The 68625-nt window shown below is 57.1% G+C and overlaps 2 protein-coding genes across 3 annotated transcripts; one reads left to right on the plus strand and one right to left on the minus strand.

Moving 5' to 3' along the window:
* The first annotated feature begins 4837 nt into the window (after window positions 1-4837).
* Window positions 4838-56690, plus strand: PLXND1 (plexin D1). 2 transcript variants are annotated; one of them, XM_027093931.1, is made up of 36 exons: window positions 4838-6256; window positions 22304-22480; window positions 25377-25508; window positions 25802-25902; window positions 25990-26119; window positions 27428-27605; window positions 27763-27871; window positions 28312-28414; window positions 32967-33071; window positions 35395-35484; window positions 35697-35790; window positions 36736-36890; window positions 37686-37837; window positions 38696-38795; window positions 38886-39025; window positions 39788-39955; window positions 40036-40126; window positions 40301-40564; window positions 40650-40799; window positions 41664-41778; window positions 46517-46624; window positions 46704-46816; window positions 47709-47813; window positions 48350-48480; window positions 48886-49084; window positions 49746-49892; window positions 50037-50193; window positions 50619-50722; window positions 50805-50868; window positions 51557-51591; window positions 51824-51928; window positions 52463-52626; window positions 53721-53868; window positions 54950-55090; window positions 55228-55302; window positions 55557-56690. In XM_027093931.1, exons 1-36 carry the CDS (start codon window positions 4940-4942, stop codon window positions 55671-55673), a joined length of 5784 nt encoding a protein of 1927 aa, XP_026949732.1. In that variant the 5' UTR covers window positions 4838-4939; the 3' UTR covers window positions 55674-56690. The 2 variants fall into 2 exon arrangements, with proteins under 2 accessions (XP_026949732.1, XP_026949733.1); XM_027093932.1 differs by having other exon boundaries at window positions 27443-27605.
* Window positions 56691-59832: 3142 nt separating this feature from the next.
* H1-8 (H1.8 linker histone) lies at window positions 59833-64268 on the minus strand. The gene is made up of 4 exons (XM_027093855.1): window positions 63987-64268; window positions 61933-62293; window positions 60838-60902; window positions 59833-60514 (listed from the first exon to the last, which is right to left on the minus strand). The coding sequence occupies exons 1-4, from the start codon at window positions 64266-64268 to the stop codon at window positions 60263-60265; spliced, it is 960 nt and encodes a 319-aa protein (XP_026949656.1). The 3' UTR covers window positions 59833-60262.
* Window positions 64269-68625: the final 4357 nt, after the last annotated feature.

Genomic DNA, 68625 nt, shown 5'->3' on the forward strand with positions numbered 1-68625 from the left:
TTAATTAAGGCAATTTTTTGTATCCGAGCCCTTAATGTCACTGGCACCGACGAGGCGTCTCAGGGTCAGCCGCTATGAGGATGACGTAATTATCTGGGTCTGGGGGCTCTCCTGAGTGGGGTACAGATGACCAATTTTAGGACCCTGGGGAGAGGACCCCTGTGATAAAGAGCTGGAAAGTCAGTGGACGCCATACTTCCTGACGTGCCAGGCCTTTGACACGTGTGTGTTTTTCCATCCTCACAGCAGGCTTGTGAGGTGGATTTTACTCCCCTTTTCCAGGTAAGGAAACAGAGGCTTAAAGGGAGCTGGTGCCTCCAAGCTCACCCAGGTGGTTGGGGCAGAGCTGCGCCTGGAGCTCAGGTCTCTCAACTCCAAGGCAAGAGGTAGAGAGGGACACAGTGGCCCAGGGCAGAGTTCGGAGGCCGGTGAGCTGTGCAGCTGTGGGCAAGTGGTGTCACCTCCCTGACCCTCAGTGTCCCCATCTATAAAAAGGGGCTGATAAAACCCACCTCTCAAGCTTGTTCCCAGGGGGAATGAGATGGGCAAAGCTCCCAAGGAACTGCAGGGGTAGCTCCTGGCACCGTCGGGGCCCACGCTGGGGTTGCTGAGCCGTCCCAGAGGCCTCTGTTCCTGTCACCAAGGCAGTGCTTAGAGCAGTGCGCATGTCAGGAGCACTTCCTGCAGGGGCAGCATTCACTGAGGCCAGGCCTGAGGGACAGGAGGGCAAGAACCCCCTCCTCCCTGTGCAGCCCTGGCCCCACTGTTATTTTTTCCAATTGAAGAAGGAAAACATTTCCTCCTCCTCCTCACGCTCTGCCCTGGGCAGCCAGAGAGCCGAGGATGGACGGGGCAGGATGGGGAAGCCCCTGCCCAGGCAGCGGTGAAAGGCCCAGGCCCTCCTTCTCTGGGCCAGCCTGGCCACCTACCCCTGGGTGTCCAGGCAAAGACCTGCACCGTCTGGGCCGCCATGTCCTCATCTACAAAGGCACCGGATTAGATCAATGTTTCCCAAATTTTAGGCATTTTGTACCACCAGGGTTATGACCATATTTGTCTTTAAGTTAACTCACATTTTAAATACTTCGATAGGGACTTCGCTGGTGGCGCAGTGGTTAGAATCCACCTGCCAATGCAGGGGACACAGGTTCGATCCCTGGTCCGGGAAGATCCCACATGCCGTAGAGCAACTAAGCCCGTGCGCCACAACTAAGTCTGTGCTCTAGAGCCCTTGAGCCACAACTACTGAGCCCGCGTGCCACAACTACTTAAGCCTGCACGCCTAGAGCCCGTGCTCCGCAACGAGAGAAGCCACTGCAATGAGAAGCCTGCACACCACAACGAAGAGTAGCCCCTGCTCGCCGCAACTAGAGAAAGCCCGCATGCAGCAACGAAGACCCAACACAACCAAAAATAAATAAAATAAAATAAAAACTTTGATAAATGCATTTATCAAGCAAGCTTTACATCATTATTATACTTGGAAAGCCTGTAGTATCACTTGCCAAAACCAGAAAATAACTGCAAATATTATAAAGAAAACAAGGAGCTATAAGTAAATTCTAGAATGCTGAGCTTGAGACCGTCTCTCTATTAAAAATGGACAACGACAAATGTTAGAGGCATTAAAGACACATTAGCCCCAAACGGAGTCCTTCTCCTTGATATAATCAGAAGTCTTGAACAAAAACTGAAAAGGGCCTGAATCACAGTGTAAAAGCCGGCAGTCACTCCAGGGTTGACAAATCTGGTTTAGTTAATTCAAATTGAGTTGATGCTGGGTGCTACCTAACCTGCCGTCCTGGGTACCATCCATATCCCCGTGGTTCGCTCTAAAATCCCTTCTGGGAGGATACTGCACCACCTCTTAGCAAGGCCAGGGGAGATGTGGGTTCTTTCATTCATTCGATCCTTCTGTCATTCACTCAGCCCAAGTTATCAGCACCTCTCTGCCCAACCGGGGGTATAGGGTGGCTGCCACCATGATCCATCCTGGCCTGAGGGAGCTCCCAACTAATGGGCAGAGGGGAGAAAGCACAGGATTTGGAGACAGATCTGGGTTCAAATCCTCCCCTTGCTAATAGCTCTCAGTTTCTCCATCTGTGAAATAGGTTCGATGACCCCTGCCTTTTCAGCTGGCTGTGAGGATGGCATCAGATTGTTCAGGGCAGTGCTGGGTGCAGTAGTTTGCTCTTGGTAGACAGTGGCTCTGCTAGCTACCATGAGGCCCTGATGGGCCATTGCTCAGTGTAAGGGGAAAAGTGGGCATTTGTCCAGTGCCTGCCACGTGCCCAGCACTGTGCTTTCTGGTACGTTCCGTTCTTCACATCATATAACCTCCCAGGGGCTGGTGTGCTATTATGATTGTCTTCATTTTACAGACAAGGAAACTGAGGCTCAGAGAGGGCAAGTGCCTTGCCCTACGCCACACAGTACTTCCACCTCCAGCTTATGTGAAGACACTTGGACCCCGGCTATGTCTTCTGCGGCTAACCTGGCCCTGCATATCCCCAGCTCCAGGCGGCTCCTGAGACCCAGCACTCAGCTTGGCAGGTAGTTTGTGTCCAAAGTGCCCGGAAGCATCCACTCTGCGCCAGACTGAGTTTCGACCACACAGAGCATTATCCTCAAGGTTCAGTGGGGGGAGCTGCAGGATGCGGCAAGATGAGCCTAGAGACAGGAAGGAAGCTAGGAGGGGCGAGAGGGGGAGCTAGGGGTGGGAGATAGGGAGGGAGACAGAGAGGCAGAGACACAGAGAGAGAAAGAGATACACACACAAAGAGACAGACAGTGGAAGGGTGGGGGGAGAGACTGGGAGAGAGAGAGAAAGAAGACAGACAAAACCAGAGAGAGGGTGGCGAAGGCTGAGAAAGATAAGATGGGGAGGGAGACAGACAGAGGGATGATCGGGGACGGGTGGGGTGAGGTGCACCCCGGCAGGGCTCCCAGGTTGCTTCCACAGGTGGCACAAGATAAGTCCTCCCCACCCTGAGATGGAGGTGGGGACATCGGTCCTGTCAAGCTGCCCCCTGAGTGGCCTTGAGCCCCAGGGGTGGGGGATGGGGCCCCGAAAACAACCTTTGATTTCCTGTGTTGAATACTCGTGGCTGTCAGAGCAGTGGTCAGACTGACAGAGGGGGTGGAGAAAGGTAGGCATGATGAGCACATGGCAGGAAGGCGCAGTGCTGGGGGCGTGGGGGACTGCTGTCGGCTTGGCCTTTCCTACCTCCCCCATGGGGCACAGAGAAACCCCTGCTCTTCCTTCCTGACCAGGCGGGAACAGGTGAGGGAGGCCACACCACCCGCAGAGCCAGGCCCACGGCACCATGTGGGAGCCCCCCATTCTGAGAGGCCTGGGCTGGGGGAGAGTTGGGGGTGGGATTCAGAGCCAGCAGACTGGGGCTTCCAAACATTGTAGTTCTCCTTCTTATGAGCTGTGCATCTTGGGCCAGTCCATTCACCTCTCGGGCCTCAGGCTATGAATCTGTAAGGTGGGACAGTAATCGTACCAGCCTCAGAAGGTGGCTGTGAGGGCGAAGTGAGTCAAAACACATGAAGGGCTTGGCATAGTGCCTGATAGGCAGCAAGCCCTGCTTGAGCGCCCTCACGTATGCTCTGTGACCCTGTAAGCACCACTGCCTGCCCTGGCCCCCAGGGCCCACCTTCTCCTCCCAGGTGAAAGGAGAAGCAGGCCCAGTGCCAGCTCACCTGTGGCTGGTCTTCAATAAATCTGGGAGGATTTTAGGTCCTTCCAGAGTCCCGAATAAAGTGGGTGGAAGGGCAGCTGGGTCTCCACAGGAGGTAACTGTGGGCCTCCTGGGGCCATCACCCCCCAGGACCAAGGCTCCGCTCTGGGTACCCCGAGGCTTGGCACAGACCTGAAAGCTCCTCTTCACTTTTCCCTGATTTATATGTCTGACCCTTGATCTCTGGTCCCTGCCACTTGTCAGACCCCTTTCCGGGCTGGGGATCTTGGAATCTGAGGGGGCAGTGCCCCCTGCCCAGCTGACCCTGGGGGTGTCCATGGTTTGGGATCTAAGGTCTGGACAGTGTCCTGCGACAGGGAGTGGAGTGTCAGGTGGAGAGAGACAGGGAGGGCAGGGGGAGAGGAAGGTGGACAGAGGTGGAGGAGAGAGGGGGTAGAGGGATCCAGAGAGACAGAGGGTCCGAGGGGGCGGGCGCGGAGGGAACCAGGAGAGAGGGAGAGAGAGCCAAAGGCAGAAACACAGGAGAGAAGGGGGAGAGAGAATACAGGGGAGAAAGGGGAGGGGCGGGGTAACAGACGGCAGAGCGAAAGCGAATCAGACTGAGAAAAGGAGAGACAGCACGCACGGAGTGGGGGTGGGGGGCGGGACACACAGAGACAGGGAGACAGTGAGAGACACTTACCGAGAAGGAGGGAGAGACAGAAAAGGAAAAAATAAAACAAGCTCGAGAGACAGGCCAAGCGGCCAAGAGGGAGAAGGAACTAAAGCAACCAGCGACGGAGGCGGAGGCAGCTCCAGGAAAGGAGCCGCGGGCCGCGGGTGCCGCACGGGAGGGTCCTGGAGGGCGCGGCCAGACCCAACAACAGCTCAGCAAGGGCCCGGCGCCCGGAGGGCGGGGCCGGCGGGCAGCGGGGGGGGGGGGGGGGGCCGGGGGCGCAGGGGGGGGTGGGCCCGGGGCGAGCGGGGGCCCCGGAGGCGGGGCGCGGCCGGGCCGGGCGCGGCGGGGGGCGGGACGTGAGGGCGTGTCCGCAGAGGAGCCGCCTCCGCCCCGCCCCTGGGTTGAGCGGAGCGGCTGAGCCCGGCCGGGGCGCCGGGGCCGGGGGCGGCTGGCGCGGGCAGGAAGCGCCTCGCGGCCCGGGCCCGCCCCCCGCCTCCTGCGCCTCCGGGCTCCCGGCTCCCGGCCGCGCCGCGCCCCATGCACTCGCCGTGCCGCGCAGCCCGCGCACGCCCGGATGGCTCGTCGCGGCGCGGGCGGCGCACCCCATAGCGCCCGGGCCGCCGCGGCCAGCCCCCTGCCGCCGCGCCCGCCATTCTGGGCCCCGCCGTGCCCGCCACTGCTGCTGCTGCTGCTCCTGGGGGCGGCGCGGATAGGCGCCCTGGAGATCCAGCGCCGGTTCCCCTCGCCCACGCCCACCAACAACTTTGCCCTGGACGGCGCGGCGGGGACGGTGTACCTGGCGGCCGTCAACCGCCTTTACCAGCTGTCGGGCGCTAACCTGAGCCTGGAGGCCGAGGCGGCCGTGGGCCCGGTGGCCGACAGCCCGCTGTGTCACGCCCCGCAGCTGCCGCAGGCCTCGTGCGAGCACCCGCGGCGCCTCACCGACAACTACAACAAGATCCTGCAACTGGACCCCGGCCAGGGCCTGGTGGTCGTGTGCGGTTCCATCTACCAGGGCTTCTGCCAGCTGCGGCGGCGGGGCAACATCTCGGCGGTGGCCGTGCACTTCCCGCCCGCCGCGCCGCCCGCCGAGCCCGTCACGGTGTTCCCTAGCATGCTGAACGTGGCGGCCAACCACCCGAACGCGTCCACCGTGGGACTGGTCCTGCCGCCGGCTGCCGGCACCGGGGGCAGCCGCCTTCTCGTGGGCGCCACGTACACGGGCTACGGCAGCGCCTTCTTCCCACGCAACCGCAGCCTGGAGGACCACCGCTTCGAGAACACGCCCGAGATCGCCATCCGCTCCCTGGATGCGCGCGGCGACCTGGCCAAGCTCTTCACCTTCGACCTCAACCCCTCTGACGATAACATTCTCAAGATCAAGCAGGGCGCCAAGGAGCAGCACAAGCTGGGCTTCGTTCGCGCCTTCCTGCACCCTCCCGACCCGCAGCCGGGCGCCCAGACCTATGCGTACCTGGCGCTCAACAGCGAGGCACGCGCGGGCGACAAGGAGAGCCAGGCGCGGAGCCTGCTGGCGCGCATCTGCCTGCCCCGCGGCGCCGGCGGCGACGCCAAGAAGCTCACTGAGTCCTACATCCAGCTGGGCTTGCAGTGCGCGGGCGGCGCGGGCCGCGGCGACCTCTACAGCCGCCTGGTATCCGTCTTCCCCGCGCGCGAGCTGCTCTTTGCGGTCTTCGAGCGGCCGCAGGGGGCCCCGGCGGCCCGCACGGCTCCGGCCGCGCTCTGTGCCTTCCGCTTCGCCGACGTGCAAGCCGCGATCCGCGCCGCGCGCACTGCCTGCTTCGTGGAGCCCGCACCCGACGTGGTGGCCGTGCTCGACAGCGTGGTGCAGGGCACCGGGCCGGCCTGCGAGCGCAAACGCAACATCCAGGTATGCCCAGGCAGCGGGGGCGCTGGGGACCAGCCCAGGGGGCTGGAGAGAGAGCGTGCGGGTAACTGGGCAGGTTGTGCGCTGAGCGGGTCACACGTGTGAGTGTGTCGTTACCTAGATGTGCGTGTTTGGAGACTCAAGTGTATACTCTGAGCCACAGGTGCATTTGCGGGGACCCAGGTGTAGTCGCGAGGATACAGGTGTCAGCAGAGGTGGGGGGCACTGCTGTGAATATGGCCTAGGTGTGCGCGTTGGGCACTCAAATGAGTGCTGGGCTACAGGTGCACATATGTAGGTGTGCGGGGCGGTCGGGTTGTGGATGGTGTGCGCTGAAGAGAGACGAAGGTGCATATACATCCCGGCTGTGCAAGTGAGGGTCGCAGCAGTGGGCTGTGTGCACAGCAAGTGAGTGCAGCATCTGACCAAAGGTATGTTCTGGGCCGACTGCATGAGCCCGTGAGGGCTGCCTTTGGGAGTTGGCAGGTGTGTGCATGAGTGTGGCAGGTGTGCAGGGAGGCACGCAGGTGTGCATCAGGGCCCTGCACATGGGGGGTGAGGGGAAGCAAGGTGTATGCCCCAGACTTGTGTGTCGCTGAGCTGGGTCACACAGGCATACGGGCAGGCAGGTGCGTGTGGCAGGGACACACTGGTTCCACAGGGCAGGCCTGGGTGCACAGTGGGATGTGTGCGGCAGGGGACACAGGTGTTTGGGAACCAGTAGGCACTCTGGGGAGGCCGCTGGTTGGCAACTGGGTGTGTTCCTGAGGCCAGCTTTTTATTCATTCATCCAACACACATTTACTGAGCATGTAGCATGCACCAGGCCTGGGGGCTATGAGGAAGGCAGTCACACTTGTGGAATGCCTACTAAGCGCATCACATGGCATAACTCTAGGTTTTAACAGCAGTCCTCTCAGCTAGGCTCTGTTCTCGTCCCCATTTTACAGATGAAGAAACTGAGGCACAGAGACATTCACTAACTTGCTCAAGGTCCCACAGAACTAGCAGAGGCAGGATTTGAATCCAGGCTGTCCGGTCTCAGCATCTGTGCTCGTAGTGCTGTAGAGCCTTTGCCGCCTTACAGATGTGGAACTCAGAGTGTGTGTGTTGGAGGAGTCCCGGCGACTGGGGTGGGGAGGTGCCGGCTCCAGGAGAGTGGAGGGACGTGAGCAGGACTGCATGTAGCGCTTGAGTGGGCTGTGGGGATCTGGAGGGAACGCGGAGGGCCAGGTATAGGGCCACAGCAGCTGGGGTGGGGGAATGGGGCCCAGGTGTCTGGGGCTGGGCAGGGCAGGAGCGAGGGGGCCAGGTTGGGGGGGATCGATGTGTGTGTTGATCCTGGGTGGACGTGACACGGGGGTGCAGGAGGGATCTGTGTGTGGTTCCACTCAAGGAAGCGCATCAGCAAGGGGTCACTTCTTTAGAGTGCCCTGGGAGGTGGACCCCTGTGCCTTTTCTGCACTCTCCATCCTGAGCTGAGTCAGGGGAGACTTGGCCACTCCCTTAGGAAGCCTCAACTTCTCAAAATGCAGAACTTAGCCTTCTCCTGGTGATTACGGAGCTCTCCTTGGGGCCAGGCTCCCTGTGGCTCTGCCCCATCCCTTCTCTGTGATCCTCAGGCCCTGGCAAGAAGCTGTGAGATTAATTATTCCCCTGTGGGTGTGCCCAACACTGGGGCTTTGAGAAAACACAGATTCCTTCTCCTGCAGCTGGGCCCTCACACTGCCTACCACCCGGCTGGCTGGCTGCCCTAAAAGTAAAGGTCACGGTGGGTGAGCAGGGCAGACTGGCCCGGGAGCCGGTCTGCTACCAGCAGGGGCCAGCTTAGTCAGGGTGGTCACCCAGCGCTGCAGTTGGGACATGCGCTCTTCCCCTCCCCAGAGCCACATGCCCAGTGGGCTGTGTTTGAGGGCACAAGCTTTGTGTCCGAGGGTCTCAGAGCCTGAGGAGGTGAATGGGGAGTCAGTCGCTGCTCTACGGAGGGAAGACCCTGTCGGAAGGGCCTTCTTCGAGCCTTTCCAGGCCTGTGTGTCCATCTAGGCCCTCAGTGAGAGGCAATCCGTGGGATTCCTCAGGCCGCCACAGTCTCCCCCTCCCCCTCCCCCTCTGGCAGGAACCGTCCTCGTTCCCACGGTCCCGTCCCCAGCCTGGCCTGGTGCAGTGACTCACTGCAGAAGGGAGCTGGGGCTTCCCTTTTCTTCGGGGGCAGGGCCTCTCCAGGGACACAGCCCCAGGGACAGAGTGCTCGAGGGCCTTCTCCCCGCCACAAGGTGGGGTGGATTCCTGGCCCTCCTTGGCCATTCTCCCTGTGTCCTCCACACCCCTCTCCTCTTCCGCACGCCCAGCTGTGGGCACAGGCCTCAGGGTCTGGGCCTGAAGCCTCAGGTCGGGGGTGGGAGAGTGATGCTTATTCTTGCTCCTGGCTGTTGCCAGCTCCCCAGTTACAGTCTTAAGAACTTGGACCTTGCACCCGGGGTTAAATTCTACTCTGTCACTTCCCAGCTGTGTGACCTTGACAAGTGACTTAACCTTTCCGAGCCTCCGTTTCCTCATCTGTAAAGTGGGGACAGTAAATCTCTAAGGATTGCTGAGGACCAAATGAATTAATTAACGTAAAGCATTTTGTACCTGGCATGTAGCAAGCACCTAGTAGATGTCTGCTGTTCTTGTTATTATTACCCCGGGGGGACATTATTAGCACAGGTCTGGGCTTGGTCCTGGACAGCAACCAGTGACCTATTTTGGCTTGTTCTGCAACAGTGAAGACCCCACCTCTAGCGCCCAATGGCAGCCTCAGTAAACATTTCCTAAGTCCCTACTGTGTTGCTGTGTGCTGGGGACCTATGGTGATTCCCTTACTGTCTGCTCTCGTGGACCATGTGGCCGGTCCTTCCAGCCTAGAGGGATGGGTGCTGTGATCCCATCCTGGCAGACAGAGCCCGGAGAGGGGCATCGAGGCCTCTGGGGAGAGTGGTGTCAAAGTGCAGGTGGGTGGGTGAGCAGGAGTTAGTCACACCAAGCTGGCGGGAGAAGAGGAGGGATCCAGGCAGAGGCTGTTCGCCTGTCAGAGGCCTGGAGGTAGGAAACAGCAAGACGGACTGGAGCAGTGAGAGGTGGTCATTGTGGCTGGGGAGGAGAAACAGGAATTATGAGCAGGGCTGGGAAAGGCGGGCAGGCCTGCCATGTGGGTGCGGATAGGCGTGACTGTGTCCTGGGGACATGGGGAACCATGAAGGGTTTTAGCCAGAGCATCTGATCTGAACGAGCACGTCAGTTTCTTCCTCTGTAGAGCAGGAACGATAATAAAAACACCTACCTCGCAGAACCTCTGTGGGGATTAAATGAGATGCTACAGGTGAAGCAGTTAGCAGCGTGCTCGGCACACGTGTTTGCAGTTGCTGTGATGGTTTTTAAGGGAGCTAGTTTAGAAAGTCGTTAGGTGGTTGGTGAGGAGAGAGGAGAAACAGGGAGAGTAGGAAGGAGGCTGGCGCCATCTTCCAGGCAAGTGGTTCACTTCTTCATTTACAAATATTTCTTGAGCACCTACAGTGTGGTGGGCACTGGGCACAGAGGTAGGGGTGGCTGGCCAGGTGTTGTTCTAGGGGGATGTGACAGGCCTGGTCTGAGGGCACAGAGAGAAGGGGGGGGGTGTTCCGGACGGATTCAGATGCCTGGATGTAGCCCCAGAGGTGGGGACGGACAGGATGGAGAAGGGATTTGCCCAGTCCAGCCCGGCATTGGGATGGAAGTCGGGGATGCGACAGGGGTGCCTCTGGGGGAGACGGTGGGTTTGGTGGGGGGGGCGGGGGGGAGTACCAGGGGCCTGGAGTCCCTCTTCCTCCCAGCCCCGTCTGGCCTGACTGCTCCAGCACCAGGTGGTCTCAGTGGGGCTGGACAACGGGGGACAGGACCCTGCCCTTCCATCTTTTCTCCAGGGATGTCTGCCCCCCAAGCAGGGTGGCTCAGCCGGGCCTCTGGATACCCAGCCTCGCGCTGTTGCCCTTGGGCCCTCGGGCCTGAAGCTCCAGAGCCTCGGTTGGGGTGGTCTTGGACATTCCCTCTCCCCGCCTGGGAGGCTTTGCCGCCTGCTCACCACCTTTAAGGCAGTGAAGAGGCAGGGAACCTTGTCCTCCCAGCCTTGGGCCCCAACTTTGTCCCTGATTGCTTTGGGCATATTTGGGGCCTTTGGACTATTCTGAGAGAGAAAGTGAGAAAATTAGCCTCTGGCATGTAGCTTGGATCCCTTTTCTCAATTCACGTATGTGGTGAAAGTGAGTTGGGAAGTTGCCTGTGCTCTCGGTGGGGAAACTGAGGCACAGGGCCACCCAGCAAGGCGAGGGCAGACTGAGTCCAACTCCCTTCCCTGAATCTTTCCCTTTGGCCTATGAATGGCCATAATATTTGTATTTTAAAAGAAAAAAGAAAACGGACAGGGAAATGTCAATGTTGCATTTTCAAGGTGTCTTTTTATAGTAAAGGTGGAAAAAAAAACCCTCAGGCGATTTTAAACTGGCATGCAGTGGGTGGGTGCCCGTCGTCAAGAAGGCATTTTCTGAACCAATTTAGGGGCTGAAATGCTGGGTGGAGGTGGAGGGAGATAAGCTTCCAAGATGGGCTTTCCATTTGGAGTTGGCCTGGGGGCTGGGAGTGAGCTCCCTGCTGGCCGAGGGTAAAAGAGACACTTGGGGGCACTTAGGAGAGGGGACTCTGGCAGGGTTGGCTGGGATGACCTTCTAGCCTAGAGAGACAGACACATCTTGGGCCAGGAGACGGTTAACATACCTCCCTGACCTGGGAGTGTCATCAGTCTCAACTGCCAGGTACGTGAGGGTAGAGCTGATGGTGAGTCCTGTTCTCCTGCCCGTAAGCTGTGTGACCCAGGGTGAGTCACTTACCTTCTCTGGGCCTCATGCTTTCTCACTGTAAAATGGGACAGTGTCTCCTTCTGAATTGAAATCTCACACGAAGTGCCCAGGAAATGGCAGGTGGAGGTATGAGTACCAGGAGAAGAGAAATACATCTGAGAGAAGTGTGCTCAGCGTGTGGAACAGCTGTTGGGGCAGGGAGCGCTTAGAGGAGGGAGGAGATGGGACCAAAGCAGGCCCTGAAGGTGAGCGGGGGTGGGCGAGACAGAGGGGTGAGGCACAGGTGTGTCAGGTGCCTCCCAGCCTGAGCTCAGCTGCGGGAGGCACAGGCAGAGGAGAGAGCCGCCGGGCGCCGCTTCTGTTAATGGTGAGACGCTGTGCATCTGGTAGGCCTGAGGGTGTGCAGATGCTGGGTGCCCTCTCAGCTCTCTGGGGCTGAAAAATGACCACGGCCACCCTCCCAGTTCCGAGCAGGGATGCTGCGCGGGGCCCTTCACAGGCACCAGTGTGTTTGCTCTCACAGCACCCCACCCCCACCCCGTGAGGCAGGAAGTGCTGTTATCCCCAGTTTTACAGATGGGGGAACTGAGGCCCAGGGTCCCACGCAGCTGGCTAGTGGCATAGGGACCTGCAGGCTGGCTGTCTGGCTCTGGAGTCTGCCGTGGGTGACCGATGGTGTTAGCTGTGGGCTCTCAGCTGGGGGTTTTGCAGTTACCCCCCCATCCCATGGAGATTTGGGTGGAGCCCTTTGTACAAAACACCCTCTGGGGCAGCACCTCCCAGCAGGCCCCAGATGGAAGCCGGGGTGGAAGCCGGGAGCTGCCGCTGCAGTGACTCAGTTCCTGAGCCAGCTGAGGCTGGCTAGGGTATCTGCAGAGGCCCCGCCACAAGTGGGGGCTGGGGCTGAGGGGGCCTCCTGAGGGAGGCAGGGAGGCAGGGAGGCACTTAGTGACATTCATCTCTGAAAATGTGATTGTGACCCCCTGGCCCTTTGGGTGCGTGAATGAGAGATGTGGTCCGTTTGAATGACTTGACAAATCCCTTTCAACCCTGACCCCAGCCCTGGACCGTGCTGTGTACTGGGGCTGGGCAGGCCGCCGCCTCCCCTCCAGGGCAGCCCCTCACTGTCCAGCGTTTGCTAGGAGGGTGGAGGATCTGTCACGGCCCTGGCCATGCCCACAGTCAAGCCTGCCACACCCACACACGCCCAGAGTGGTGGACGGGTCAGTGCTGGACCCTGGCACCAAGTCCCTGGCTTCAAATCCTGGCTCTGCACCTCCTCCCTGTGGCCTCCAGCAAGTCACTTACCTTCTCTGGGCCTCCACTTCCCCATCTGTAAAGTGGGCTCAGCAGAGACAAGAACAGGGATCCCTGGAGCTCAGCGGAGGCCTGTGTGAGTTGGCTCAGCCCCTGCAGAAACACCCTCTACAGGAGTCTCATTTGCCGACTGCCACGGCTGCCGGTTTTCATGGAGATTAAGGAAACAGGCCGGCTTCCGGGTTCTGGTTGCTGGAGGGTGGAGAACAGACACACTGTGTATGGAAAAGAAGCATGAGGGCCTGAGGGATCCCTTCCCCTTTCTGGGCCTCAGTTTCCCAGTCTGAGTTGGGCTCTGGGGTGGCAAGAAAGCCCTCACTGGGTCACCAGAACTGCTCCCATTGGTATCATTATTATTACTTTTATTGTTGTGTCCTGGGAACTTACTCTGTCTCAGGCACTTTGCAAAAGCACTTGATGTATAATGCGTATCTTTTAATCCTGCCAGCAAGGGAATGGGGTGAGTGTTATGCTAAGTCTACAGGAAGGGGAAACAGAGGCCCACAGAGGATAAGTGACTTGCCTGAGGTCACGTGGCGGGTAAAAGGTGGAAGAGTGTCTGCTGTCAGAGCCTGCGCTCATCACCTTTACTCCCTGGTTCCTGTGAAAATGCTGACCTGAGGGGTGTGAGCCAAAGAGGCCCTCAAGGTCACAGTGATGGAGTGAATGGGTCCCTTTTAAAGTTGAAGAAATTGAGGCCCAGGGATGTTCTTCCCCTGCTGGGGCTGCAGTGGGAAGTAATGAGAACTTCCCAGTGAGGCCAGCAGAGCTGCCGAGCCCCGTGCCCAGCGTGGTCCCAGGCTGGGGCCAGGTTCCCCGGGTGCAGGGCTCCTGTTTCCCACAACTGCAGCTGTCTCCACCTTCGCCCACCAGAGCCCAGACCTCCTGGGCACCATCTCCTGCCTGTCTGTGCTCCTGGTGGAGGGTTCCCTGGAGTGTGGCCGGGAGGGGCTCAGCTCTGTTACATGGCAGCCTGTTAAAAGGCATGAATCGGACCCTGCCCCTATCCCCCAGGAGCCCCCAGACAGTCGGGGAGGAGTTCAGGAGAGAAGATATGCCAAAGCAGAGCTGAGTCTGAGGGACTCAGGGAAGGCTTCCTGGAGGAGGGGGGTGTTGGAGCAGGACTTTGACAGATGGGGCTTGGGGAGGCCTTCCAGGCAGAGGCGGAGGCCCCGGGATGTGGTAGAACATGGTTTGGGTACCAGGCAGAGATGAAGCTGAGAGCATGTGAGGTTTGGGGTGCAGGCCGAGGGTTTGGACACTGTGCTGTGGGATGCAGGGAACCAGTAAGGCCTGGGGGAAGAGTGAGACACAGTTGATCTGGTTCTAGAGGAGACCCCGTGGCTGCTGGCCCACATTCGTCCTGCCAGGTGCTGGCGGGAGCAGGACGCTCTCTCCTGGAGCCCCCGCTGGGGCTGGACCAGGTGACTCCCAAGGGGCCCTCCAGCTCTGCCAGCGGTGTGGGAATTGCCATGGAAACCAGCTGGTCCCCGAGTGGGGACAGGACCGGAAAGTCTCCTGGCGCCAGCCACGTGGATTTGGATCCTGGCTCCCCCCAGAGCTCGCCTGTTTTCTTTCTTTCCAAAGCCTGTGTTGAGCCAGGGCCGAACCCAGCAGGCTGCCTGGAAGGGCCCCGCTGCACCGCCCACTCTCCCACTGCCCCGCTGATCCTCGATGCCGATGCCACCGAGATAAGCAGGGCCAGTGAGCCTCGCCCCACCCAGTCCACCATCCTTTACCCTGAAACACGATAAATCACGCGCTGGAGGAGGGAGGAAGCTCACAGCTCCATTACGAGGCCCAGCGAGGCCCCAGTGGGGCGTTAATCACGGAGCGCTTTCTGCTCTGATCAGTAAATAATGGGGGGGGCCGTGGGCAGAGGGCTTGAAGTGGAGGCCAGGCCCAGGAAAGGAGCTAAACAGCGATCGGCGGTCACCTCCGCCCCGCCCCCCCTCAGAGCTCGTCCACCGTCTGTGTTGGAGGTGATTGAACCCTCTGGAAGTGGCTAGCTCCTTGATGGGCCCCAGTATCCCCAGCTTGCAACCCAGGGCCTTTCCAGCTCCACGTGGCCAAACTCCCAGCAGCTGTTGGCTGCACCCGACAGAGCAGGGGGCAGAGAGACTGTGGGTTAGGACAAGGGTACTGGAGCCACAGCCGGCCTAGGTTTGAGGCTCACCTCTGCCTATTCTGGCTGTGTGACCCTGGGCAAGTCACTTTACCTCTCTGTGGCTTAGTTTCCTTTGCCATAAAGTAGCAGCAACTAATGAGCATCTGGCGAAGGTTCAGTGAGGTTATACAGGCAGAGGTCTCTGCACAAAGTAAACCATTGCTGCTTATTATTTTTGTGTTACTGATTCCACCGTGTTGTTACTATTATAAAGCTGTCCCTTCCCCACGTGGGGATGGTCTCTGAACCGGGACATTGACAGCTAGAGAGAGGGCCCCATGTCACCTCCATGTCTCCAGCACATGGGACCCGGCCCAGAGATGTTTGCTGGGAGCCCCTCGGCTGCAGTCAGAAGCCGTTGTCTGATGACTCTGGGACCGAGGCCAGCACCCCCAGGGGATCGGGAGGAGGGTGTGGATTCAGTATCCAGGGCCCCTCAGCCCCAAGAGGAGGAAGGCCTTGTGTCCCCAGGAGAGCCAGCTGCACTCTCAGCTTCTCCCGGCCTGCGTCCCTTCAGGGGAAGAAGCTGGGACCGAAACTCTTCCAGGGTGAGGAGGGGCCGGAGCTGCCGCGTTTTGCCCGCCGCCCCTCCCCCGCTGGAGCTGTCGGGAGGGGATGACCCCCCTACCCGCGCCGCCCCAGCCAGGGAAGAGTCCTGGCTGCCCATCCCACACTGTGCTCCCCTGGGACCCGGGGGGAGGGCTGGAAACGGGGCCAGGCTGGGCCAGAATGAGAAACAGCTTCGAGAAGAGGGAGCTGAGTGTCTGGGGGGCCGTGTCCAGCTAACAAAACAATGGCTGCTTGAGTCAGCGGCTGCGGCAGCGGTTCCCAGGCAGGCCCCGATCAGAGCCACCCCAGCCCGGGTGAAGGCAGCGGTGCTCATCCAGCCTCAGATGCTTGCGTTCGGGGAGTGGTGGAGCGGCTGGTCCCAGGGGCCCTCCTGTCCTGGGGCGTCCCCGACTCTCTGCCCAGTGGCCTGCAGAGATAATTGGGAATGTGTATTGAGCACCTGTGGTGCTCAGTATTGAGGGCTGCTGTGAGCTGAGCCTCTGTAGTGGGCGCAGTTATTGCCCCCATTTTATAGGTGAGAATACTGAGGCTCAGTGAGGATGGGGCAGCCCACAGTGAGTTAAGAGCTCTGAGACTTGGCCCATCCGGAGCCTTGGTTTCTCTGTCTGTTAAATGGGAACCCAACAAGAGTGTGTGCTCCATGCCTGCACGCAGCAGGTCTTCAGTGTAGCCCGGCCTGTGACCTCAGCCTGGGGCTGTCCCTCCAGGCTGTGTTCTGTTTGGCGGCAGGGTCGGGAGTGCCAGTTGTGGGTGGGTGGACACATCGTGCTCAGGGCGGCCTGGCTGGCTGGTCCACACGGCCCTTCCAGGTGGTGCCCAGCTGGCCCGGATGACCTCAGTGCTTGGGCTGGGCGATCCACCTCCTCCAGAGAGTGGGCCAGGGAAGCCAAGGCAGGCCCTTCTGAAGCTGTGGAAGGGTGCACGCAAGCTGTTCTGCCCATTGCCACTTGTTGGTTTTTCCTGCCTGATTCAGGCAGCCTGGGGCCAGGAAGAGAATTACTGCGCTGTGTGTCCTGAGGAAGCCTCTGCCCCTCTCTGTGCCTCAGTTTCTCCAAAGCACTGCTTTTCCCCTCCCACTCAGAGCCAGGCCTGCTGACTTGTTCTCTGACCTGGCTGGCCATTCTCTCCCCCACTGCCCCCCACCTCCACCCCTTCAGGAAGTGAGCACCTTGATCACCAACTGGGAGGTGCTGGTATTTCCTTTCTTGGCAACAGGCAGCTTCCTCCTTGGTGTGAGGGCCATTGCAGAGGCCCCCCAGAGCCGAGTCTGTCCTACCGGCATGCGGTAGGCCCAGGGCTCTTTTCATGCCTTGGTTTACCCTCAATGGAGAGGTCAGCTCATTGGAGCCGTAGCCCAGTAGCCGTTGTGTTTCGAGAGCCCGCACAGGCTGAAGTGGTTGGGTGGAGTTTGGGTTTGGGAGTCGTAGGTGTGGTTTCAAGTCTGGGCCTGACCTGTGCCCTTGGAGACCTGGAGAACACTTCCCCCTTTAACCTCAGAGCTTCGGGAGAAGGTTGGGGGAGGGCTTACTCACCCAGGCTCTGCAGGAAGCAGAGTTTAGTGCCCTGTTTCTAGGCCTGGCTTTTGATGCTGTGCCTGTCAGACCCCCATTACTGCCCTGCTGGCTCCCCGTTCTCCAGTCCTGGCCCCTCCTCTGCTGTCCACGCTGAGGGAGAAGGAGCTGGCCAGGACAGGGGTTGGGGGAAGCCACAGAGGGGCATGCCAGGTCGAGCAGGGCCTTGAGGGCCCAGGAGCAAATTTTGGGTTTATGCTGAGGGCACTGGGGATCTATGGAAGGCTGTTGAGCTGTGGGAGGGACACAAGCCACTTTGCTTTTTTTTTTTTTTTTTTTGCGGTACGCGGGCCTCTCACTCTTGTGGCCTCTCCCATTGCGGAGCACAGGCTCCGGACGCGCAGGCTCAGCGGCCATGTCCTACGGGCCCAGCCGCTCCGCGGCATGTGGGATCTTCCCGGACCGGGGCACGAACCCATGTCCCCTGCATCAGCAGGCGGACTCCCAACCACTGCGCCACCAGGGAAGCCCTCTTTTTTTGAAAAAAACAACTTTTTAGTTTGGAATAACTTTAGATTTACAAGAAAGTTACAAAGATAGTACAGGTAGTTCCCGCATACCCTTCCCTCAGTTTTCCCCACTGCTAAGATCACACGTTATGACAGATGCGACATGTATTTGTCAAAACTAAGAAACCAACATTAGTATTTTACTCTCAACTAAACTCCAGAGTTTCCTCCACGAATGTCCTTTTCCTTTCCAGGATCCCACGTCACATTTAGTGCTTTGCGGTTGTAGAAGCTCTTTTTGGCTGCTGCGGAAGGGTGGGTGGGAGGGGGCTCAGTGCAGCCCCCAGCCCCGTGTGGCGAGCGGCAGCCGCCCTGCAGTCTGCTGCTTAATACCCCAAGGTGATTGCTGTGCGTTCAGCTCCTCAGCAGTGAAAGCTCACTTTCCCGGGATCGGGGTTCGGTAACAACCAAAAACTTGAGGCAGGAAAGTGCCCTCACTTCCCAAGCACGAAACCCCGACAGCCGGTGTAGTCTACACCTGGGACGGAACCGCGGGTCTTGTTGGCTGCCACTGACGCCTCATCCTCCTCGGAGTGCCGCCTGCAGTGGGGCTGAGGTTTGGTGGGGTCTGCAGGCAGGAGGCGGGAGGCTGAGAAGCCAGGCTCTGGAAGCTCTTGCTCCAACTGGCTTCCCGGGGGGAGAAAGTCAACACAATTACAGTTGATAGTGAAATCAGTATGTCAGAGTTCTAGTGGGAGAGTGGGCAGCGCTGAGCTTTGGCCCCCGGAGGCAGCCAGCGGAGAAGGAGGAGGTGTCCTGCTCTTAGAAAAGAGCTGAGACCAGCAGCCGCCCGTGGCTCATCCCATTTCAGAGAAGGATCAACTGAGGTTCTTGGAGGAACCAAAAGTAGCAGCCAGGTGCCGCCTGGCACTGAACACCTGGCTCCCCTGTGTGGTCACACACACAGTGACATACAATTGACCCATACTTTTCCTTCCGTTCTCCAGTGTCCAGCATGGCAGTGCAGTGTTGCTCTCATTGTTTCTTGTTTTTTATATATATAAATTTATTTATTTAGTTAGTTTTGGCTGCATTGGGTCTTCATTGCTGCGCATGGGCTTTCTCTAGCTGCGGCCAGTGGGGGCCGCTCTTCATTGTGGTGCTCGGGCTTCTCATTGTGGTGGCTTCTCGCAGCGGAGCACGGGCTGTAGGCGCGTGGGCTTCAGTAGTTGTGGCATGCGGGCTCAGTAGTTGTGGTGCACGGGCTTAGTTGCTCCACGGCATGTGGGATCTTCCTGGACCAGGGCTCAAACCTGTGTCCCCTGCATTGGCAGGTGGATTCTTGATCACTGCACCACCAGGGAAGTCCCTCTCATTATTTCTGCTTGGAAAAGAAGAAGCTGAATACAGTCATTCACACTTTAGTCAAAATTAGTTTCCTTTCTTTAGTAAACACTCACCCCAGAGCACAGTCTCCACCCTGGAGAAGCTCGTGCATACGCTACCATGAGAAATGAAGGTGGTGACCAGCACAGTGCTGTCACAGAGGGCTGGAGAGGTGTTTTTGGAATTGCATCTTGAAACCTGGCTGAAAACTTGCCACCTGGGCACGCCTGGCAAAGGGAACAGTGTGGGTCAAGAGGAGGGGAAATAGAGGGCTCAGAGGTATGAGAAGGGCGTTGGCTACTGAGGGAACAACATCATGAAGGTTCAGGCGCCCCAGGAGGAAAGTGTGGCCGCATTTGAGAAACTGCAGAGACTGATGTGGTCGGAGCTGAGGGCGGGGCAGAGAGAGAAGTGAGACTCCAGTCCTGAGCAGCCGGCAGGAGCCAGATCACAGAGGCCTTGAATGTCAGGCTTGACCCTGAGGACGGCCAAAAGCCAAGGAGGGGCTCTCCAGTCTTGCGCTTGGGAAGGTGGCCCTTCTGGGTTGGAGGAGGCCACTGTGAGAGTCCAGCCCTCCCCCTTCTCTCAGAGGAATTTGTATTTTGAAAGACCAACGCCAAGTGAGACTGGAAGGCGGGCTGGTGCTGATGGAGGGATTTCAGGCCGTGTCACACAGTCAGGGCAAGCAGTATTTTGGGCCTTGGAGCTGACTGCCCCTGGAGACCGGGTTCGGCTGAGGGCACACCCGGGACGGCCCGCCAGTTCCCCCGAGCTCACTTTCCCCCTTTCCCGGGCCACATCCCCCAACAGCAGAGGCCTTTCCCGCCTGCCCAATGGACGTGTGTCTGGCTTCCGTTTTCGAGTCAGTTGTAGCCTTGTGATTTCCCCTGGCGGCTGGGGAGCCAGCTTCCCCCTCAGAGCACAGATCACGCAGAGCAGCCAACGGGTTACTTCTCCTTTAAAATTTTTTTAAAATTTTATTTTTAGAATAAGAAAAAAAAGTCAGAGGAAAGGGTTTTTAGAGAATTCCTCCAGTGCAGAATTAATGGCTGTGAGCGTCAGGGCGGGCAGGCGAGAGCTAGATTCCCAGCCATTCCCACCTCATCCTCTCTGCACCCCTGGCCCACAAATCACCCTGATGTGGGCGCCTGGTCCGGCTGTTCCCAGGACCCCCCATTCTGGCTGGCTGGGGACCCCCCATCGCAGGGCCCAGTGCAGAAAATCCCAAAGTTGTCACCCAGGCCCTCCAGGTGTCCCCTTCCTGCCTTCCCACCCCTCCCACAGCTCAGGGAGGAAGCGCCTGTCCCCTGGGCAAGGGTTTGCTATTTTAATTTTAGAACAACGTATTATTAAATGACACAAGTAATCCACAGATTTCAGTGAAGAAGAGTTAGACAACCCCTGGGAAAAGCATCCTCATGACAGGTCTTGGGCCCACGTGCCCGCTCTCCTGCCTGCTCGCTGGTAGAGCCGCCTCATCTCTTCCCTGCAGCCGCAGGATTGCGGGGGGGTGGGACCACGGCTAGGAGAGGCCGCTGAGGAGATGGGCCAGCAGCCTCCTTCCAGGGCCGGCCCCCAACTTGGGCGCAGAGATGAACACAGAGGATGGGTCAGGCAGGGTAGTCTGAAGCTGAAAGATGAAGAGCCAGTGATAAGACAGTCTGGGCAGTGGCATTCCAGGCAGAGGGACCGGCACAGGCAAAGGCCCTGTGGCAGGACCCAGCTTGGACTGTTTGAGGGACAGAAATGAGGCCGGTGTGGCTGGAGTGGAGGAGTGAGGGCAAGGATGGGATGGGCTGGGCCCAGAAGATCCCAGGGGCCTGAAGGGAGGGTTTAGGATCCAAGGTTTATTCTCAGTATCGTGTAAACCATCTGAGGGTTTCAAGCAGAGGAGACCTTTGTACCTTTAAAGCGCTCACTTGGCAGCTGTGTTCGGGGAAACGTTGAGGGCAAGAGTTGGCCCAGAGAAGAGGGGCCTGGAAGAGCCTCCTCGGTGAGAGGATGGCTGCCTTAAGGTGGTCCCAGGTGGTCCAGCTTAGAAAGTTTTTGAGGTAGGCATGATTTGCCCCCAAATTCCACTTTATAATAATAATTTCAGTGACTGTCGTATCTGAAACAGCGATAGTATCAGTTGACACTTCGGGAGCATTTACTGTGAGCCACGCTCCGGGCCGGCGCTTTACGATGAACTGTCTTATCCCAGTGCCTATGAGGGAGGTGCTGGAGATGCACCCATTTTATAGTTGAGTAAACTGAGGCTCAGAGGAGTGAAGTGACTTGCTCAGGTCGCTCCTGGCCATCCTGTGGAAGGCCACCGGGTCATGAGTTGTGGCCCAGGGCAGTCCCCATCCCCACCCCATCGCTGGGCTCAGGGCTCAGCTCTGTTTATTTTCCCAAGAATGAAGGACCTGGTATTTATGGTTTGCTTTTGTAAACTAGTTGAGATTTTGTACAAAACCCATGTGGGCACATCATCAGCGGCTTTGGCTTGCAAAAAGCACAGATAAGGGGAAAAAAACCTCTCTCTAAAGCCATGCCCTAAAGCCAGTTCTGCTGGCCGCTTCAGTCCTGGTGGCGTGATATTGCAGCTGGTGACCTGGAGCAGGCCACGTCCCCTCTGAGCCTCAGTTTCCCTGTCTGTGACATGGGACCTCAGAGGGCTGCCAGGATTCAGGGAGTTGACGCACAGGCCCGGTACAGGGTCAGTTCCCAGTAAACGTGGCCTGTATTGTTTGCTGTCGTGACTGTTACTTTAATGTTTATGTGCCAGTTTTACCAAAAAGGCCCCACGACATCCTGAGACTTTTCTCAGCCAGACATCTTTCTTCATAATCGGTGCAGATTTGTGGTGTCTCCCAGGGCTGGGGTGGCTCTCCTGGATGACGTGCTCAATCCTCGTGGACACTGAGGTGGTGGCCCCCACCCCCCACTCTTCTAAAACACCCTTGTGTCTGCATCCTTGTGGGTTTGCACAGTTGTCTTCTGAAAGGCCCTTCTAGAGGCCTGTGTTGTACTTCTGTGGAGACTGCAGGAGAAACCTTTGAAAGAACCAACAAAACTCAGAGAAAGGTGGAAAAGGTGGGCGCAAGTCCTGGGAATGGCGGGGGCTGGGCATGCCAGCGCGGTTTTCCCACTCCTGTGAGGTGCAGCTGATGTGGATGGCAGGATTGTGCATTTGGACACACCTGGCCTCGGTTTGCCCATCTGCAATGTGGGCAGATGAAGGGACGTGTGTTGGGAAAGGAGAGAGGGACCTCAATTTGGGGAGCCCTCAACCTGGGTCTGGTGAGCTGCTGGGAATTTGGGAGGGGCTTGCTGGGGTCAGAGCAGGGGCCTGGGGGGAGGAGACCCCATGATTGCTGTGGAGACCTCGCCGGGACAGGAGGGACACCTCTTGGGTGTCAGCAGGTAAGTTGGGGCAGAGGCTGGCCTCCCTGGGCCTTCTTGCCTTCCTCACATGACTCCTCCTGTCCAGCTCCTGCACACCCGGAACGTACCCATCTCCTTGGGGCAGCTCCGTGACTGAAGCCGAGGGCAGAGGTCAACTTGGGCCCAGAGACGGGGTCCTGCTTATGTTGGGGCCTGAGCCCAGCGCTGGGCATACAGAACAGGAGCAGGACTTTGAAAGCACTGATGCTGAGGCCGGAGACCACAGCCGGCTGTGTGGGCAGGGAGCCGGAGAAGGTTCCGGAGCCGAGGTCTGACATGTGTCTCTCTTCCAGCTGCAGCCGGAACAGCTGGACTGCGGGGCCGCCCACCTGCAGCACCCCCTATCCATCCTGCAGCCCCTGAAGGCCTCGCCCGTGTTCCGAGCCCAGGGCCTCTCCTCCGTGGCCGTGGCCAGCGTGGGCAACTACACGGTGGTCTTCCTGGGCACAGTCAGTGGCCGGCTGCTGAAGGTAGGGCTGGGGCTGGGGGGGGAGGGGGCAGGGGTTGGGGGGAGGGGCCCACGGGTTATAAGGCGGCGTCTTCCACGTCTGCGTTTTCCACTCTTACTCACAGCAGTAAGTACCCGTCCTGCAGAGGAGGGAACCAGGGCTGAGAGGGGGCCCTTCTCTCAGGGCTCCAGGACTGGGGTTTTGAAACCGGGTGGATCTGAGTTCAGGTCTCTGGGCTCTGCCGCTTGCAGGCTGTTTGACCTTGGGCAGTGAACTTTCTCTCTCCTGGCTGCAGTTTCCCCATCTGTTAAGGGCTGCACTTCTGGCCTCTTGAGACTGTTGTAGGACTTTCAAGGGGCAGGGGGAGGCCACAGCCTGGCAAGTGGGGACTCTTCCTCCCGTTTCCTCCTCCACTCTGTTGGCCGCCCTCTGCAGATGCCCCAGCCCGAAACCAAAGTGACTGGTTTCTGGAGGTAATGATGCCCGGCCCTGAGTTGCCTGGAGCTGGGAAGGGGTGAGAGTTTCCCCACTTAGCAGCCTCCAGGTGAGGGCGTGAACCTGCCCCCCAGGCACCTACCACACCCTGCTGGTCAGAACGACAGCCACCTGGCATGCCTCCAGCCGGCACCAGGCCCTGGCCTAATTGATTCAGATCCGATAATCCAATTCCCTCAGTTCCCTGGGCAGACGCCCCAGGCTGGGGTTGAGCAGTGGGGGTCAGAGTCCCAGCCCGCCTGGCCCTCTGGGGGAGATGCCAGGTGTGGGAGCAGGGAGGGGGCAGGGGTCCTCCTCAACCTTCAGAGCTTCCGTTGAGGGTCCGCAGACAGTGGGGCTTGTGTTTTGGCGTCAGGTACTCAGATAGGGATCCTCGCTCCTCCCCTCCCAGCTGTGTGACCTGGGGTGGTTACTTCTCACTCAGCCTCAATTTCCCCATCTGTCCAGGAGTCTCCCCCACCCACGAAGCTGCAGTTATTAGGCACCACTGTCTACCCAGCCTCGACAGGCGTGTCACGGGCATCATCTTGTTTAATTCTCACATCCCTTCAAGGGAGGCAGAGCCATGATCCCCATTTCACAGATGAGGACACTGAGGCTCTGAGAGGGGAAACGACTGCCCCAAAGTCACACAGCGAGAGCCTTGGTTGAATTCAGGTCCAGTCAGCACAGAGCCACCCCACCCCTCAACCTGGACCTCTTCACCCTCCACGCTGCGCTGTGCTGGGTCATCTCCCGCCCACTTGCCCAGCTTGGGGCTTAGATCATAAGCACCCAGCCCAGGCCCCAGAGCACACTAGGTGCTCAATAGACTGTGTTTTATTTTTGGGGTTTTTTTTTGGCTGCGTTGGGTCTTCATTGCTGTGCGCGGGCTTTCTCTAGTTGTGGCGAGCGGGGGCTACTCTTCGTTGCAGTGTGCGGGCTTCTCATAGCGGTGGCTTCTCCCGTTGCAGAGCATGGACTGTAGAGCGCAGGCTCAGTAGTTGTGGCGCACGGGCTTAGTTGCTCCGCGGCACGTGGGATCTTCCCGGACCAGGGCTGAAGCCCGTGTCCCCTGTGTTGGCAGGCGGATTCTTAACCACTGCGCCACCAGGGAAGTCCCATCAGTAGACTGTTGAAGGAGTGGAAACATGTCTGCTGGATGCCTGGGGGTGGGAATGGGGCCAAGCTGCCCGGGACAGGCTCTGCCAAGAGGCCTCTTGGGACGAGGGATGTCACAAGGGCGGGGACAGCCTGTGGGAACCTGGGGAGAGAGTAATTCCAACTGGGTGTGTGGAGGGCATCTGCGAAGCCCTCCTTTTTGTTGGAGACCTTGGGAGGACAAATCTTGGTCCAAGGGGGAGAGGGAAGTGTTCCAGAAAGGGAGCACAGCATGGGAAAAGGCTCAGAGGCTGGGATGTTGAGTCGGGTTTAGTGGGTGGAGATGAGGCTGGTGGAGTAAGCTGAGATGGATCGTCAGGGCCTTGAATGCCAGAGCAAGTTGATGCCACACGCAGGAGGAGCCACTATAGGTTTGGGAGCCCACCGAGGAGGGCTGGGTGGTGGGAGGCCCCAGGGAGGCATCTAGACCCCTGACCCCAGCTCAGGGCTTGGCAGGACCCTGACAGGGCAGCACGTTGAGATTGTGAGACCAGCCGGAAGAGAGCAGTTTGATGGGTCTCTGATCGGCACTGTCAGTCCTCTAGGGGACATGCAGACGGGCCCTCAGCCAGAGAAGCTTCCAGGCCCCAGCTAGTCCTGGTCCTTCTCCTGCCCGGACATTGGACCCCACACCCCAGCCCCAGCCTTGGACTCTGGGGTCAGACAGGCCTAGGCTTGCATCACGACCCTGAGGCATCTTCATTTTAGGACTCTTGCCAAGTCCCTTGGCTTCTCTAGGCCTCAGTTTCCTCATCTGTGAGATGGGCGTGAGAGGGGAGGGATGAGACGGGTGGCTCTGCAGCTTCTCCCGGGCTTGGCCCTGGCAGCGCTTCCGCCGCATCTTCTTTAGCACACTTCGTGGGCACGCGGGGCAGGTATCGTCATCAGCCCCATTAGCTCAGAGAGTGGAAGTGACTTGGACAACTTGTACTTTGTGCAGCTTGTAAATGTCAAGGCCAGGATTCAAACCCCAGTCCCAGCTCCTTGGCATGATGCCCAACAGCCTCCCAGAGAATGTTTTGTAAACTGTGAAGCCCGAAGCTATTCACAGGGTTGGATGTGCCCATGAAGGGCAGCGAGGGAGGCCCTGGTGGGGGCACAGCAGAGGCAAAAGCGTAGAGTGACCCTCTGCCAGTCCTGGAAGGGCCCGAGAGAGGGGCAGAGGTGGAGACTCCCAGCCCGGGTCAGCCCCTACCCCCAGGGCAGGTCCCCCGCATTCGGCCTCCCCCTGCCGGGCACCTTCGTGGCTCACCGTGCCCTGACGGCTCCCCCCCCACCCCAGATCAACCTGAACGAGAGCATGCAGGTGGTGAGCAGGAAGGTGGTGACGGTGGCCTACGGGGAGCCTGTGCACCACGTCATGCAGTTTGACCCCGCAGACCCCGGCTACCTCTATCTGATGACGTCGCACCAGGTAAGGCCCGAGCCTCGGTCTGACGAGGTCCCAGGACGAGCCGAGCTCTCTTGCTTGCCTTGCCTGTGCACGTGCTGCTGCTGCTGCTGGGGGCGCCTTCTCCCTTACCCCCGGCCTGCTCGTCCTCACCTCCCAGCGCAGGCATCACCTCTGCAGGGCAGCCTTGTTCCCTGTGTGTCCCCCATTATAGCATCGAGCCTCAGTTTCCCCAGCTTCTCACAGCCCTCGCCGTGCTGACTCCCCTGGGAGGGGCCGGCAGCCCCTCTGATCTGGGCCCCTGCCTCTGCCTCTAGATGGCCAGGGTGAAAGTCGCTGCGTGTGCTGTGCACACCACCTGCGGGGACTGCGTGGGTGCAGCCGATGCCTACTGCGGCTGGTGTGCCCTGGAGACGCGGTGAGACCCCTGGGCCGGGGGCTGGGCCAGGGAGGCCGTCGGGGCGGGGGAGCCCCCCTGCGTCCTGACCTGCGCGTGCCACCCCAGGTGCACCCTGCAGCAGGACTGCGCCAACTCCAGCCAGCCGCGTTTCTGGACCAGTGCCAGCGAGGGCCCCGGCCGCTGTCCCGCCATGACCGTCCTGCCGGCCGAGATCGATGTGCACCAAGAGTACCCGGTGAGTCTCTGGGGAGCCAGGACCCAGCTCCGGGCTCAGAAGTACGGGTGGAGAACAGCCCTTCACCTGGCACCCAAACCCTGAGAGGTGGAGACTCCTGCTCATAGCATCCCAGGGACCTGGAGGCAGATGACGAGAACGATAATGACCTGATGGTCTTAACATCCCCATTTTACAGGCGAGGAAACTGAGGCCAGAGCGGTGAAGTGACTTGTTCAAGGTCATACAGCGAGGGAGTGGCAAAGCTGGGATTTGAATTCAAGTGGGTGGGCTCCAGAGTCACAGAAGAGGGGGGGCAAATTAGAAGATGGGAGGAGAGCCAGCACCCCCCATCTCACATCCTGGCCACCAAGTGCCAGACTGCTGTTTCTCGAGCTGGGAAACATGAATCTGCAGCATGGGGGCAAGTAGCTACCCCCTCACCTGTGTCCAGGAGGGCCTAGAGCTGCCGCAGCCTCCTGCTTACCTGTAGCAGGCAGCCTCTGGGCAGGGGTGTTCCAGGCCCTGGCAGGGGCTGAGGGACAGACAGGCTTGGGTCCCACCCAGCCCTGCCCTCAGTGACTTCTCTGAGGCTGGCATCTTCCTCTGTCACCTGGGGGAGATGATGGCTCTGATGGCCCAGACAGGCCCTGGGGCTCCTGGGCGCCCTCCTCCCCATCATTACATGTCACAGTCCTGCACACACATCATCTGGTCAAGCAAACTGGCTCTGTGCCACGCACAGGCCTAGACTTGGGGAGACAGCGGTGAATAAGATAGACAAACGCCTGGTCCTTGAGGGGTTGACATGCTCATCAGGGAGAGAGACGAAGCAAGATAAAATGCCAAGATGGTGATAAGTACTACAGAGAAAAAGAAAGCAGAGCAGAGAACCGGGTGCAGAGCGAGTAGGTTGCGGGGCAGTGTTGACATTTTAGACCAGGTCGAGGTGGGGGACTCACTGCAAAGGCGACATCTGAGCAGAGGTAGGAAGGCAGGGTGAGTGTCTGGGCAGAGGGAACCGCCAGTGCAAAGGCCCTGAGGTGGGACCAAGACTCATGATTTGAGAGGGTGTCAGAGGATGGCATCTGAGGTCACGGGGGCCACATCATGCAGCGCCTCTGGCTACTGTAAGATGGTCAGTTACATTTTGCAAACAGGGAAACTGAGGCCCATGTAGGCTGCAGCCCTCTGGCGTGGAGTCCTGACCACCCACCACCTCTTCTCCTGGGGTTACAGGGCGGGGGTGGGGCGGTGCAGGGAGTGGCCTTCCTCCACCCCCACCCCACCCCGTTCCCCACACCCCCAGCTAAGGGCCCTGGCCTCCAGGGTATGATCCTGCAGATCTCAGGGAGCCTGCCCAGCCTCAGCGGCATGGAGATGGCCTGTGACTATGGAAACGACATCCACACTGTGGCTCGGGTTCCGGGCCCTGCCTTTGGCCACCAGATCGCCTACTGCAACCTCCTGCCGAGGAACCGGTTCCCGCCCTTCCCACCCAACCAAGGTAAGCACTTCACTGCCTGGGCTGTGGGGACAGCCAGATGGGGGCTCTCAGGTGGTGGAATCTCAGGCATGGGGGTCCTGATATCACAGCCTCTGATGTCGGTGGAGACCCCCAGCTCCATTGTTCTTCTCTCCCTGGATCCCCTGCTCTGTTCCAGACCACGTAACCGTCGAGATGGCGGTGAGGGTCAACGGGCAGAACATCGTCAGGGCCAGTTTCACCATCTACGACTGCGGCCGTGTTGGGCAGGTGTATCCCCACACAGCGTGAGTGGCGCGGGGCCTGCTTCCAGGTGGCGGGAGGAGGTTCTGCTCCTGGGGAAGCCCGGGGAAGAGACATGATGGTGTCCCAGAGGCAGACAGGACTCTTGGTTGTTCACTCGCCGGCATGTTTGTGCAACAAACTGGCATCTTTGCCCGGCAAAGATGGCACAGTGCCCGGCGTCTGTGAGCACCCAGGCTGGTAGAGGCCGAGAGAAGTGCTATGATTACACTTAACTTAGTGTCATAAAGGCCCTGCTTACCTATTTCCTCCTTGCATACCTCTTGCAGCAGGAAGCTCACTACCTAACAGAGTGCCCAGCCCCTCTCGGCAGCTCTGATGTTGAGAAAGACCTTCCCCTGTGCTGGGATCTGCATCCCTGGGTCCCGGTTCCTGAGCACCGGGGCTGGGAGCCGGGTAGCTGAGGGCCCCCCTTGTCTTCCAGCTGCACCAGCTGCCTGTCGGCACAGTGGCCCTGTTTCTGGTGCGCCCAGCAGCACTCCTGTGTTTCCAACCAGTCTCGGTGTGAGGCCTCACCGAATCCCACGGTAAGCCAGGCCCAAGGCGTGCCCTCTGCCTCCAGTGGTCCGTTTTTTCCCATTTAGTATGTTGAGAACATTTCCGTATCGTTAAATTTTCTTCCTTCGCTCCAGATTTAACAGCTGTGCCAGGCTCATCACATCACAGTGCATTTAACCAACCCCCTCTTGTTGGACATGCTGATCCTTCCTGTTTCTTTTTCGCATTCTGATACGTCCAGGGCACTGTGCACGGCCTTGATTATTCCCTGGAGACCAGTTGTTCAAAGTGGCATTTTGGGGTGAAAGCCTGGCCGTGTTTTTCACTTTTAGCTCAGCTGACCCCCAGGAAAGCCCGAGCCAGTTTACGCCTCCAGCTGTAGGAGGAGGCCCCCTTCTGCACTTTGTGCTACTTTTCAATTTTACCTTCAACATTTCCAGCAACCCTAGAGAGTACCAGTCCCCAGAGCAACTGAAGCCCCAGCCTCTTGGCTCTGGGCTCAGGGAACCTCGTCAGGAATCCCCAAAGCCTTGTCTGCCCATGGCAGGTGCCAACGAGTAATGCTGAGGAGGGACTTCATGGCCCGAGCCTGGAATCCTGTGGTCTCAGCCCCTCCTGCCTGAGCGTCAGAACTGCTTTGAGGAGGAGGTGTACCGCAGCAGCAATGCTTAACTCAAAGCAGTGATGCAGTAAAGTGGGGTTTCCAGTGCTGGGAGAGAGGCCCGGTAGAGGCTGTGTGGCGAAATCCCAGGGGAGGCTCCGAGCCTCTGCAGTGGGCGCTGGGACTCCAGTCTAGGCCAGCCAGGACTCCTGCTCTCGTTTGGGGCCAACATCTCCTTCCGGCCCCAGCCCTGGCCTGTGTATACAGTAGGGACTTGATGAATGTCATTGTGAAGCATTCATGCCGGCAGCCTGCCTCCTGTGCTCTGCCCTAGGATACTGGGGCGAGGAGGACTCAGCCTCAACACTCTTCATTTATTGAGCACCTGTTGTATGCCTGGGTGTGTCCTAGGCACTGGGAAAGCACCAGGTTAGACACGGTTCTGCCCTCCCCGTTGTGAACCCAGAGCCTAAGGTGTGAGTTGTAGCTGTGTGATCCCAGGCAAGCTGCCAGACCTCTCTGTGCCTATTTCCCCATCTGTAAAATGGAGCCTATTTCAAAAGCTGGGTCGGGCATCTGGAATTACACCTGTCTGTAAGGTACCAACTTCATACTTGACACACAGTAGGTGGCCACTCTGCTGGATGAGACAGGGAGGATTTCTCTGGGAGGGGAACCTTCTGCCAGGTCCTAACAGATGCATAGGCGCTCACCAGCCTGGAGGTGTATCCATGGCAGTGCCCCCATGAACCACTCTCTCCCAGGTCTGCGGCTCTGCAGGTCAGGGTAGAGGGGGGTGCAGAGAGGGCCTGTCTTAGAGGATTATGGCAATCCAGTGGGAAAAGAGGCAGCTCCCACGCTGGGCCTGCAGGAGCTTCTGAACCGATGCTTAATTTGGCGTTTAGTTAAGTGCCAGTTAGCCGTGGAGGCGCCATGCCTCTGATTGGGCGGCAGGCAGCGGGGTCTGCATATCCCCCTGGACCCCTCAGGAGCTGGGAGCAGGCGGTAGGGCTTGGGCCAAGCCAGAGAGGTGTCTCTGGGAAGGCAGGTGCTAGGGGCTGAGTCTTCTCTCACTTCCTGTTCCCTCGTGGGCCCCAGAGGAAGGAAACCGGGGAGTGCAGGATGCCAGGAGGAGGGCTCCAGCTTTTCCGCGGAGGGGGGGAGAATAAGGAAGGCACTGCATCCTCCACTTTCAGTTGTCCAGGGCGGGCGTGGCCACCCCAAGGCGGTGTGACTTTTGGCCTTAGAAGCAAGGAGGGTTTGGGCAGATGGAAGGGCAGGGTCTCTTGGTGGGGAGCCTGGGTAGACGCCTCCATGAAGGTGGTTAGGAGCCGGTGGAGAGGGTAGTTTGGTGGGAATGTGGGGGAAGTTTACAGGGGCTGGGAGTGGTGCAGAAGGGCAGGGAAGGAACAGGTCAGGTGGGTTCAGGGTCCCAGGGCCACCCAGTGCTCCGCTGGATTGGGACCCGAGCTCTCAACTCTTGAACGTAGAAAGACCTTGGGGGAGTCTGTGGACTCCAGTGGAGACAGGTGAGGCCCCCTGTGAACTGGCACACACTGGGCTCACATCTGGGCTTTCTGCGGCTCCTGGCATTGCCGCCCTGGCATCTGTTCCCCCAACTCCTGGTCTCCCGCCTTCTTGGCTCTGCGCAGAGTTCGTTCGGTCAGTCGGCCATGGTTTCCTGAGCCTGCAGCTACACTCTGGCAAAGGGGAGAAGCTGCTTAGCATCTTTCAGAGGCATTGACGACTCTGCTTGGGGTGGGACCAGGAGGCCCCAGTCCTTTGCGAGCAGGGAAGCCCTAGCTCAAACTGGCGTCAGCCCCAACAGAATCGTGTGGCTTGTGTGAGTACAGAGTCCGAGGGGCGGCGTCCCCTTCAGGCACAGCTGGGTCTGGGGGCTCCAACACTGTCAGCAGGGCCTCCCCACCCCTCTGAGTGGCCTCCACTCTGAGGCAGGCCCTCCCCTCTTGGCAGCAAGATGGCCTCAGCAGCCCCGGGCAGGCTTCTGATCCCCCAGCAGCCCCAGGAGACTTTCTCATTGATTCTGCGGAAGTTCCAGGGGAACTGGGTCACGTTCACTCCCCATACCAATTGCTGAGTCCAGGACGGGCCTGGGTACCCGCCCATCCCTGGGGCTAGGGAGTAGGGTCAGCCCTCCCGAACCACAGGCCTGGGGGTTGGGGAGATTCCCCTATGGCCAAGGCAGACTTGGAGGCCATGGTCGGGGGCTGGAGGCTGGCAGCAGATGTACCAGCTGTCCCCAAGGAGGATTAGCCAACCCTGGGGGAGGTGCTGAAAGAGGGCAAAAATGCGCCCGCACTCAGCCTTGCTCCCGCTCTGTACAATGGGTACAAGCATCCAGGTGGCCGTGGCTCATAAGGGTCAAGGGGGGTAGGGGCCCTCAGGGATGATCCCACGTCACTTCCTCTTGCGGAAGCTCCCCCTTCCCCAGCCCTCACCCCTCCAGCCCCCGCTGTTGGCCACCTACCCTCAGGTGGGGTGCAGCTGGGAGGACAGAGCTGCAGGGCCCCCAGCCAGCTGTGAAGCAGGCTGGCAGCGGCTGTGAGACCCGATTAGAAACATGTGGCTTCCATTCCCGGAAACTCCGGGGGGGTTACACATGGATGGCACAGGACAGCAGCTCAGAGAGGGACAGACTTGTGGGTCACACAGCGAGTGGACACCAGCTGCTACCTCCCAGCCCCACCGTGTGGTCCGCTGAGGCCCCACCTGGGCCCAGCCATGTTGCCTCTTTGGCCAAGGCCCCTGTGGTCGGCTCCCAGGGAAACTCACTGGCCTGGGCGAGGTTTCTGGCCTGGAGGTCAGCAACCATCCTGGACAACTAGAGCCCGCTGTGCTTGGGCAAACCACTTGGTTTTTCTGTGCCTCAATATCCTAGTCTGTAAAATGGGTGTCATGGTGGTACCTACCTCGTAGGGCTGTTGGGAGAAGGATTTGTTGAATTAATACTGTGCAAAGTGCTCAGAAGTATCCCGGTGCACAGGGAGGGCTGTGTCAGCTGGCCGCTACTGCTGTCACTATGACCATGGTCAATGATAGTAAATACGGCATTGGCATCCCTCGAGCTCTGGTTTTTATGCTGGGCCCCTGAGGGTCCCCTGAAGGAGCTCCCTGTCTAATTAACAATAAGGAGTAAAGACCCCTGATCCCTGGCCCTCAGTTTCAGGACTCAGTCTCTGGCCCGAGAGTCAGACAGATGGGAATTCAAAGAGCAACTCTGCCCTCTGCCCTCAGGTAGCGCCCCTCCTCTCTGAACCTCAGGTTCATACCTCCCTCCCCCCTCCCTAACTTCCTTCCTTTTATGAAGTCGCCTCCGTGGCTCCGCGGAATGCGGATGTCCAGGCCCTCCGCAGGACTTGCCGGGCGCTGGCACCTCCACCCAGAGGCCTGACTCGCCCGGGCAATGGGGAAGGGTCTGGAGCCTGGCGGCACCAGGGCGCTCACAGCCTGTTTCCCGTGGGCTGTTCAGAAGTCTGGGCTTTCTCTTTTCTGAATCATTTATCATGAGTTAATCTGGAAACCAGAACTCCAGAGCTAGGTGGAGTCTCAGAAAGTGGTAGAGCCCCTCATTTTACAGCTGGGAAAGGTGAGGCCCAGAGACGGGGAGGTTTCCTCTGAGAGGCACGCGGTGGAGCGGCCATGGGGACCCAGTTCCACTGGGCAGGGTACTGCATCTCTCTGTGCCTCAGTTTCCTCGTCGGCGAAATGGGGCCAATGCCTTCTCCTGCTCGTAGGCCTTGCCGTGAGGGTCAAGTGAGATGGTATGTGGGAGGCAGTGGGCACGCGGCCCTCGGTGCGTGCGGCTGCTACGTTTTGTTAGTAGTGTTTCCTCACTTCCCCAGGCTGCCTGGTGTCTCCCCGGGGAGACGGGGCTGCGCAGGTTGGCTGGGGTGGCCGTGAACCCCGTCTTTTCCGAAATGCCCCATTGCCAGCCCCACCTCCTTGGGTTTTGACTGCAGAGCCCTCAGGACTGCCCGCAGATCCTGCCCTCAGCCCTGGCTCCCATGCCCACGGGCAGCTCCCAGAGCATCCCGGTGCATCTGGCCAACGCCGCCTTCTTCCAGGTAAGTGAAGGCTGGGTGGGGGTGGGGCGGAGGGCTGGGAGAGTGCCGTCCCCGGTGGGGGGACTCTGCTCTGGGCCCACCACCCATGCTTTGGTTTCCTTCCTCTGAGTTTCCAGGCTATGTTTGAGAAAGCCCCGCTCTGGTTGCACGGAGCTGGGGAAACAGGAAAGTGGGCGGGGAGGGCCAGGCCACGGGGACAGCAGGCCGCCCCCAGTGCCCGCAGGAAAGCCTGGCCATGACCCCCAGACCCTTCTACCCTCTAAAGCTCCCCTGATCCAGGCCCAGCGCCCGCCCAGTGCCGCAGCCCATGGGTGACGCTGTCCATACCGTCCCCGCCCTGCCCTAGACCCCAGGCTGAGTTGTGACCCTGGACACCTCCCCAGTTCGTGGCTGACATGTCTTCCCTGGAGAATGGCCAGAGAACCCCTTTGCCGCCCGACTCCCCATTGTCCAGGTGGGGAAAATGAGGCCTAGGAAGGGGATGCAGGTGCCTCCAGGTCACACAACGTAGGGCTGCACTTACATGCCAGCCCTGGACTCCTTGTTCAGTGCTCTTCCCTACAGCCAGTCTTCCCCTCCCCCTGCCCATCTGGGCTGGGGGAAGGGACACAGCCCCTTTCTGGGTCCCTCCTGGAGGAGCGTCCTGGGTGGGAAGTGTTGATGAGTCCTGGAAGCATGCCAGCCACCCCCTCCCCAGCTTCTGCGGACTTGCCATCTGTCGCTTCTATGGGGGAGCCGAGGCCCGTGACGCCTGTCACACGTGGGGGCCACACACCAGGCATCTGGGATGCGTCAGGCAGCCTCGTGGCAGGGGCTGCAGCTCCGTGAGGGGCAGGGCGGCCCTGCCCTGGGCCCTCAAGCTCTTCCCTGCCATGGTTGGGAAGAGCCTCCAGGGGCAGCAAGGGGCCTGGACCCATGTGGAGGGCTGTGCCGCTCCCCTGCGGCCCTGAGCCCAGGGACTCGGACGACAGACCCACCTCCCAGCTCAGCGTGGCAGGGACATGTGAGCTCTCAGCCCTGTCAACAGCCACTTTCCTGTGTTAGTTTCAGAACGAAGCGGGGAGGGGGCAGGGCAGGGGAGTTGCCGACCTGCTATCTCCTCAGGGTGTCACATCTGCCAGCGACAGGGACATAAACAGGAAGTCCTGCCACGCGGCTGGCCTGACACACTCAAAACCCAGATTTGTTCATTCAGCAAATATTTACTGATGCTGCTCCCGGAGGCCTGTGCTGGGCTGAGGGCAAGACGGGATTGGGGAATTGGCCCTGTTTAGTCTTTCAGCAAGCACTTATTGAGCACCTCTTGCATACTGATAACTGCCAGCATATATTAGGCACCCACAGTGTGCAACCCACTAAAGGTAACATGATCTCCAGTTTTCCTAGAATCCTGCAGAGTAGAGCAGCCTCTTTCTGTTGCAGAGTTTAGAAACCCGAGACCCAGAGAGGAGGAGCCACTTGCACAGGGTCACACATCTAGGAGGTAGCAGAGGTGGGATTCGAACCTGGGGGGGCCTGTGTAAGGTAGAAGCTGAGCTATTTCAGCTGCCATCTGCTGCCCTTGGAGGTGCCAGGGGGGCTGAAACCCAGCCTCAACCCTCCCCAATGGGTGGGGGGACAGGTGTAGACAGCCTGCACAGGGGATAAGGGTGGTCCTTGGCCTACAGGGTCGGGGACAGGCTTTAGGAGCTTAATGGAGCCCCTGGCGCACACCCAAGTGTTCATTGCTGAATGGATGGATGATCAAGTGAGGGGTGCCCCTGTGATTTGAGGGGGGAGTCTGGGAAGGCTTTGGAACATGGGACATTTGAGCTGCATTTTGAAGGTTGTGTTGAGTTGTGTTGCTGGGTGGAAGAATGGGCTTGGGCAAAGGCTGAGGGCAGGACAGCCTGTGTGCTCTGTCGACATGCGTCCTGTGGCTGGTCCCAGGCCTTGTGGGGCAGAGGCGGGGGGGGGGGGGTGTTGACATTAAAGGACAGGTGGAGTCTCACTGGGATGAACCTTGTATGTCGGTCATGCTGAAGAGTCAGGGCTTTACCCACGGAGTGAAAGGCCCCGGGTTTAGGCCATTGGGAGATGTTGGTGAGACTTTTAGTGGCATGGAGAGAGCACAAGGCCAAGGTTCCAGGTGTTTATGTACCCCCTGCCTCCATCAAACATTGGACATGGAGGCCTGGAAGGACATCCTGGAGGAGGTGCAGCCCAGGCAAAGGCCTGATAGTAGGACCACGCCCACTCTTCAGGACAGCAGTGTCAGATGTCCTGATGGAGGTACAGGGCAGTGGGTGCTGACCTGAGTCTCCGCAACCCCCCTCTCACACAGGGTGCAGCGCTTGAATGTAGCTTTGGTCGAGAAGAGATCTTTGAGGCTGTGTGGGTGAATGAATCAGCTGTACGCTGCAACCAAGTGGTGGTGAGTGGTGTAGCTTTAATGGCGGGGGGCGGGGGCAGAGGGGAAGGGGAGGCCTGCGCAAGTCCAGATCCTACACTCCTTCCTTTCTACCTCCTCTTTTTGGACCCCCTGCCCCCAGTAGCCCTGCCCTCATCTGTCTCCCTGACACCCCTCCCCCAACAAAGACCCAGACACCACTCACACGGCTCATGGTTTTTCCTGTCTTTCTGCAGCTGCACACAACCCAGAAGAGCCAGGTGTTTCCACTCAGCCTCCAACTAAAGGGGCGGCCTGCCCGATTCCTGGACAGCCCTGACCACATGACAGGTGGGAGCGCCTTACACGGCCTCAGGGGACTCGGCCTCGTGTGGTGGGTGGGACGCAGCCTTGGGGGACTCATTCCCGCTCCGGTGTTCCCTAACCCACACGCTGCCTCAGATCCCAGCCCTGCTTTTCTGTGCCTGGTCAGTTACTCAGCACTTGATTATCGAGCAGCTCCTCTGGGCAGGCACCACACCCTCGGGGCATCTCCAGGCCAGTGGCTGTGCAGCCCCAGGTACTTCCTTACCTTTCCCTTTCTGAGCCTCTTTGTCCTCATATGAAGCAAGGGCAGAGGCCCTTTCACAGAGGGTGTGGTGAGGATTTGCTGAGATGGTGCACACAAAGCCTTGCAAGGGTGTCTGGGACATACTCTGTGCCCCCATAGGGTGGTTGGTGTCCTTGCTCTTATTATATGAACTGAATCAACTCTCTAAGGGCCTGTCTGTTCATGGGGAGTCTCAGACATCTCTGTGGACATGGGCACCCCCCACATCCATACTATGAAGGTCCCAGACAGAAGCCCCAGAACCAGCCTGCACATCCTGAGGCCCTGGAGAACTGGCCCTGCACTCCTCCTTGTGCCAGTCTGAGGGTCTGGTCTGAGGCTCACAGAACCCGCATTGCTCAGTGGTTCCTTAGCATCCTGGAGCTCCGTGGGGGCTCAGGAGACCCACTCGGGCCTGGGTATGAATCCAGCTCTGCTACTCACAGGCTGTGTGACCTTGGGCAAGTCACTCTACCTCTCTGAGCCTCATCTCTTACCTGTCAAATGGAGCTAATAAACAGCTCCCACTGGATAGATTCACAGTGAGGATGAGTGTTAATGGGGCTGTGGCTGCACTGTGCTTAGCACAGCCCCCGGGGGGTTTGGAGAAGACTAAGAATTTCATGGGGTCCTGATCCTAAGAACCAGGACCCTGCTGACCTGTGCTGTCTCCGTGTCTCCCGCAGTGGAGGTCTATAACTGCGCCATGGGCAGCCCTGACTGTTCCCAGTGCCTGGGCCGGGAGGACCTGGGCCACCTGTGTGTGTGGAGTGACGGCTGCCGCCTGCGGGGGACCCTGCAGCCCCTGCCTGACACCTGTCCCGCCCCCGAGATCCGAGCGGTAAGCACCCCGCCCCCACCTCCCCCCTCGGAAGCCCGTTGCACCCACATGCCTGAATGTGCACACGTACAGCGCCCCACGTGGGCTCAGGGACCCGCAGCACACGTGCTTGCACACACCCAGGCCCTTGCGCACTGTATTACCCGCTGAGCACCTGCTGGGTGCCAGGCCCTGCCCGGTGCTAGAGACACAGCAGGGAAACGAGTACCTGCCTTCTCAGAGCTAATGTTTTAGTTGGGGTTAGGGGACAGCAATAAGAAAGGAAATAATTTACATAGAGAAGGTGGTAAGTGCTACGGCAGGGCAGGGCGGGGGCATTGGGAGTCTGCTGGGGCTGATGGTCTCTGAAGTTTATAGCGAGGTCAGGGAAACCTTGCTGATAAGGTGAAAATGGGGGCTGCCAGTAACTCCGAAGCCTCAGTTTTAATTAAGAAAAAAATCTCCGGGAAGGAGTCGGTTTAGCTTAGCCTGGGTCAGGTGCCCATTCCAGGCCCAGTCAGCTCTGGTTGGGATGTAGGGTCATGTGGTCAGACATGGCCACTGGGAGTGGACCTCGGTGTCCCCAGGAGACACCCCTCAAATAGCAGTGACTCTGTCCCTATGCACTGGTGTCCCCAGACCCAAGCCGGCTCAGTATCACAACGGGCAGCCCCAGTGACCTGCCAAGTGGCTGGCGGTGCCAGCACTCTCAGAGCCTCCCCCGAGTGATGAGTCTGCCTGGTCCTGCCTCCCCGGGAGCCTGCCGCCATCCCAGCCTCTGAACCCCATTCACCCCTTTCTCCGGTCGCCTGGCAGATTGAGCCCCTGAGTGGCCCCTTGGATGGCGGGACCCTGCTGACCATCCGCGGCAGGAACCTGGGCCGGCGGCTCAGCGACGTGGTCCGTGGAGTGTGGATTGGCAGCGTGGCCTGTGAGCCGCTGGCCGGCAGATACACGGTGTCAGAGGAGTGAGTAGAGGGCAGTCCCTTGGGCCATTCTGAGTGACCTGCAGGCCCCACCCGCGCCCCGGAAGTGCCAACTGCATCTCTGCCCTCCCATCTCCCTTTTCTTCTCCCCCCTCCCCCCTCCGCCATCCCACTCTCCTTGGCACCCTTCTGCTCCCCAGAAGTCACTCACGCCTGGGTCTCCCGGCCATTTCCACCGTGCGTCCTGCCCTTTCCTGCTGGGGACACCACTCAGGCGCCTGCTCCCCTGGGAAGCCCTCCCGTGTTCCCCTAGACCAGCCCTACCTCCACGGAAGCCTTGCTCCGATGAAAAACATTGCTGTTAGGAAAATGTGGGAGCCACTGGTGGCGCAGAGGTCTGGGCCTGCAGCGGTGGAGCCTGGCCCGGAGGGCAGGGAATGAGCTGGGTTTCCTTTCCGAAGGCTGTAAGTCATGCTTGCAGATAAGGCCATCAGTCTACCAGCCCAGCAAATGTTCTCATGGTTGGAGAACTTTCAAATATCCCCAAAGACCATCTTATCCAATCCCCTCGTCTTATAGCTGCAGAACTGTCGTAAACTCAGGTCGGGGGTGGTCCCGGGGAAGAGCTTGGCACCAGGGTGACTCCTGGGGGACTCAGTGGCTGTTTTCCAGCGGATGGGGAATTGTCTCAGTATCTTGACATGGGTAATGCCATTGGGTGTCCTGGCCAAATAACAGCGCCAGGTGTGAGTGGGAGGGTGGGTGGCTGAGTGCAAGGATGGGGCGCTCACACACCCTGGGGGTGGAGCAGGGGCCATTGCTTGAGGGAGAAACCAGATGGCACCTGCCTGGGCCCCCAGGATCCGCTGGCTGCTCCTTGACCAGAGTTGCCTTCCCCAGGATCGTGTGTGCCACGGGGCCAGCCCCGGGGGCGTTCTCAGACGTGGTGACGGTGAACGCCTCCAAGGAGGGCAGGTCACGGGAGCGCTTCTCCTACGTGGTAAGGGAGGCTGCAGCCTATCCCCTGCCCACCCTGCCAGGCTCGCCCCGGGCTGGCCTGAGGCCTGACCGCCTGCCTTCCTCCCCACAGCTGCCCCTGGTTCACTCCCTGGAGCCTGCCGTGGGCCCCAAGGCAGGGGGCACCAGGATCACCATCCACGGCAGCGACCTCCATGTGGGCTCCGAGCTCCAGGTCCTGGTGAATGACACGGAGCCCTGCATGGAGCTGGTGTAAGCCCGTAGGCCGGGGGGCTGGGGGGCTGGGGGTAATGTCCTCGCACCAGCCATCACCAGGGACTTCACTGGCTGTGTCCCCTTGGCCAAGCCCCTTCCTCTTTCTGAGCCTCAATTTTCTCAGCCGGTAAGAACAGTACCAGTGACTTGTGGGAAGTGCTGTGCCCAGCATACAGTAGGTACTTCATAAGTGACCTTAACCTGCAGTGAAAATGGTGATGATTGTACACACTCTGAGAGCTGCCGCTGGCCCAGGGGTATGGCTAGTGGCAGGGTTGTGGTCCAGAAGCTCTTGGTGAAATACTTGTCTTTATTATGCACTTAATGTGTACCAGGTGCCATTGATAGGCATTGCTGTGGGTACCAAGATGAGCCCAAAAGTCTCAGCCCTCAGGGTACAGCAGACACTCTCACAGGAGCTAGGAACATCCAGGAGGGTCAGGATTGGGAGAAGTCAGAGCTCTCAGGGCTGTGGGCGCAGGGCCCTCACCGGGGCGAGAGCCAGGGGAGGGTTTCTGGGAAGCTTCTTGGAGGAGGTGGGATGGGGCAGGTCAGAGAAGAGAAGGCAGGGCATCCAAGGTGGGGCAGACAGCGCAAGCAAAGGTGTGGCAGTGGGAATGTGGAAACAAGATTTCTGTATGAGGTGGGGGCCAGGTGAGCAGGCCTGGACCCCAGGCCACGTGCCCCAGGTGATGGGGTGTTGGTCGCTGGGGAGTGACGGAGGCGGGTTCCTGCTGAAGAGGCCCGCGTCCTCCGCAGGCGCACAGACACCAGCATCACCTGCACGGTGCCTGGGGGCGCCCTGCCGGCCCCCGTGCCCGTGTGTGTGCGCTTCGAGCACCGGGGCTGCGTGCGCGGCAACCTCACCTTCTGGTACAAGCAGAACCCGGTCATCACGGCCATCAGTCCCCGCCGCAGCCACGTCAGGTGAGACCAGGACGTGACCCCAGGCCAGGGCACTCCCTGGGGCTGCACCTGGGCTCACGGGGCTTGCTGTCCCCCCACAGTGGCGGCAGGACCATCACGGTGGCCGGCGAGCGTTTCCACATGGTGCAGAAGGTGTCCATGGCCGTGCACCACATCGGCCGGGAGCCCACGGTGAGGGCGGGGCCCCGGCGGGCAGGGCTGGTTGTGGCCCCGGCTGACCAGGCGTCCCTCCACCACATCTCCTCATCTCTGCCTCTCCTGTCTCTTTGCCTCTCTCCCCCTCTTTTCCCACATCTGATTATCCCTTCCGTCCCCCACCTTGGCCCCGGCCCCCCCCAAAACCAGCTCTGCAAGGTTCTTAACTCCACCCTCATCACCTGCCCATCGCCCGGGGCCCTGAGCAACGCGTCAGCCCCTGTGGACTTCTTCCTCAACGGCCGGGCCTACGCAGATGAGGCAGCCGTGGACGAGGAGCTCCTGGACCCCGAGGAGGCCCAGCGGGGCAGCAGGTTCCGCCTGGACTACCTCCCTGACCCACAGTTCTCCACGGCGAAGAGGGAGAAGTGGATCAAGCACCACCCCGGGGAGCCCCTCACCCTGGTCATCCACGTGAGTGCCAGTGGGTGCCAGGTGGGGGGCGTGAGCAGGCCGGGCTTAGCCACAGGCCTTACGAGCAGCCCTTCTGCTCCCGCAGAAGGAGCAGGACGGCCTGGGCCTCGAGAGCCACGAGTACCGGGTCAAGATTGGCCAGGTGGCCTGTGACATCCAGATCGTCTCCGAGAGAGTCATCCACTGCTCGGTCAACGAGTCCCTGGGCACAGCCAAGGGGCAGCTGCCCATCACAGTGAGTGGACGGGGCACTAGAGACAGAGGTGGGCTTGGCCCCCAGTCTTGTCCCAAGTGCCCGAGCATCTGCCCCCTGTCCGGCACGTCTCAGCTGAGCGTTGTCGTGCTCAGAAGCTTAGACAACCATGGCAAAGAGGAGCTTTACCTCCCCACTTGGCGGATGAGGAAACTGAGACCCAGAAACTTAGTGATCTGTTCAGGGTTGGTGATCGGCCCCAGCTGGCTCTCAGAGGCCATGACGAGTTGTCCCCGTTCCACTTGTTGCTCTACCCAGAGTCTGGGCCTCCAGTTGCCATGCCGAGTCATGGAGGGAGGGAAGCAGGAGTGGAGAGAGGGCCTAGAACGTGGGATCTCTTCTGCACTGTACCTGCTTGCATGCCTCCTGAGATGGGGTGCTCACTCCCTCCCGGGTGGCACATGCCACCCAGGATGGCTCCGACTGCAAAAGCTCCCTTTCACCTGTACCCCAGTCCCAGTTCTGCCCTTTGAGTCCTAAGAACTCACCTGCTCCCCTGGTCGTTGGGCAGCCCCACAGATACTTCAGGACATGGCCAGGCTCTATGAACTGCCCGGCCACTGGCTCTTCTGCTGCTCCTCCCAGGCTGTAATAATAATCACAGTTGCCTGTATTTATTGAGTCTCCCTTCTGTGCCAGGCTCGGGACTAAGGGCTTGACAAGCATCATCTCATTTAGCCCTCATAGCATCCCCAGGAGATGGGTGGGGCTCTCTCTGTCTTATAGTTGTGGCATCTGAGGCTCAGAGAGGTTAGGTGCCTTGCTCAAGAACGCACAGCTAGCAAGGAGAAGAGCCAGGGCGTAAGTCCAGGGAAGATACAATCCCCTCCCCCCACCTCTGTGCAGATCCAGGTAGGGAACTTCAACCAGACCATCGCCACACTGCAGCTGGGGGGCAGTGAGACCGCCATCATCGTGTCCATCGTCATCTGTAGTGTCCTGCTGCTGCTCTCCGTAGTTGGTAAGGAGCCCCACCCTCGTGTCGTTTTGGGGGGCAGACCTACCCCACTTTGCCTCAGCCCCTCTGAAGACCAGTGGGTAGGAGAGAAGGCATAGTGGGCCGGGGCAGACTGAACAAAGGTGTGAAGGTAGGAATGGGTGAGGCGCTCAGAGGGTGGTGAGGAGTGTGCCCCGGCCACAGCACAAAGGGTGGAGGACAATAGCTGTTGAGAAGTATGCTGGGCCCAGGCGATGGGCCCTGAGTGCCATGCAGAGGGATTCGGATCCTGTTCTCCAGTCAGTAGGGCCTGCTGAAGGTACTTATAAGAGGGCTGTTCAGGAAGATTAACCTTCCTCTTAGGTAGGCTATACCACTACTAAAATAATGGTTATGAAAGTAATGTATTCAATGTAGCATGGAAATTGAAGCCCTCATACACTGCTGGTGGGAATTTAAATGGTGCCATTGCCATGGCAAACTCTCTGGCAGTTCCTCGACGTGTTAAATAAAGTTACCATGTGACCCAGCAGTCCCCGTCCTGGGTATCTGCCCGAGAGAAATGAAAACATATGTCCACACAAGCACCTGTGCATGAATGTTCATAGCAGCATTATTCATCACCAAAAGTGGCAACAGCCCAGATGTCCATCAGCTGATGAATGGATAAAGCAAGTATGGTTTATCCATACCATGGGATAGTATTAAGCCATAAAGGAATATATATATTTGATACATCTCATTGTATGATATATATATATATAGATATATTGTATCTCAGAAAGGCGTTATAAGTACTGCTTTGTAATTTTTTAGAAGTTCTGACACATGGTCCAGCATGGATGCCCCTTGAGGATGTCATGATGAGTGAAAGATGCCAGACATTAAAGATCACATAGTTTGATTCCGTTTATATGAAATGTCCAGAATAGGCAAATCGATAAAGACAGAAAGCAAATTAGTGGTTGCCAGGGGCAGGGGGAGAGTGGATGGGGACTGACTACTTGTGGTTGTGGGTCTTCAAGGGGCAGGGAAAGTGTGCTAAAATTAGATAGTGGTGATGGTTACACAACCCTGTGAATATACTAAAAGCCATTCAATTGTATGCTTTACATGGATAGACTATATGGCATGTGCATTGTATCTCAATAAAACTGTTTTTAAAAAAGTAATATATTCAATGTAGAAAATTTAGGGAAAACTGGGATAGAATATATAATATATAAAAATATTATACATATTTTTTGGCTGCGTTGGGTCTTCGCTGCTGTGCACGGGCTTTCTCTAGTTGCGGTGAGTGGGGCCTACTCTTCGTTGTGGTGCACGGGCTTCTCATTGCGGTGGCTTCTCTTGTTTCGGAGCACGGGCTCTAGGCACGCAGGCTTCAGTAGTTGTGGCATGCAGGGTCAGTAGTTGTGGCTTGTGGGCTCTAGAGCTCAGGCTCAGTAGTTATGGCGCACGGGCTTAGTAGCTCCGCGGCATGTGGGATCTTTCCCGACCAGAGCACGAACCCGTGTCACCTGCATTGGTAGGTGGATTCTTAAGCACCGCGCCACCAGGGAAGTCCCATGTATATTTTATGCATCTCGTTATATGAGATATATAGAGAGATGTGTTACATCCCAGAAAGGGGTTATAATATAATACTGCTTTGTAATCTTTTAAAAGTTTCTTAATTCACAAATAATACCTCGTCGTTGTAGAAAGAACTGAAAATGCTAAATAGCAGAAGAAGAACAGAAATCACCCATAATTCTCTCATCTAGAGAAATCCACTGTTTACCACTATTTTATTTTTTTCACTCCAGTAATTTTTTAAAATTAATTTTTATTTTATATTATAGTTGATTTACATTGTTGTGTTAGTTTCAAGTGTACAGCAAAGTGATTTAGTTATACATAAACATATATCCATTCTTTTTCAGATTCTTTTCCCATCTAGGTTATTAGAGTGTTGAGTGCAGTACCGTGTGCTATACAATAGGTCCTTGTTGGTTATCTGTTTTATATAGTCGTGTGTGTATGTTAATCCCAAACTCCTAATTTATCCCTCCTCCCACCTTCCCCCTTTGGTAACTGTAAGTTTGTTTTCAAAGCCTGTGAGTCTGTTTGTTTTGTAAATAAGTTCATTTGTATCATTTTTTTTTAGATTCCACATATAAGTGATATCGTGATATTTATCTTTCTCTGTCTGATGTCCTTCACTTAGTATGATCATCTCTAGGTCCATCCATGTTGTTGCAGGTGGCATTATTTCATTATTTTTTATGGCTGAGTAATATTCCATGGCATATATGTACCACATTTTCTTTATCCATTCCTCTGTTGATGGACATTTTGGTTGCTCCCATGTCTTGGCTATTGTAAATAATGCTGCAATGAACATTGGGGTGCATGTATCTTTTTGAATCATGGTTTTCTCTGGATATATGCCTGGGAGTGGGATTGATGGGTTATATGGTAATTCTGTTTTTAGTTTTTTAAGGAACTTCCGTACTGTTCTCCTTAGTGGCTGTATCAATTTACATTCCCACCAACAGTGCAAGAGGGTTCCCTTTTCTCCACACCCTCTCCAGCATTTATTGTTTGTAGACTTTTTGATGATGGCCATTCTGATCAGTGTGAGGTGATACCTCATTGTAGTTCTGATTTGCACTTATCTAATAATTAGCAGTGTTGAGCATCTTTTCATGTGCTTTTGGCCATGTGTTTATCTTCCCTAAAGAAATGTCTGTTTAGATTTTCCACCCATTTTTTGATTGGGTTGTTTGTTTTTTGATATTGAGCTACATGAGCTGTTTGTATATTTTATAGATTAATCCCTTGTCGGTCACTTCATTTGCAAATATTTTCTCCCATTCTGTGGGTTGTGTTTCTGTTTTGTTTATGGTCTTTTGGGTTTTTGTTTTTGCTGTGCAAAAGCTTTTAAGTTTAATTAGGTCCCGTTTGTTTTTATTTTCATTACTCTAGGAGGTGGATCACAAAAGATAATGCTGTGATTTATGTCAGAGTGTTCTGCCTATGTTTTCCTTTAAGAGTTTTATAGTTTCCAGCCTAACATTAGATCTGTAATCCATTTTGAGTTTATTTTTGTGTATGGTGTTACAGAATGTTCTAGTTTTTCTTTTACATATAGTTCTCCAGTTTTTCCAGTACCACTTATTGAAGAGACCGTCTTTTCTCCACTGTATAGTCTTGCGTCCTTTGTCATAGATTGATCATAGGTGTGTGGGTTTATCTCTGGGCTTTTTATCTGGTTCCATTTATCTGTATTTCTGTTTTTGTGCCAGTACCATACTGTTTTGATTACTGTAGCTTTGTAGTATAGTCTGAAGTCAGGGAGCCTGATTCCTCCAGCTCCATCTTTGTTTCTCAGGATTGTTTTAGCTATTCAGGGGTCTTTTGTGTTTCCATACAAATCATAAAATTTTTTGTTCTAGTTCTGTGAAAAATGCCATCAGTAATTTAATAGGGATTGCATTGACTCTGTAGATTGCCTTGGGTAGTATAGTTATTTTCACAATATTGATTCTTCCAGTCCCAGAACATGGTATATTTTCCATCTGTTTGTGTTATCTTCAATTTCCTTTATCAGCATCTGATAGGTTTCAGGGTATAGGTCTTTCGCCTCCTTAGGTAGGTTTATTCCTAGGTATTTTATTCTTTTCTATGCAGTGGTGAGTGGGCTTGTTTCCTTGATTTCTCTTTCGGATCTTTCATTGTTATTCTATAGGAATGCAAGAGATCTGCGTATTAATTTTGTATCCTGCTACTTTACCAAATTCATTGATTAGCTCTAGTAGTTTTCTGGCAGTATCTTTAGAATTTTCTATGTATAGTATCATGCCCTTTGCAAACAGTGACAGTTTTACTACTTCTTTTCCAATTTGGATTCGTTTTATTTCCCTTTCTTCTCTGATTGCTGCAGCTAGGACTTCCAAAACTATGTTGAATAATAGTGGCGAGAGTGGACTTCCTCGTCTTGTTTCTGATCTTAGAGGAAATGCTTTCGGTTTTTCACCATTGAGAATGATGTTTGCTGTGGGTTTGTCATATATGGCCTTTATTATGTTGAGGTGGGTTCCCTCTGTGCCCACTTTCTGGAGAGTTTTTATCATAAATGGGTGTTGAATTTTGTCAGAAGCTTTTTCTGCGTCTATTGAGATGATCATATGGTTTTTATTTCTCCATTTGTTAATATGGTGTATCACACTGATTTTTTTTGCAGATATTGAAAAATCCTTGCATCATTGGGATAAATCCCACTTGAGCATGGTGTATGATCCTTTTAATGTGTTGTTGGATTCGGTTTGTAGTATTTTGTTGAGGATTTTTGCGTCTATGTTCATCAGTGATACTGGCCTGTATTTTTCTTTTTTTGTAGTATCTTTGTCTGGTTTTGTTATCAGGGTGATGGTGGCCTCATAGAATGAGTTTGAGAGTGTTCTTTCCTCTGCAGCTTTTTGGAATAGTTTCAGAAGGGTAGGTGTTTATCACTATTTTAAACAAACACACATTTCTTATTATAAGAATGGGACATGGAGCCTTATCTTCCTGGCCATTTCCCAAGCCCTTGGCCCTGTAGTTTTCAACCCACTGGGGAGGAGAGGACCATGAGCTGAGGCGCCTACCCCAAGGAGCTGGAGCTGAGGGGTGCAGGCAGGACCTCTCCCTTCAGGCCCAGGCCCTGCACAGGGCAGGTACCGACAAATGCTCTCCGAAGGGCTTTCATTGGCCTGACCCGCCTCTCTGCTGCCCACAGCCCTGTTTGTCTTCTGCACCAAGAGCCGCCGCGCTGAGCGCTACTGGCAGAAGACACTGCTGCAGATGGAGGAGATGGAATCCCAGATCCGAGAGGAAATCCGTAAAGGTAGCGGGTGGCGACCATGCGGGACCTTGGGCCTCGGCTTCACCATCTGATCCACTCACAGCCACTGCCTGTTTACCAGGCTTTGCTGAGCTGCAGACGGACATGACGGATCTCACCAAGGAGCTGAACCGCAGCCAGGGCATCCCCTTCCTGGAGTACAAGCACTTTGTGACCCGCACCTTCTTCCCTAAGGTCAGTTCGGGCCCCTGCCGGCTACTTCAGGAGCTCCTCGACCCCTCCCTGGGCCCTGAGAACCTAGAGGGCACTTCTGTGCTGATGGGAGAACTTGACAAGTGCAGCCTGGGCCCCTTGAGCAGTACGAAACCTGCACGCCTGCCTGTGGCAGCCTGGGCCCCTGCCCTGGCCTGCCGAGGGAGAGGGCCCAGTTTCCCCCACTTGCCTTCTCTGCCCACTGATGTTTTAATTGTCCATACAGAAGCTGGCGGCCAGGCCCACTTTTCTCGTGGGGGTGCTGGGCATGCCTCCCCTCTCAGGGGGTGAGTAGAGGCACCAGTTCACTGCCAGCCCCTCTCCTTTCTGAGCCCCTTCCCAGGGAGGCTTCGCTGGGTCTCCACATCTCCTCCTTCTGTCCACTGGACTCTGTCCCAACCCTTCCATGCCTCCTTGTGCTGCTCCAGGGGCCGCTGCCTTGTCCCCACCTTCCCTGGCCTGTCAGGAGTGTTTATGCCAGTGGCCAGCAGCCTCCGCTGGCCCTGTCCACACTGTTCTCCATGCAGCAGCCACAGAGAGCCCATATTGTGGTCCCTGCAGGCATTTCTGCCTGTTTCCCTCATTCTGCACGGAGCTGCTGTGGCTTCCCCTTCAGCCTCGTGCACTCGAGCTTTGCCACACCTGGGCTCATGCTGCTTCTGCTCCTTTTCCTTCAGGAAGCCCCCGAGGACTCCCCTCCCCTCTCCTCTGGAGTCCTATGGCACCTGGGTGTGGCCCACTGCCTCTTCTTCCTTTGTAAAGTGGGCTTTGGCGTTTGTCGAGTGGCCCCTGCATGCGTCAGGGGAAGGTGCAGCCCTGCCGAGATGCTGGGGGTCTGCGGCCCTGCTGAAGGGCTGGGGGTCTGCCTCCACAGTGCTCCTCCCTCTATGAAGAGCGTTACGTCCTGCCCTCCCAGACCCTCAATTCCCCGGGCAGCTCCCTGGTGCAGGAGACCCATCCACTGCTGGGAGAGTGGAAGGTGAGTAGCCCTCCACCCGTACACACACACACACATTGGGCTGCCTCAGGGCAACCCCATCTCTCTCTGGGCCCCACTTTCCAGCTCATCTGACCCATTGATCCTAATCATGGGAAGTTGGGAGGAACCTGCCATTGTATGGTAGTGAGCCCTCCATCACAGGAGGTATTCAAGGGGCCATTCAGGGTGTTCTACGTGCTGACCCCCAGGCTAGGTAGAGATGGGAGAGGATTGGGTCCCCCTGGACATCCCACTCCCCCTGCTGCTTAGAGAATGGAAGGTGAGAGGGTCCCCCCCCACCTCACACAGGGATACTGGGTTGCCTTCAGGCACCCTTGCCTTAGCTTCACTTTTCAATTCAACTGAGCCACTGTTCCCATTCACAGGGAGGTAGGAGGCGTCTACCACTAAAGGTAATGAGCTCCCCCTCCCAGGAAGCACTTGAGGAGCCATTCAGGGCATCCTAAGTGCTGACTCCTAGGCCAGGCAGAGACACTGGACCTCTGTGGACACCCCCTCACTGAATGCTTCTGCAGATCCCCGAGAGCTGCCGGCCCAACATGGAAGAGGGCATCAGCCTGTTCTCCTCGCTGCTCAACAACAAGCACTTCCTCATCGTCTTCGTCCACGCACTGGAGCAACAGAAGGACTTCGCGGTGCGGGACAGGTCAGGCTGCGAGGCTCTGGGGGAGGCCAGGGGCCTGCTGGAGGCCACCCAGCCGGTCCTGGGTCTGCCTGGCTGAATCCAAGGCTGGGCCAGTTTCCAAATCACCATGTCCTTGGGGCAGCTGGCATCTCCCCAGCGTCAGACCCTGGGTGCTGGGGCGTTGGAGGTCCTGAGACCCCCTCCCCATTCTTCCCCTTCCTGGTCTGCTTGCCAGGACAGGGCTCGTGGGCATGGCGGTTGCTGTGCATGGTAGGGAAGGTAGCCCTTTCTCCAGCGAGATTTTAGTCACACTCACCCGTCCATCCAGCGACAAGGTAGCAGCAGAACCCCCACTGCGTGGTCCTCGGAGCCCAGGGCCTTGCGGTGCGGGTGGTGCTGACGCCCCCAGCCCATGCCCACGCACAGGTGCAGCCTGGCCTCCCTGATGACCATTGCGCTCCACGGCAAGCTCGAGTACTATACGGGCATCATGAAGGAGCTGCTGGTGGACCTCATCGACGCCTCGGCCGCCAAGAACCCCAAGCTCATGCTGAGGCGCACGGAGTCCGTGGTCGAGAAGATGCTCACCAACTGGATGTCCATCTGCATGTACAGCTGCCTGAGGGTGAGGGTGCCGGGCAGCTGTGCCGCCGCCTGGACCTGATTTCATTTTATTCTCATGCCAACTCTGCCGAAGGGATTATCATGTTCTTTGTGCAGATGTGCAATGGGGGGCTCAGAGGGCACAGGGACAGCCCCATAGGATCCATTATACAGATGGGGAAACTGAGGCTCAGAGAAGGCCTGACTTCCTGCAAGGGCTCAGAGCCAGCCCAGGACGGAACAGAGGCTCTGTCAGTGGCATTGTTTCAGAAGATTGTTTTCTCAGTCCTCATATGCCCCCTGATGTGCCTTTGAGTCCAGCTCTGCCACTTCCCTGCTGGGTGACCCTGAGCAGGTTGCTTGCCCTTTCTGAGTCTCGGCGTCTCAGCAATGAGAATGACACCCCATACCTGGAAGGGTTGCTGGCAGGATGAAATGAATGTGGCCACCCACATTAGGCGATGTTCGAGCTTGGAGTCCACAGAGACACCTCTGGGTGGGGGGTGGGAGGCAGCGGCACCAGGATCAAAAGGAGGGTATGAGCAGGCAGCCACGGAGGTATTGGCAGAAGCGGGTAGCGAAGGCATTCCAGGTTGGGGCCGGACTCTGGAGTGTGGGCTGGAGGCCAGGGGCTGGGCCAGGCAGTCTGGCCTCAGCCTCTGACAGGCGCGCACCTTCCGCAGGAGACGGTGGGGGAGCCGTTCTTCCTGCTCCTGTGCGCCATCAAGCAGCAGATCAACAAGGGCTCCATCGACGCCATCACAGGCAAGGCCCGCTACACGCTCAACGAGGAGTGGCTGCTGCGGGAGAACATCGAGGCCAAGCCCCGGGTGAGCCAGGCGGGCGGGCAGGGAGGGGTCCCGCACCCCCGGAGAGTCCCGGCTCCACTGCTGCCCGCCCCCCCCACTCCCCACAGGCTGTCTCCCCTCCAGGGCCCGGTGGTCGCCCACTGACCCTCCCCCTCTCTCCTGCAGAATCTGAACGTGTCCTTCCAGGGCTGCGGTATGGACTCGCTGAGCGTGCGGGCCATGGACACAGACACGCTGACGCAGGTGAAGGAGAAGATCCTGGAAGCCTTCTGCAAGAACGTGCCCTACTCCCAGTGGCCGCGTGCCGAGGACGTCGACCTAGGTGGGCAGGGTAGGGCAGGGGCGGCAGGCGTGGGGCTGCTTCAGCAGCGCAGGCTCCTGCCTTGGGCGCACACACTCCCGCCGCTCATTAGATGTGCGCTAGCTGTGGCTCTGGGGACGTGCAGACAGATCAGCTGCTGGGAGCTCTGTGTGGGGCGGGGAGGGGAGACAGGGCCTGCGGTGGGAGGCCGATGCAGGCTGCTGCCCCAGCAGCTCTGAGATCCCAGTGATAGCCCCGAGGATGAGGCCTTTCCAGAGCTCCTGCTCTGCGCCCGGCACCCTCTCCCCTCCCCGTCTCCCAGATGGACGAGTAGAGGCTCAGAGACAGGTGTGGGTGCCCCCGGTTCTCTCCCCGTGTGGCCCGCTGGGAGCCTGCCTCCCCGTGGCCCCTGCTCCCAGCCCTGATGCCCTTCCCCCTGCCCGCAGAGTGGTTCGCCTCGAGCACGCAGAGCTACATCCTGCGGGACCTGGACGACACCTCGGTGGTCGAGGACGGCCGCAAGAAGCTCAACACGCTGGCCCACTACAAGGTGGGCCCCGGCTCCACCCACCTCCCACCACTCCCAACCTCCCTGACCTCCGACCTCTGACCTCGGCCTCTCTCCCCCTCAGATCCCTGAAGGTGCCTCCCTGGCCATGAGCCTCACAGACAAGAAGGACAACACCCTGGGCCGAGGTAGTGCTGGTGGACGTGGGGAGGGCCCCTTCTGAGCGGCCCCAGTGGGGAAGCTGAGGCTTGGAGGGACGGGGCTGGGCCGGGCTGAGGCTCCCTGCTGGGGGCGGGGCCGGGCCCCCCTGCCGCAGGGCTGCTTGGCAGGGCCTGTGGCCAGGCCTCTCAGCGCTGGATTCCTGCAGGCAGCAGAGAGAGGCCCCAGGAGGGTGGGATGTGATTCCAAGAGGCCATGTGGGCTTTGGCCTGTGTCCCCGCCTCAAACATCCCATTCATACCTTCAGATGCCCCAGGCCTGGGGTCCTAGGCTCCTCTGGGTCTTGGGGTTCCCTCCTGAGGCAAGGAGCAGGCTCTCGGGTCTCTCCCAGTGAGGTCTGGGCTGGGGGGTGAGGGCCGCCGCCTTGCCCTACTCGAGGGGCCGTGACCGTCTCCCTGCTGCTGCCGTCACCTGGTGGATGTTTCCGTCTGTCAACGCCTCTGTCTTTCTCTCTCTACCTCATTCTCTGCGTGTGTCTCTGGATCTCGCTCTCAGCTCTCTTACTTTGCATTTCTCTCTCTGTGCCTTGTTCTCTCCACATGTCCGTTTCGCTCTGTCCATGGAGCTCAGTTTCTTTCTCCATCTTTTGGTCTCCATTTCTGTTTCTCTCTCTCCCCACTCCTCTCTCGTTTATTGTGTGTGTTTTCCCTCTCGCAGTGAAAGACTTGGACACAGAGAAGTATTTCCATTTGGTGAGTGCCCTGCCTCCGGCCCTGGGCGTGCCCGCCCTTCACTGGGTGTCGGCTTGGCTTCCTGCCACCCTGGGCCTCTGGGGGCAGTGCTTGCAGGCCCTGGGAAAGGCTGGAGTGGGGAGCGGGAATGGGACCCAGGGTAGCTGGCGTGCACCACAAAGAGAGCCCAGTGCCCACGGGCGGCCGGGGATGGTGCCTGGCGCCAGCACTGACCACTGCCCTGGCCTCCCAGGTGCTGCCCACGGATGAGCTGGCAGAGCCCAAGAAGTCCCACCGGCAGAGCCACCGCAAGAAGGTGCTACCAGAGATCTACCTGACCCGCCTGCTGTCCACCAAGGTGGGCCCACCCTCATCTCTGTGTCCTCACTCCAGTGGGTCAGCTGTGAGCACACACTTGGAGTGAGGGGGACAGTGCTTCCCCTGTGGGGCCAGCCAGGCTCTGGGGTGAGAGGCTGAGGGCTTTGGGTCCCAGCTGAGGAGGGGTTTGCTCCCAGCATGAAGGGTGCCCGATGACAACTTCTCTATCAGCCCGTGTGACATGGAGGGCAGCAGAGGCCCAGTGATGCCCCCAAGGCCACACTGCTGGGGCAGCAGAGTGGGCGCCTGAGAGCTCACACTCCAGCCCAGCAATTCCCTGCTCTATGTCTCAGTCCTTCCAACACCCTTGTGGGGTAGGTTGCACTAACCCGTTTCACAGACAGGAAGACCGAGGCCCAGAGAGGTTAGATGACCAGCCTGATGCCACGTAGCTTCCCCATTCACCCAGCACTGCTCACTCCCAGCACCACGGGCTCCCCTGAACTGCCAGAGGTGCCTGCTTACCCCCCTCTGTGTGGTCTTGGGCTGACGACGGCCACCTCCTTCCATGCAGGGCACGCTGCAGAAGTTTCTGGATGACCTGTTCAAGGCCATTCTGAGTATCCGTGAAGACAAGCCCCCACTGGCTGTCAAGTACTTCTTTGACTTCCTGGAAGAGCAAGCAGAGAAGAGGGGGATCTCAGACCCTGACACCCTACACATCTGGAAGACCAACAGGTGGTGGGCCAGTGTGGTGTGGGTGGGAGGCCAGGCGGGGAGGGCTGTGTGATTCACTCTATCATTGGGGGCAGCAGTGGTGCGGGGGTTCAGAGCCTGGTCTCTCAGCCCACCGGCCTGGGTTCAATCCCTTATGCCATTCCAAGCTGTGTGACCTTGGGTAAGTGACTTAACCTCTCTGTGCTTTAGTTTCTCCTAGCTATAAAACCAGGGCAGTAAAAGTAACCCACTTTAATTGTAAGAATTAACTAAAAGTGAGCATTGTCTAAGTTTTGCCCTTACCATCACTCTTCTCCACCCCTCTGCGGTGGGCACCGTCAGCTCCGTTTTATAGATGAGCACACTGAGGCTCGTGGAGATGTTCCTGCCCCCGATCACATCCCTCCTTTGAGGCACGGTTTACCTTTTCATGGTCACAAACCCCAACAAGAAGTTGTTGAAAACCTTAGCCTAACGCTCAGAAAAACATGCCGCAGACCTAGAAGTTTCTGTGTAGCTGCAGGGGCTGCTCAGAGCTCTGGTTGGGGTGGGGTGGGGGGTCTGTATGTCCCAGGCTGCCCAGTCACTGGGGAGGAGGGTGTTACCAACCCTCTGGCCCCCTGAGGCTAAAGATCCAGGCCTCTTCCCTCCCTCAGTTTGCCTGGTGACCCAGTTAATGATGGACTTCCCGCAGCCATGCAGGGGCTGGAGGAGGAGCCATGGGCTGCGAGGCGGGGGCAGGGCGGGGGTTCTAATGGGAACCAGGACTGTCTCGCTGGCTCCAGGCTGCTGCGTGAGAGCGGGCGACTCTGCAGGGGTGGGGCGGGCAGCAAGGGTGAAGTCAGGCCTTGCAGCTTCTGCCGCAGCCCGTGGCCCTCTCCACACAGGAAACCCGGCTCCCAGCCCCTCTGCTGCCCCAGCCGGCCGGGGATGGCCATCAGCCGCATTTGTGGGGGAGCAAACCGAGGTTTCCAGAGGTTCCGTCCTGTGACTAGTCTCCGCTGGCCTCGAGGGGCAAAGCCAGCCTGTCCCAAGCCCCCTCGGCAACCACTGCCTCTGCTGCCCACCCCCGGGGGGGGCTCACGCCGCTGCCCCTGTCACTCTCTGTCCCACAGCCTTCCTCTCCGGTTCTGGGTGAACATCCTAAAAAACCCACAGTTTGTCTTTGACATCGAGAAGACGGACCACATCGATGCCTGCCTCTCAGTCATCGCACAGGCCTTCATCGACGCCTGTTCCATCTCGGACCTGCAGCTGGGCAAGGTCAGCTGCTCCTGGGCAGGCCATCTGGTGCTGATGGGGACGGAGATCTTCCTGGGAGGGGAAACAAAAGAACTCAGATCTGGGGGACGTGGGAATGAACGCGGTCATCAGAAGCGGGGGGGGGACTCCCAGAAACCGCCACCCACAGTCAAACTACGTGGCTGCAGACTGGCTGCAGCTGCCTCAGGTGTGCCCCGCACCAGTTCCCAACGCTGAGGCCGTGGAGCCAGGCCGGGAGAAGCCAGAGTGAACGTGGAAAGCCTGTGTGGTCTGGCACACCATCGGAGACCCGTGGGCTCCGGACGGCAGCCCTGATGGTCAAGAGCCATCCAGTGGGCACTGAGTGAAGGGGTGGGCAGAGGGGGGCACAAGTGACCAAGACCTTTGAATACATGCAGGAGGGAGACCCCTGAGGCATCTGTCTGCAGGGAGAGGACCCAGCTGGCTTTAGCAGGCCCGGAGGAGAGAGAGCGGCATTCCAGGCCGAGGGAAGGGCCTGGGCCGGGCAGGGAGGCTGTGAGCGTTAATGAAATGGTAGAGTTAGACCTGCCCCTGCAGGAGGGCCGGTGCCCGGCCCTGTGTTTAGCCCATGACTTTCAGAGAGAGGCCACGAGAGGCAGAAAATGCCGTCACCTCTCACACACTATCTCGGAAAGCAGGACGCCCATGACAGAGAACTGGGAACATACTTGGCACGTTTTGCTTTCAGGCGTAGGAAACATGTGGTGGGAAATATTCCACTGAGACAGCAGTCAGCCTTCCAGAAATCTTAGCCACCAAGACCCATATCCCTAAGCAAGGATACAAACAAAACAGCCTGCGTGTCAGAGAGCTGGCACAAGCCCACGCACTTTCCCCCCAGAAGTCGGTCCCCCCTTGAGGTCATCGCCCTGACACTTCCGTAGAAAATAGGGCAGGGGTTCCAAGTACAAGGGCGGAGAGGGGCGGGGTGGGGGTCCCTGGTCCAAAGCCCGCAGGGCAGGGACGTTCAGTGATGGGCTCGTTTGTGTGGCAGGAGAGACGAGGGCTCATCCAGGAGAAAACGAGTCTGTGTCTGAATCCCTCACTCCCCTCTGCCCAGGACTCACCAACCAACAAGCTCCTCTACGCCAAGGAGATCCCCGAGTACCGGAAGATCGTGCAGCGCTACTACAAACAGATCCATGACATGACTCCGCTCAGCGAGCAGGAAATGAACGCGCACCTGGCGGAGGAGTCACGGGTGCGCCGCAGGACCTTGCCGGGCGGGACTTGACCGTCAGCGAGGAGCTGTGTTTAAGCAGCGTCTTGGCTGGGCTGGGCCTGGTTTTGACCATGGAGTCAACCTCTCTCCGACTTCCGCCTTGTCTTTCCTCACAGAAATACCAGAATGAGTTCAACACCAACGTGGCCATGGCCGAGATTTATAAATACGCCAAGAGGTATCGCCCACAGGTGAGTAGCCCCCAGTGCGAGGCCCCCCTCGGAGCTACGATGCCCCCATGTCAGCCCTGCTCACTGCCACCTGCTCAGGGAAACAAACCCAGGGTGAGGGTCCCTCTCAGGCATTCATATCCCCAGGACGTTTCCGCTTTGGGGTGGCCACCAGCAGTGGAAATCCAGGCAGTGTGTTCTCCCCCAGGATGTGCAGTGGGACCCGGGGGTCCTGGGCCTGGGCTTTGGCCCAGCTCCCTCCGCTTCCCCCTCAGATCATGAGCGCCCTGGAGGCAAACCCCACAGCCCGGAGGACGCAGCTGCAGCACAAGTTTGAGCAGGTGGTGGCCCTGATGGAGGACAACATCTACGAGTGCTACAGCGAGGCCTGAGCCTGGGGGATGGCAGGACGGGCGCCCTCCCTCGAGTTCGCTTTGTCCCCAGTGCCTCGGACTCCGGCTGGGAAACGACGCAGCACGAGGGGCCTCTCTGAGCCAGCCAGCGGAGCCCCCAGCCCTGGCCCCTTGGGCACCATCCCCTCCCACCTGCCCCCAGACCCGGCTCTGGGCTGGGGGCTCAAATGCTGCAGCCGTTCCCCGGTAAGGCTCCCACCGTCCACCCAGCACAGCCTGGACGGCACCCCACTTGCTCTGCCCTGCACGGCCCAGTGCTAACGAACCCACCGATGGGCGAACAGGCCACCCGGCCCTGAGGTCGCAGCCGGAAACACTACCTCATCCTACCCGGTGGAGGGGAGGCCCCTTGAACCAGCCTTCAGCTGGTTTCCACTTCTTCAACCACCAAAATGTCGTCCCCTTCTCTACTCACCTGCAGAGGACCCGGCCACACGCCATCCAGCAGTGTCAGGTTTCTGTTCTTGAGCGGCCGCTGGCTGAGTGGGCAGCACCACTGCCCGCGGGAGGCTCTGTGCTGCCCTGGGAGCCGGGCGGGCAGGGGCCGAGGGGACAGGTGCTGGGCGATCCTGGTCTCGAGGGAGGGGAGGGGGCTGAGTTGCACCGAGGCTGTAGCTGGGCTACTTGATCTTGCTGGAAGTGTTTCTAAAGAGAGCACCACTTTTTGTTGTTGTTTTTTTTAAAAAAAGCTTTTATATATTAAAAACCTGATCGCGCGCCAACTGTGAATAGCTGCCACTAGTGCAGAGGACCCGGGGAGGGGTCCCGAGGGGCTCCCAGCGCAACACTGGAAATGACTGTTCCAGGGGACAGGCAGACCTGGCAGAGACCCCCCGCGCCCTGAGAACACCGTCCTTTCTGTTCTGCCAGAAGCGGCTGGCTGGGGCTGACCCAGCCAGTGCTGGGACAGGTCGCAGACCTTGGGGCTGGGCTGGAGGGGGAGGCTGGGATGCTCTGGAACCTTCTTTATAATAAAAGCCTGATGGGAAAACCTGCCGTGGGCTCCAGCCTTTATCCTGAGATGGCTGTACTTGTAGCAGAAAGGAGGGAGGGGGGCCTGGCTTAGGACCCTGCCCGGCTCCCCTCGTGAGGGGTGGGCAGATACCAACTCCGCTTCCAAGAAGGTTCAGTGGGGAAACGCGGGCATCCACTGACCGCCAGGAATATGTCACAGCTGCTGTGTGCCATCTACCCCTGGGTAGGCCCTGCTCCTAACCTACTTACCTATGTAATAAGCCGTGAGGAACAGAATATCATCCCCATTTTACAGATGTAGAAACTGACTCTCAGCACAGTCGAGGAATTTCCCATGTCACGGCACAGGGAAGCCAAAAACCAGCTTGCGTGGGCCCCTCATTCCTCTGTTCCATGCTTCCTCCAGGCTGGAGTTCCCACAGCGGCCCCCAAAGCGTGTGGGGAGCTCCAAGGTGACCACCCTGGAAAGAGAACTGCCGTTTACACACTCGCCCTGAATTTGTCATAAATATATGCCATTAACTCCATTATTCAGATGAGGAAACAGAGACAGTTTCTCCCAGGCTGGTATAACCCTGCACTATTTCTCACCTCAGCACATGACTTGGGATCAGCAAATACCACAGAGACCCCCAGCCCACCCAGCTGGCTCTAGGCCTGAGCTGGGGCTGAGGTTCACTGACCCCCAGGAAAGGTCACTAAAGGACCACCTCCAAATCAGAAGCGGCTTAAGTTAGTTTTTTCTTTTTATGAAGGAAAAATAATCCCCGCCCCCACACACACATTAATCAGGAGTAAGAGCCAGGACAGAAAAATTCGTACAATTTAAACAAAATCCCAAAAATACCAGTTCTAGAATTGAGAACAGAAAAATGAGAAAAGTAAACAATTTTTAGCTTTAAAAATAGCCTCTTCCTGTAGTGCCTTCTGGGCGGAGATTCTTTATCTTTTCAAATTCTCTATTCTGATCACTGATGCCTTTTTATTAAGCAGCAGACTTTCTAGTCTAAGTTATTTACACGATTTGATAAGAATTTTTTGGGGGGGTGTGATGCTAGAATGAATACATGTTTTCTGCAGAACTGTCAGGAAGTACGAAAAGCCTGAAGAAAATAAAAGCTACCCTAACCCACCCATGGTTAAAATCTGAGAGCATGCCATTCCAAACTCCAAATCGTGTGCCTGCCTGGGTCGGAGGCTGAGGAGTGATAATCGAGATCAGGATGTACTCACCATTTCGCAGCTGCCTCGTCCCCCATGCAACATGCAATTCCTTCTTGAAGCTTAAAAACGCATTTGCACAGGGAGGACATCTCTAGTTTCTAGGGTCATTTCTCGGCACAGAAGGTGGCCAACCACTGTGAACCACCCCCAGTCCTTGTCTGGGGCCCTGAAGACTTGCCTTGCAGCTACAGGTGTCCCTTAGCTCCGTCTGAGGGTCACAGGAGGTGGAAACTTTGGCGCAATGTCTGTCCTCAAGCAGGGGAGGAGGCCCTCCCAAGTCTTGTGGGTGCTGGGTGCTGGGTGCTGTCCTCTGCCAGGTCAGGGCTACTGGCCTGCTGCCAGCTCGTGGGGGTGGGATGCCCGGTGATGCCCAACCGCCCCCCCCCAGAAGCTGCCCAGGGTGCCTCCCCCAACCAGAACCCCTAAGGGGGAAGCGCCAACCCAGCTCACTACCGTCTGCTCACTGTGCCCCTCGGGGCTCTGCTGGCAGCCACGTTACAGATGCCCCAGGGAAGCCAGGAAGCCATCGGCAGTGAGACAAAGCCTCACGTGGGATTCGGGGACGCGAGAGCAGGGCTGAGGGAGCAGCGGCAGAAAGGGGACAGTCTGATGCTCCATGCTGGGCTGCCTCAGTTTCCCTTTGTGTCCCATCTTCCCCTTCCCAAGTGCCATCCAGCTTACCTCTGACTCCCTTCAAATCCACCCCTTCCGTCTCTGCGCACTCCCTGGCTCAGCAGTCACCCCTCATCTGGACCACCTCTTGGCAGCCCCCTGAACGAGCTGTTCTCGCCCCAGGAGGTGATCGCCACACAAGCACTTGTGTGGACCCCAAACTGTGGACCCCTTTCTACATCCACTCCCTCAGCATATCCCATCCACCCTGCTTAAACCTCTACCCAGAATCCACTACTTCTAACCCCTCCCTCCATGGCGGCCCACCCCTCAGCTGGACCATTGCAGGGGTCACCTCCTTAGCCCCCTGCTGCTTCCCGTGTCCCCCCTGCAGGCACTCCGCTGCTCACTGGCCTCTAATGGCTGTTCATCACAATTAAACAAAACCCAAAATTCCTACCCTGGCTTACAAGGCCCTTCAGGATCTTGCCCTAGTCTACCCTGCAGCCCTTGTTATGGTATCTACTGCTGCGTAACAAACCACCCCAATACATTTGTGGTGCTTATGTGTCTGCCTGGGGCAGGGCTCGGCAGGGAAGGCCCGTCCCTGTTCTACGTGGTGTCAGGGGGGCCACTCAACTGGGATAGGCGATCCATTTCCAAGATGGTGCACTCCCATGGCTGGCAAATTGGTGCTGGCTGGTCAGGGAGCCCAGCTGGGGCTGACAACTGGGGTGCCTCAATTCTTCTCCACCGGCTGTTTGGGTTTCCACACAGCATGGTGGCTGAGTTCTAAGAGCAACTATTAAAAAGCGAAAAAACAACAAGAAACAACCCCCCCACAGGAAGTAGAAGCTGCCAGTCTCTTAAGGCCTGAGCCCAGCAACTGTCCTAACGTGAATTCCACTGTAGTCTATTGGTCAAGCAATCAACGAGCCCAGGTTCAAGGGGCAGGGGCACAGACTCCAGCTCTCCATGGGAACAGTGTCACATACGTTTTTAAAACACCCCAGACCTCACCTCTGTCTCCATCTGGGCTTTAGCCACACATGCCTGTCAAGAGCATTCCCACCCCACAGCCTTTGTGCTTTCTCTTCCTTCTGAGGATTCCCGAGGGGCCCACAGTCCTACTCAGTGACTAGTCGAACAGTCCACACCTCCTCTCAGCTCCTCTAACCCCACCTCTCCGCAGCCACAGGGATCCTTCTCAACACACACCACGTCAGCCTCTTCCCTGCCTATAACCCACCCTGGCTCCCCAATGCCCCCAAGACGATGTCTGCCCTCCTTAGTCCACCCTTCCACACCTTCCATGGCCCGGGGCTCATGCCACCCCTCCCCCACCTGTTCTCCTCTCAAAACCACAAATCCCCATCCTCCCAGCTCCACCCCACATTCTGGGCCCTCTGCCTGCAAGGCCCTTCCCCTCATCTATCTGGCAATTCCTACTCATCCTTTAAAACCAAAAGCTGCCCCCTCCAGGAAGCAGTCCCAGATCTCAGGCTGCATTAAACACCTTTCCAGTGCCTCCACGGGTGCCTAGGTGACTTTGGATCCCTGCAGCGGTCTGCATCTCCCCAGGGCAGAAGCTTCTATCTGGGTCCTAGCCCTGGATGGCCAAATCCTTAGACCTCAGCCTCCTTCCACACCAATTTGTGGGGGGAAAAGTCTTTATTGATAAATAGGTTACAGTGAAATAGAGTGATAGTTTTTAGGGGAATAAAAAAGTAGAATCTCAGTCTGTCTCCACCCCGCCTCTAGTTCTCGGCTTCTGCCTTCTTACTGGCCGCTTTGGACGCAGAGGACTTGGTGGGAATGCCAGGCTTTCTCGGGCCTTTAGGGGCCTCTGCCTTCCTGGCCAGTGGTACAGGCTCCATCTTGGACCCACTGCCCTTGGGAGGAACAGGGGCCTTGGCTTTAGGCCCCTCCCCGGCCCCCTGCGCAGCAGCCTTTTTAGGGACCTTGCTGCCCATCTTCTTTTTGGCTGGGGAAGCAGCAGCATCCTCGCCCTATAAGAAAGCAAACCAGGAGCAAGGGGACAGAGCTGGGCAGGGCTGGGTGCACAGCTCAGAGCCCACGAACTTAGGGGTGAAATCCCAGCGCTGGGTCACTTTCGACAAGTGACCTCACCTCTCTAAGTCTCAGCCTCTTATCTATAAAATGGGGATGGTGATCCTCACGGCGCTGAAGGGCCGGGGAGGGGAGGAAAGTGCTCTGTACTTTGTAGGAAAATAAGTTGCCCCCTTCCTCGGCTGACCCCTCTGGGGCCGGGTGGGGATGCCCAAGCTCTGGTCGCTGGAGACCCCGAGCAGGAAGTCACCCAGGCACCTACCTTGGTGACCGTGGGTTTGGAACTCTGACTCCCAGGCTTTGTTTTCCTGTGGGCCTTGGTATCTGCTGGAAGAGGGGATGGCATGTGAGAAACACCCCTTTCAGGAGGAGCTGCTGCTGGGCAGGAAGGTTCAGGGGTCCCACAGCCCTCGTCCTGCCCAGGGCCCAGTCCTCACTCTGACACTTGCAGGCTGTGTGACCTGGAGCAAGTAGTTTAGCCTCTCTGAGTCTGGGTGCCCTAGTCTGCCAACTGAAGGTAGCAGCCTCTCTCCCACGGACAGTTGGAGGATTAACTGGACAGTGGATGACCACCCCTCACGCCGTTCACAGCTCCACGCCTGCCCACACCAAATGCCCCCGACAGGTGTATCTGCCTCTAGCCTTTAACCCATCTTCCACACGGCAGCCAGGATACATTTTTCTTTTATTATTATTATTTTTTTGCAATACGTGGGCCTCTCACTGCTGTGGCCTCTCCCGTTGCGGAGCACAGGCTCCGGACGCGCAGGCTCAGCGGCCATAGCTCACGGGCCCAGCTGCTCCACGGCATGTGGGATCTTCCCGGACCGGGGCACGAACCCGTGTCGCCTGCATCGGCAGGCGGACTCTCAACCACTGCGCCACCAGGGAAGCCCCAGGATACATTTTTAAGAACACCTTGGGCCCTAGCTCTCCCCTGTTCAGAGTCTTTCTGTGGCTCCTCATCGTCCTCCAGATAAAGTCCAGCCTCCTGCTGCCCTTCACAACCTCCCCTCCCCCTCCCCCAGTGCACACAGACACAACTATTTGTACTTCTTCCACCTTCTTCATGCTTCCAGGCCTCTGCACAAGCTGTTCTGCCTGGGACACCTCCTCCAGGAAGCCTCCCCTGATCCTTCTCAGAGATGACCCCTCCTCCTCTCTCTGCGCTCTTCTCCCCCATACCCACCCCCACCAGCTACCATGCATTCTCTGTCTCTCTGGGTCAAGCCAAGTGCTCAGGGCACACTGGCTAGAAACCCCTCCTCCCAGAGCTGGCCCCTCCATTCCAGCTCATGTCCCGTGGCTGCCAGAAACCCCCTCCCATGCCCTCCTCTCACCCCATTCACATCCATACCTCGGCTGCTCCTTCCACCTTTGACCTCTGACTTCCCGCTGGGCCCACTGGCAATGGGAGGGGCCTGTGTGGCCTTGTCTGGCTGTTGGGAGGACTTCTTGGCCTCACCCAGTCTTGCCTCTTGGTCCTTGGTCTGCTGGCCTTTCTTGGGGGCCTTCTTGGCTGCACCTGGTTTGGGGGGAGCTGTCCGCCCCTCTCCCGGCTTCCTGGATCCTTTTTTCACATCGCCTGGGTTGGGTGGGTTCTTCTTTGACTCAGTTGGTTTCTTGGAGTCCTTTCCCTCAGCTTGACCAGGCCTCCTGGGGGCCGTCATGGTGGACGTCTTCCTGGGCTGGATTTTCCTTTTGTCTTTGGGAACTAACTGGAGGAGGAGAGAACGGGGTGGGATTGAGAGCAGAGGTTCTGGATGTCTTACGCCCCTATACCCTACATGAGGCTCAGAGAAGACCCCATCCCAAAGGAGGGGGAGAGGAAGGCGGCCAAGGGCTTGCGGAGAGCACACAAAACCACCTCCTAAATGCCGGCTGCCAGTAATGCATTCCACCCATTCATGCACTGTGAGGAACGGTGCTGCCATTAGGAGCTAAGGAACCCGAGTCTCCAAAACTCGCCCAAGCTTCTCCTACCCTCCCTGCACAGGTGGCGGGCACGCGCCTCCCACCCCCGCACCCGGAAGCCTCAGAGCCAGGCTTCTGGGAGCACATCGTGCACACTGAGCCCTAACGGTATCTCTGAGATGCTAACCTATAATCTCCTTTGACCCCCCAACACCATCCACAGACTGTGGCTCGGACTCCCCACCTCCCCGCCTCACACCACTGTGTCCCCAAGTCTCCCTGCCGCTTCGCTTCTGTGTAGCTGGACACGGACATGGAAGTCAGACGGCTGAGAGTTCGTGGCTTCCTGGGGCCTCAACCCCAGCCCAAGGGCGACTCGCCCAAGTCTTCTCCTCCCCCTCTGGCCTCGGTCTCCTCATCTTTACAATGGGGCCAACAGAGAGGGTACAAGTGGCAGGAGGATGCAAGCGTCCCCGGCAAACAGGTGGTCCCTGCCCCTCTAGAGCCCAGCTGATGACGCTGCTCCCAGCATCCCTGGACCCTCACGGCTCCCCGTTACCCACCAAGACCAGAATCAACTCCCACTCTCTGCACACACACATTCCTGACTCCGTGGTACCCAAGACCCCCTTCCCTGCCTCCCAGCTCGTTGGCCCACTTTCCTGACCGTCTCCCAGTCACATGCACTCCCAGTGCCCTCTCTTGCTTCCCTTCACCCCACCCTGTGCCCCTGGCCTTGCCATGGCTGGTGTCCAATCTCTGACCCACACACCCAGAGTTCCAGGAGGGGGGATCCCCTGTGCTCAGCCACCCTATTCCCACAGGGATTGGAACGTGGAGGTTGAGAACGTTCCACCGTGTTCCATGGAGCCTGTCAGAGGAACTGCTACTTGCTGGGGCACAGCAGTGACAAGACAGACCCCATGTCTGTGTCGCTGAGATTTCCCTGGTGGCAGCTGGCAGTCATGATGCTGGGGCTTAATTCTGTGGCCAAATTTGCCCTTAGCTCTGGGTGACCCTCCCCTTTGAAAGAGGAGGATGTAGGGGCTCAGGGAGGTGTCAGCCCTGGTCTGGAGACCACGGGTCTGGAGCCAGACAGCACGGGGAACAAACCCCATTTCTGTAACCCCGTAGAGGCCAAGGTTGGGTCTGTGCCGCCCGTGGTAAGGAATTCCAGGAAGGGGTCACGGGCGCCAAGGACCCAGAAGTGGAACAGCTGAGACGGTCTCTGGTCACTCAACACACCCGACAGGGATGGAGGCGGAAGCAGCAGGGTGACTGGGGCCGTGTGGGTGCTCAGCTTTCCCGGGGAGACGGGGGGGTCTCGGCAAAGACAGAGGAAGAACGAGAAGAGAAAGAAGGAGAGAGGGAACAGGGCAGGGAACCAGCACCCAGAGGCTGGGAAGAAAGAGCTGGAATTGGGGTTCAAGCCCTCGGGCAAGTCCACCTGCACCCTGGGGCCTCTCGCCACCCCCCATCCCATTCCCAGTGCCTGACTTTGAAGCTGCCAGTGGCTCCCCGGGCCTTGGAGTTGATGGGCCTGACAAGGAGGCCGCGGTGCATGCCTGTGGCCAAGGCCTGCTTCAGCAGGTACTTGAACCGGAGGACGTTCACTGTCGGGTACTTCTGCAGGATGTAAACCTTGATGGCTGCCACCGAGGTACCCCGGCGCTGCTCCCCCGCCTGCAGCGCCTCCAGCACCATGCGCAGCACCGGAGGGTGGCGGCGGGGCTCTCGGACGCCGCTCCGGATCAGGCCTACGGACAGACAGCAGGACATCACCCGGGGCCCAGACCTCCCTCAGACCCCGCTGAGGACAAAGATGCCTAGTGAAACACCCACTAGGCGCTGGCCAGGCCCCACTGTGTGTGAGCAAGCGGCCGGGGTATCAAGTACACACCCCTCACCCCCACCCCAGGTCAGGGCCACTGCCCCCTGGCCTGGGAGCAGACGTGGGGGCACTGCTTGGCCACCCGGGGTCTCCCGGTGCCCACCGTGGGGCTGGGCACGCAGCAGCCCTCCACGAAGGCTCAATAAAAGCATTAAAGCGTTCTTTAACAAACAAACCTACACCAGGTCAGTTGTCTAGCTCTAACTACCAGTTTACAGGAAATGCAAGGGCCACGGGCATGAAATCAGTAAAACCCAGACTGTGAGGAACGCTCCAGAACACACGGCCCGGTTTCTCCTACAAACAAGGAGGAAAAGACAATGTGGGACGGGCCCCAGAGAGGAAAGATCCTAAGAACCCCTTTAACCAAATGCAACATGGGGGCCTTGCTCAGACTCAGAATAGGATTTGGACAATCCAACTGGAAAAAAAAAAAAGGCAACTAGACAAATGTGAACACTGGAATATTTCATGATATTCAGGATGATACTGTTTCCAGTGTGCTGATGGTATTGCAATTATTTTAAGAGGTTCTTATCTTTTAAAGATAAATACTGAACTGGGACTTCCTCGGTGGCACAGTGGGTAAGACTCCGTGCTCCCAGCATAGGAGGCCTGGGTTCGATCCTTGGTCAGGAAACTAGATTCCATATACATGCCACAACTAAGAGTTTGCATGCCACAACTAAGGAGCCCATGTGCTGCAACTAAGGAGCTGGTGGGCTGCAACAAAGGAGCCTGCCTGCCACAACTAAGACCACGTGCAGCCAAATAAATAAATAAATAAAAGATAAATACAGAACTGTTTACAGATGAAATGATAAGTCTAGCATTTACTTCGAAATAAGACAGTAGGTGAAACAAGGGTACCTACAGGCTGTTAGCTGTTGAAGTCGGGTGATGGCTGCCTGGGGTAGGGGCGCAGGTCACTGTATCATTCAGTCTAATTTTGTGTCCATTTAAAAGTTTTCATCGGGGCTTCCCTGGTGGTGCAGTGGTTGAGAGTCCACCTGCCAATGCAGGGAACACGGGTTCGTGCCCCAGTCTGGGAAGATCCCACATGCTGCGGAGCGGCTGGGCCCGTGAGCCACGACCGCTGAGCCTGCGCCTCCGGAGCCTATGCTCCGCAACGGAGAGGCCACAACAGTGAGAGACCCGCGTACCACAAAAAAAAAGTTTTCATCATGGGACTTCCCTGGTGGCACAGTTGTTGAGAATCCACCTGCCAATGCAGGGGACGCGTGTTCGATCCCTGGTCCGGGAAGATCCCACATGCCGCAGAACAACCAAACCCATGCGCCACAACTACTGAGCCTGTGCTCTAGAGCCTGTGAGCCACAACTACTGAGCCTGCATGCCACAACTACTGAAGCCCACACACCTAGAGCCCACGTTCCACAACAAGAGAAGCCACTGCAATGAAAAGCCCATGCACCACAACAAAGAGTAGCCCCCGCGCACCACAACTAGAGAAAACCCGTGCGCAGCAATGAAGACCCAACACAGCCAAAAATAAAATATAAATAAATCAATTTATTTAAAAAAAAGAGTTTTCATCATAAAAAGTAACAAAAGAATTTCACTCCTATGCCCAAGAGAAAAGCAAATATACATCCACACAAAAATGTGTACACAGATGTTCATAGCAACATTATTTATAATAGCCCAAAAGCAGAAACAACCCCAAAGTCCATAAACTAGTGAATGGATAAATAAAACGTGTTATAGACGTAAAATACAATGTCATCCAGGCAACAGGAGGAATGAAGTACTTCCTTGAAAACATTATGCAGAGTGAAAGCAGCCAGTCACAAAAAGTCATATATTGTATGAGTTAGTTTATATGAAATGTCCAGAATGGGCAAATCAGAGCCAGAAGGTAGATTAGTGGTTGCCAGGGGCTGGGAGGTGGGCAGGGATGGGGAGTGACAGCTAATGGGTACAGGTTTTCTTTAGAGAGGATGGAAATATTCTAAAATTGACTGTGGAGATGGGTACACAACTGTGAATATACTAAAAGCCATTGTACACTTTAAATGGGTGAATTGTATGGTATGTGAATTGTTGAGATATCTCGATAAGCTGTTGTTTTTTTTTCCTCAGTACGCGGGCCTCTCACTGTTCTGACCTCTCCCGTTGCGGAGCACAGGCTCCAGACGCGCAAGCTCAGCGGCCATGGCTCACGGGCCTAGCCGCTCCGCGGCATGTGGAATCTTCCCAGACCGGGGCACGAACCTGTGTCCCCTGCATCTGCAGGCGGACTCTCAACCACTGCGCCACCAGGGAAGCCCGATAAGCTGTTATTTTTAAAAAGTTGCAAAGGAGAGTAGGACCCAAGGGTGAGGAGGGAGACAGTGTGAGAAGTTGTCAGTCACCGTAAATCACATAAAAGTGGTTTAATTATGAAACCTGATTTAAACATTGTGATTAGAAATGTTGATTTCCAACCAATTTGCAAAAACTAAAGACAAAAAAGGAATCAAGTGGCTAAAATATATATATATATATATATATATATATTTTTTTTTTTTTTTTTTTGAGGTACGCGGGCCTCTCACTGTTGTGGCCTCTCCCGTTGCGGAGCACAGGCTCCAGACACGTAGGCTCAGCTGCCATGGCTCACGGGCCTAGCCACTCCGTGGCATGTGGGATCTTCCCGGACCGGAGCACAAACTCGTGTCCCCTGCATCGGCAGGTGGACTCTCAACCACTGCGCCACCAGGGAAGCCCATAAAAAATATATTTTTTAAAAAACCACATTTTAAAGTGAAAAAATAAAACAACCTTGTACATATACAGACTGCTATATCAAAGCCACGTGGGAACTACAAACCAAAAAACTACAATAGATACACACACAAAAAAGAAAAAGCAACCCAAACACAACATTAAAGATAGTCATCAAACCACAAGAGAACAAAAGAAGGGAAGAAAGAAGAGCAACAAAGACAAATCCAAAACAATTAAGAAAATGGAAATAGGAACACATGTATTGATAACTACCTTAAATGTAAATGGATTAAATGCTCCAACCAAAAGACATAGACTGGCTGAACGGATACAAAAAAAGACCCATCTATATGCTGTCTACAAGAGACCCACTTCAGACCTAGGGACACATACAGACTGAAAGTGAGGGGATGGAAAAAGATATTCCATGCAAATGGAAAACAAAGAAAGCTGGAGTAGCAATACTCATATCAGACAAAATCAACTTTAAAATAAAGACTGTTACAAGAGACAAGGAAGGACACTACACAATGATCAAGGGATCAACCCAAGATATAAAAATTATAAATATGTATGCACCCAACGTACAAGCACCTCAATATATAAAGCAAATACTAACAGCCATAAAGGGAGAAATTGACAGTAACACAATAAAAGTGGGGGACTTTAACCCCCCCACTGACACCAATGGACAGATCATCCAGACAGAAAATCAATGAGGAAACACAGGCCTTAAATGACACTTTACACTAGATGGACTTAATTGATATTTATAGAACATTCCATCCAAAAGGAGCAGAATACACATTCTTCTCAGGTGCACATGGAACATTCTCCAGGACTGACCACATGCTGGGCCACAAAGCCAGCCTCAGTAAATTTAAGAAAATTGAAATATCAAGCATCTTTTCTGACCACAACATTATGAGATTAGAAATAAAAAATACAGGAAAAAAAACTGTAAAAAACACAAACTCGTGGAGGCTAAACAATATGTTACTAAACAACCAATGGATCACTGAAGAAATCAAAGAGGAAATTAAGAGAGACAAATGAAAATAAAAACACAACAATCCAAAACCTATGGAATGTAGCAAAAGCAGTTCTAAGAGGGAAGTTTATAGCAATACAATCTTACCTCAGGAAACAAGAAACATCTCAAATAAACAACCTAATCTTACACCTAAAGCAACTAGAGAAAGAAGAACAAACAAAACCCAAAGTTAGGAGAAGGAAAGAAATCAAAGATCAGAGCAGAAATAAATGAAACAGAGATGAAGATAACAATAGAAAAGATCAATGAAACTAAAACCTGGTTCTTTAAAAAGATAAACGAAACTGGTAAACCTTTACTAGACTCATCAGAGAAAAAAGGGACAGGCTTCCCCTTTCAATAAGATTAGAAATGAAAAAGGAGACTACTACAAGCAACTATACACCAATAAATGGACAACCTGGAAGAAATGGACAAATTCTTAGAAAGGTACAACCTTCCAAGACTGAACCAGGAAGAGA

Source organism: Aethalodelphis obliquidens, unplaced genomic scaffold (genome assembly GCF_003676395.1).
Source record: "Aethalodelphis obliquidens isolate GAN/ISIS:26980383/991018 unplaced genomic scaffold, ASM367639v1 scaffold86, whole genome shotgun sequence".
Lineage (NCBI taxonomy): Eukaryota > Metazoa > Chordata > Mammalia > Artiodactyla > Delphinidae > Aethalodelphis > Aethalodelphis obliquidens.

Excerpts from the sequence above, each read along its gene's own strand:
- PLXND1 (XM_027093931.1), top strand. The coding sequence starts at position 4,940 with ATGGCTCGTCGCGGCGCGGGCGGCGCACCCCATAGCGCCCGGGCCGCC. Across the intron at positions 36,891-37,685 it reads CCGCCCCCGAGATCCGAGCG|ATTGAGCCCCTGAGTGGCCC; the intron begins GTAAGCACCCCG and ends GTCGCCTGGCAG. Across the intron at positions 50,723-50,804 it reads ACACGCTGGCCCACTACAAG|ATCCCTGAAGGTGCCTCCCT; the intron begins GTGGGCCCCGGC and ends TCTCCCCCTCAG.
- H1-8 (XM_027093855.1), bottom strand. The coding sequence starts at position 64,268 with ATGTCCTGCTGTCTGTCCGTAGGCCTGATCCGGAGCGGCGTCCGAGAG. Across the intron at positions 60,903-61,932 it reads AGGTGGAAGGAGCAGCCGAG|CAGATACCAAGGCCCACAGG; the intron begins GTATGGATGTGA and ends CCCCTCTTCCAG. Across the intron at positions 60,515-60,837 it reads CCAAACCCACGGTCACCAAG|GGCGAGGATGCTGCTGCTTC; the intron begins GTAGGTGCCTGG and ends GCTTTCTTATAG.